This window comes from Peromyscus leucopus, chromosome 1 (genome assembly GCF_004664715.2).
Source record: "Peromyscus leucopus breed LL Stock chromosome 1, UCI_PerLeu_2.1, whole genome shotgun sequence".
In the NCBI taxonomy this organism is placed as follows: domain Eukaryota; kingdom Metazoa; phylum Chordata; class Mammalia; order Rodentia; family Cricetidae; genus Peromyscus; species Peromyscus leucopus.
This window is the reverse complement of record NC_051063.1, coordinates 93,771,962-93,844,050: the sequence shown is the minus strand read 5'-3', so window position 1 is coordinate 93,844,050 and position 72,089 is coordinate 93,771,962. Positions and strand designations below refer to the sequence as shown.

The 72,089-nt window shown below is 44.8% G+C and overlaps 1 long non-coding RNA gene across 1 annotated transcript; it reads left to right on the top strand.

The window, feature by feature from the left end:
• The first annotated feature begins 22,173 nt into the window (after nucleotides 1-22,173).
• LOC119087566 lies at nucleotides 22,174-65,497 on the top strand. The gene is made up of 3 exons (XR_005091027.1): nucleotides 22,174-22,258; nucleotides 22,982-23,077; nucleotides 65,154-65,497. It is a non-coding gene; the product is annotated as an uncharacterized LOC119087566 (long non-coding RNA).
• Nucleotides 65,498-72,089: the final 6,592 nt, after the last annotated feature.

Below are 72,089 nucleotides of genomic sequence, written 5' to 3'. Positions count from 1 at the left end.
AGACCAGGGCTATATAGGTCACTGCTTATAAGCTAGGGATATTCTGTGAACTTGTGATACACTATGGGCGTAGAGTATTCTTCAATATTCTTGGGGTATTCCATGGGCTTGCAGTATACTGTGGGCTTGGGGTGTATGTACTGTGAGTGAGATACACTTATGAGCTTGGGATATACCACAGGTTTGATGTATACTGTGAACTTGGGATACACTATGAACTTGATATAGACTGTCACTTGTTGCTCTGAGCACTGGCTTTGCAACTTCCCCTTCAACTCCATCCCAGTCGCCAAGAGATTCAGGAAATCACTTCTTTTCTTTGGTGCCCAGGGAAGAGAAAACCTTCCTAGGCACCAGTGCCAAAAGGATCACTTACTAAGTCTCTGGCTAGGCAGCTACCAATGTGTGTGCCTCATGCTGGGCACGACAGTGAAGTTACCCAAGTCCTAAGGACCTCAGAAGCGGGTAGGGACTATGGCAAGTGCACACATTCTCTGATGCCGGTTGGGAAAACCAAGAACTTGGTCCAAGTGATGATGTGTTCTCGCTGGGGGACTGGTGATGGCTTTAGGAAGGACAGTCACTGAGGCTAGCCTTCAAGGAGAGACAGGAAGCATAGCCAGGGCACAAAGGACTGAAAGCTGTGGCCTGCTGGGGCTTAGCGTTGCCTCAGCTTTGCATATTGGCATCATTGGGCATGAAGAAAGGAGCAGGAGACAGGAGTGAAGCTGGGAAGGAAAGACTATTTGGAACTGCCTTGGGTACTGTAAAGGGTTATAGACCAAGTACTCGAGACTGCAGAGCCTTAGAAAATTCGCATATTTGGGGAAGTCTATTTTACGGTACTTTTGGTCTCTGGTATCTTTTCCTGGTTCATCAATCATATTTTAGTGTCTTGATGGGAACTAAGGTTAAAAAGAATCTCATTCTGGTAGCCTATCAAGAGATAAGGAAGAATGGGGGAGGGTGGGGAAAAGGGAGGGAGGGAGGGAGAGAAGAGGAGAGGGAGGGAGAGAGATGGAGAGAGGCAGAGACAGATGGAGAGAGAGAGGGAGAGAGGGGGAGAGAGAAAAAGAGAGGAGTGAGGGAGAGAGAAAGGGAGAGACAGAGAGACAGACAGAAAGACAAAGAGGGAGAGAGAAACAGAGACAGAGACAGAGAGAGAAGGAGGAAGAGAGAGAGAGAGGGAGAGGGAGGAAAGGAGAGAAAAAAGAGAGAAAGAGAGAGAGATTGATTGATGGACTTGGTAAAGACTGACTTCAGCTAGTCCTGAGGACCACAAGGGGTCAGCCTTGGGTCCTGCAATAGGAAGCAGGAGATACTTGCTAAGTGTGGGTTCTCACCTGAGGACCATTCAGAGGGATTTATTCCACTTTAATATACTATGGAGTTAGTGGCTTTGAAATTCTTTGCCGCCAAGGGGCCTTTAAAGCCAATGAAGCAGGTATCTCAGGAATGACCCATATGTCAGGCCTGCTTGTTTATGACCCTCAGAGCCTCAATAAATGCAAGTTTCATGTTTGGTGATTTGGGTTGGAGGGCCCTGAGTGTGCCTGCCCACCTTTCAGGCCTGGGAGTCTGCTGAGCCTGGGAGAGAGTGGTTTGCCGTGGGGCTGGGTGGAGCTTTAGGCCCGGGTCAAAGCTCAGCTGGGTCAGGCCTGGGCTGGGTGGTTTTTACCGAACTGACTTATCTGCAGTTCCCAGGCTACTGGCTTTTTCCTCTTCTGGTAATACTAGACTGTGAGAGAAGAGCGATGCCTGAACAGCTGTTTCTCCGGAAGCTTCCCCCACTACGTTTCTGATGCCTAGAGGAAATGTGGTGTAAGCTCTCCCATCCTGGGACCCAGGGCCACAGGGAGGAGGGTTTATAGCTTGTGGGAGAAGCAGATGCCAAGGCACCCTGGGAGCCAGGCTGAAGCTTAGAGGCCGGGAAGGCTGGCATGGGGCCCAGCAGGTAGAGGCGCTCACTGCCAATGATGCTAGTTTGAGCTCGATCCCCACCTGGAAGAAGGGTAAGAACTGACTCCCACCAGTTGACCTCTGACCTCCATCCACGTACCATGGCAACCCAATAAATAGAGGTAAAAATATATTTTATCTTATTAGGGCACCTTCAAGTTCATAGCAGATCTAAGCAGAAGGTAAACGATTTCAGACTTATCCTAACCCCATAAAGCAGGTCATTTTGTTCCCTTCCGTAAACAGGCCTTGCTGGGTGTGGGCAGCACCAATCGCCCTCAGCTGCACAGCTCCGGCTTGTTCTCAAGCTTGTATGCAATCTGCACAGCACCCTGTGTGGAGGTACTGTGACCCACAGCACCCTGTGTGGAGGTACTGTGACCCACAGCACCCTGTGGGGAGGTACTGTGACCCACAGCACCCTGTGGGAGGTACTGTGACCCACAGCACCCTGTGGGGAGGTACTGTGACCCACAGCACCCTGTGGGGAGGTACTGTGACCCACAGCACCCTGTGGGGAGGTACTGTGACCCACAGCACCCTGTGGGGAGGTACTGTGACCCACAGCACCCTGTGGGGAGGTACTGTGACCCACAGCACCCTGTGGGACGCCCAGCCCGTACTGTGACCCACAGCACCCTGTGGGGAGTACTGTGACCCACAGCACCCTGTGGGGAGGTACTGTGACCCACAGCACCCTGTGTGGAGGTACTGTGACCCACAGCACCCTGTGTGGAGGTACTGTGTGTGAGATCCCTGCAGGAAGCCTGATTACAGATGTGCAGTAAGATGCTCTTCTTTGGCAGCTTGGGGTTCCCAGGGTTGCTGGTGACTGGGTAGGAATTCTACTAACCTCTACTTTAGTTCCAGGAAGCCATATTTTCCTGTTAAAGCACTGACTTTATTAGCTCTTTCTTTAATAAAGATCACAACCCTGTGTTACCTCTCAAAAGATTAAGATATTAATCAGGGAAACTAACATCCTTGCTCATTGACCTTTTTTAAAAAATATTTTTATTATTTATGTGTGTGTGTGTGTGTGTGTGTGTGTGTGTGTGTGTGTGTGTGTACATGTGCATGCAGATGCCTGTGGAGTCCAGTAGAGGGCATCAGATATCCTGGAGCTGGTGTTACAGGCAGTTGTCCTGAGCCTGATACAGGTGTTGGGAACCAAAGTTAGATCCTCTGTAAGTACAGCAAGTGCTCTTAACTGCTGAACCTTCCCTCCAGCCCTTTAAGGACCTCTTGTAAGTCTATTTGAGGCACAAAGTAAATTTGAAAGAGCAAAGAAATTGTGTCCTTTGACTCCCTAGTCGTCAACCTGGAAGCCTCCGTGGGCAGGGCCGGGCGTCAGGGAGAGGTCCGTGACTTCAGTTCTCAGTGTCCTGAGTCCAGTCTGTCAGGGCCCTAGAAGCACTGCGGCTGCTCAGCCTTCCCACCTGACCTTCACAGGCCTTTTACCTTCCTTCCGAGAACCCACTGGAGGGGAGCAAGGACAGACCCCAGCCCAGAGCTATCTCTCTGCCACCGATTTAGTGCCCGGAAGGGCTTCCTGTGAAATGTCTGAGAGACTCAGGGTCTTGTCTAAGCTCCACCTGACCCTTGAGAGGAACCTGGGATGTGGGCGGTAGGAGAAGAAATAAAGCTCTCCTGGTCCCACCTGGGCAACAGCTTCAGGCATTGTATGAACTCTGCAGGTGCAAAGATTCACTCCAGAGGGAACCTTCCCTCCACCCCACAGCTCTCAGGGGCCATGAGGACTTTCTCTGTTCCTGCCGAGGGCTCTCAAATGGCAGAGGACCTCCATCAGAGGAGTAGTTGGCAGTACAAAGCTATTCCTTCTAATAGTGATAATTAAGGCTGGGCTCTAGCTGGCAATTAATACGTGAGCAAGAACCGCAACTCGTGTTACTGTGTGCCAGGCACCATTCCAGACTCTTCATTTGATAATTTCATACATGCATATAATAAATTTTGGTCATTTTCACTACCTGTTCTCCACTCTCTCTCCAGACAAAACCCTTTGTCTTTGCAACAAGGCCCCCCTCTTACTTTGATGTGTTTTTGTTTGTTTTGTAACCCACTGTAATTAATTGGGATTGCTTGCACAAACATTGTGTGTGTGTGTGTGTGTGTGTGTGTGTGTGTGTGTGTGTGTGATTGACTAGAAGAAGAAATCCAAGGGGAGCAATTTAATTTAAGAAGGAAGGTTTATTGTGGTAAGACATGGCCACAGGAGTGTGACAGAGCTGGTCATATTACATCACCACCAGGAAGCAGAGATTGGTTAGGAAGCAGGGCGAGGCTAAAAAACCTCAAGTGACCCTCTCCCTCCACCAAGATTCCACCTCATACAGGTTTCACAACCTTCCATGAGTGTTCCACTAGCTGGGGTGGGGGGGGGGTCAGGGTTTCTAACACATAAGCCTATGGATGATATCTCACATTCAAACCACAACATGGCAGAGCTGGATGTAAACCCAGCCCTGAGGCATCATGTATCCCAGGCTGGCCTAGAACTCACTATGTGTAGCTGGACGTTTTCCTGTGTCCCACCCGGCCTGCAGCAGCTTATAAAATAATCACTAACAGGCTTAATATTACAAACTGTTTGGTCTATGGGTTAGGCTCATTGCTAGGTAACTAGCTATTACATCTTCAATTAGCCCATTTCTATTAACCCATGTCTTGTGGCTATACCTGTATTTTATTACATCTTGCTCCTCCAGGTGGGTCTCAGTGTCTCCCCTCAACTGTGTTTCCTAGGTTGGTCTTAATGCTGTGATTACAGATGTGTGCCACCATGCTCTGTTCCCATAATACATGTGATGTCATAATCTGAAGGGTCTTGAGAAAGTCCACACATTATCTCTGTAACTATAGCATGTGAGGGGTGGAGGCCGGGACAGTATAATTACTTGCCCAAGGTCACACAGATGGTGAGTGGTAGAACCCTGACTCTAATTATTTGGCTCTAGGCTTAGAGCTCTTGTCATAATACTGCATGGCTACCATATCCATTAAACTAAGCCACACGACATTTGAACTAAAATTTAAGCTTTGGTTTGACTAATTGGAAAGTTACAGTGTGCTCTCCTGAGAGTACCTGTGAAATATTTCAGAGATCAGCTTAACATAGGCCCTCTTGGCTTGCCAGGATATATGGGCAACATAGGCTTGCACCTTAAATGAGAGATAACCTCTGCTGGGCAGTGCCCAGTCCTGGGGCAGCTCACAGCACCCCATGTTTTGGTTCCATAGCCAGCCTGGGGAACATGTCCTAGACAAGTGAGAAAACATGACAGTTTTTCCCATGTGAGGACCGAAATGAGTTTCTTCCCTCAGGCAAGCCAGCTCCTCTCAGATCACAGATTGTGACAGGGCTTTCAGGGGAGGCTCTGAGGGAAGCAGAAAGCTCTGGAGTAAACAACCCTTAGAGAAAATCAGCCCTTGAAATGTTCTTATGGTTGATCGTTCCCTAACAAAAACACCCTGCTCAGCACGGCCATGGTCACTGAAGAGGGACTCCGGAGCCCCGGACTCAAGGTGCCACTTGGCTCTTGCAGCAGGCCTTAGTGTCTGTTGGGGGGAGAGTGCAGTGAATGCCAGCTCCCCAGGAGCAATGGGAGTGTTCAGCGTGGCCCGAGCAAGCAAGGGCTGCAGGGCAGCAATGCCAGGCTCAGTGGTGCCCTGTGCAGTCCAGTTCCCAGCACCTGGCACTTGTTATCACCAGATGATGTCGGTAATGGGGAAATGCTGAATTAGGCTTCAGAAGTATAGGAAGAGCGGAGCTGGCTTAGCAGGGCATGGAGCTGTCGGAGCTCTGCTGAGGAAACACTCATCCTGAGCCAACTCTGCCTGGACTGTCATCGGAGGTAACAAAGCCACCCTTAGCTGTGTTCTCAGCAACACTGACACCAGGTCATAGGGGCAGATAATCTCCCCAAGGCTTGGCTTTGGTTAGCCCATCAGTCCGGATCTGAAAACCAATATCCACCTCTGTGTCTTCCATGTTTAAGGTGATTTGTGCAAATTGGAAGGTATTCAGAGAAGAACGACACAAAGGTTTGAAGCCGTGCCGTGCTGGCGGAGAAGGGCTAGGAGCACATGGGCACAGGGAGGAGTGGGGAGCTGGAGGCTGTCTCTGTGGATAGGAAGAAGGGTCCGATCTCTCCGGAGGAGAAGCTCTGAAGGCAGAGGAACCTTAAGTTTGCAGGATGGTTCCTTCGCATCTTGTTGGGTGACAACAGTGACGTCACCTGACTGCCCAAGCCAGCACTTACAGTAACATGGAGGTAGTAACAGTTACTGTCAGCTTAAAAGGGGACAGATGGCATCTGGCACAGCACCATCGCATGGTAGCCATCCAAGGACAGCTTCTCTTCTGGTCCAGAAGACAAACACTTTGGGAAGGGGTATTTTCACAGAGGGAGAGTCTGGACTCGGGGTGCAGGCAGTCACATCTGGCTTTGAAGCTCCTCTGCTGTTTGTATTGCTTAGCATGTAGATTTTTCTTCTAAAAGATTCTTTTCTCTTTTAGTGCCTTTCATTCCCACTTACATTATCATATTTCCTAATATAAATTATTCAGCTACTTTTTAATCTTTTATTCTTAAAAAAGAGAAACAGAACATACAGTGTGAATAACCTAGTCCTAACAATGGCATATCTTTAATGTCATAAATTACATTTATTTTGTGTGTGGGAGGGCGCACCTGACTGTGCATGTGGCAGTGGAGGGTAGCTTGGGGGAGTTGGCGCTCCTCTTCTACTGTGTGGGTCCTGGGAATCAAATTCAGCTTTTCAGGCTTGGCAACAAGTGCCCTCTGCTGATCTATCTCGCTGGCCCTTACAGTGGCCTAATTTTAAAAATTATAAGCCGGGTGTTGGTGATGCACACCTTTAATCCCAGCACTCGAGAGGCAGAGCCAGGTGAATCTCTGTGAGTTCGAGGCCAGCCTGGTCTACAGAGTGAGATCCAGGACAGGCACCAAAACTACACAGAGAAACTCTGTCTCAAAAAACCAAAACCAAAACCAACCAACCAAACAAACAAAAACAAAACAAAACAAAACAAAAAAAACACCAACTTTTTTTGAGATTATAATATAATTACATCATTTCCCCTTCCCTTTCCTCCCACCAAACCTTCCCATATACCCTTCCTTGCTCCATTTTAAATTCATGGCTTTTTTTTTAATTAACTGTTGTTACATGCATACATGTATGTACATCTATATTCTTAAATATATCTTGATCACAATTGCCTTTTTTAGGTCAGAAGCGGAGTGTCACTTTAGCAATTTGAGTAATTTGAATCATGCCTAATCACGAAGTGGAACAAGAAAATATATATGTACCTGTAAAAATTAAATACGTTAGTGTATTAGTTACTTTTTTCATTGCTGTGATAAAATACCTTACGAAGGCGATGTAAGGGAGGAGAGGCAGGTTTTGGTTCACAGTCTAGAGTGCATTCGGTCATAGCATAGGAGGAACGGCAGGGGTGCTTGAGGCCATTGGCCACACTGCTTCTCTATCAGGAAGCAGCAAGATGAATGCTGGGACTTAGTTTTCTGTTTTTTAATCAGTCTTGGACCCCAGCCCACTGAACTTGTCACTCAGGTTTGGGGGAGGGTGTCTTTCCTCCTTAGTTTAACCTTTCTGGATGCACCCCGGAGATACTTCTCCAGGTGTGATTCTAAGTCCTATCATGTTGACAATCAGGATTAAATATTGCAATTATAGGTTTTGCTGTTCTTTCTTCCTTTTCTTTTCTAGTTTTGTAAATCATCAATTTTATACCCTCGTATATAATACAATGTCTTGGTCAACAAGTATCCACATTAACAAGATTATAGCCTAGTGACATTGTAGCTACCTTATTTTAAAAAAATTAAAATAATTAACACACAAGGCACTAGATATTGTTGTGGCTCTAACAAAACGTCACAGTGGATTATCTGTTCCTCTCTCCTCCCCCACCCAGTGCTACCAGTGCCAAACCTCTCTTCCTATGTCATGGCCCACATGTCCTTTGTACCCCATTTTTCCTCATTACCTAATTTTTTTTTCTCTTGGTCTCATTTCTAGTTTTTTAGGGTTTACCTACATTTACACCACTGTACTACTCCTAGGCAAACACCCCCAAAGACTCCAACTCTTCCCACAAAGACACTTGGACATCCATATTGTTGCTGCTTTGTTCACCACAACAGGAAGTGAAAGCAGCCCAGATACCCACCAACAGGTGAAAGGATAACGAGAATGTGGTAGATACACATGATGGCATCTTATTCAGCGCTAAAGAAAAGTGAAATCATGAAATTTGAAGGAAAATGGATGGAACTTGGAAGTCTAATATTAAGTGAGGTGACCAAATCTCAGAAAGACAAAACTACATGTTCTCCTTCATAGGTAGAATCTGAGCCACCTTGTTTTTGTAACCGCAGTGTATGTTCTTTGCATAGTGATGAAGATGCCCAATGACGCATCTCTCAGCAAGGATTCCCGTTGTTAAGCAACACATGACTGGATCTGTATCTCTTTTCGCCACATTGAAAACACAGGCTCCAAATGACATCAGGATAATTACAGCTCCATCCCATGTTACCACACAACAGTCTCAGAATGGCAGTGGTAGTTCCCTCTAACAATATGACAGCCCGGCTCAGCTTCCTATTCCTTTTTATTTTAATTAAAAAATATGTCTACAGTCATTCAGAATAGTTCGTTCATCCAAAATTAAACATGGGTAGGGGTGTGTATGTCATTTGATTTTCAATTTTAGGAATTACCCTTTGAAGTTTGATTTTTGTTTTGTGATGATGTAAAATACTTAAACATATCAAAAGCCAGACTAAAATGTGAAGGCTATTTGTAAAATGTCATTTCTATTCCTGCTCTCTCTGCCCAACTCTCTTTCCCCTAAGGGTGATAATTTAGACTCTGTGTCTGTACTCTATCCTTTGCCATAATTGGGATTTTGTTGCAGTGAGCATACACTAGTAATTCATGCCATGAATAGCCACTAGGGGCAGTAATGAGAACCATGGGAATGAGAAATGGAAGAACAATCTAAACATATGTTATAGTTGATGATTGTGATGGGCAGTGGGGGCTCAAGCCTACAAGGGATCTCTGAGGACCTAGGAAAAAATGTGCCTTGATAAAGCCTGCTCCATGTAGCTGAGGACGTTGATCCTTGGCTCTGGGCTCTTGTCTTGTATTGGCCAAAGCTTACTTCAGGGGGTGTTAATCCTTGGGACTTCCAGATGTGCTGAGAGTAAAGGACTTCTCAGAGGCTGCTGTGAGAAACAGTGCAGCTAGGTGAGGGCTGGGTCAGGGTGCGGAGGGGATCAGCTGTTTGAGCAGCAACCACTGGATTGTACTTCAGGAAGCACCATGAAACAGAAGGATGGGACACAGACATCCAGCATGCCCTCCTCCATTATTGCACTAGTACGCGTACTTGCCTAGAGGTTGGTATTATTGCATCCCAGCAGCCTCAGTTGAGGGAGACTGTGGACAGTTTTTCCCCCAGCAGCCTGCATGGCACCTTTGGGTACCATGAGGGTTAAACATCAGGGGGGAAGCTGCCATCTCAGTTCCAGTATCCCACGATAAAGGCACAAGGCAACTGTACATCTGACAGGATTTCTCTCCAAGATCTACAAAAATTCAAAAGCCTAAAGAACAAGGAAGCAACCAAATTAAAAAAAAATGGGCTGATGAATGAACATAGAATTCTCAAGAAAAGAAATATCAAATGACCAATAAGTATTTTAAAAAGTACTCAACATCCCACCACCAAGGAAATACAAATTAAGACAACTTTGAGAGTCCATCTTAGTTTAGTTAGGGTGGCTCTCATCAAGAAAAATAACAAGTCAGGCATGGTGATGCACGCCTTTACTTCCAGCTCTTGGGAGGCAGAGGCAGGTGGATCTCTGTGAGTTCGAGGCCAGCCTGGTCTACAGAGTGAGTTTCAGGATTTCCAGGGCTGTTCCACAGAGAAACCCTGTCTCAAAAAACCAAGAAGAAGAAGGAGGAGGAGGAGGAGGAGGAAGAGGAGGAGGAGGAGGAGGAGGAGAGGAGGAGGAGGAGGAGGAGACAAGCCAGAGAGGGTGTAAGGAAAGAGGAACACAATTCACTGAGTGTAAACTGGTACAGCCACCATGGAAACTAGAATGGAGATTTCTCAAAAGTAAACATAGAACTTCCATAGGATGCAGCTGTACCACTCCTGGGCATGCACACAAAGGACTCCACATCCTACCAAGCAGATACTTGCCTATTCATGTTTATTGCTATTCGTAATAGCTTACAGTCAGTATGAATGCCCATTAGCTGATGAATGAATAAAGAAAATTATCCACACACAATGGAATTCTATTCAGCTATAATGGAGAATGAAGTTATGGAATTTGTAGGTAAGTGGATGGAACTGGAAATTACTATATTAAATGAGGTGACTCAGGCTCAGAGAGATAAATGCAACTCGTTCTCTTGTGTACAGATTCTTGTAGCTCTCTCTAATGTTTGCTTTTACAAATCTTTCTGCAGTGTAAACCGGATGGTATGGTGCATACCTATTACCCCCACCCTAGCACCCAGGAGGTAAAGGAGGGAAGATCAGAAGTTCAAGGCCAGCTTGGGCTACATGATATTCTTGTCCCAAGAAACAGAAACAAATACAAAATCAAACAAACAAAAGCCCAAACATTTCTGCAAGGACTGGCCTCATTCATTACTTTTTTTTCTTTCAGATTTAGGTATGGGAGATATGGGATCCTGACTTAGAAAAAGAATGAACATGTAATGTTCCTTGACATTTTCCCCAAGGGAGTGCAACTTTCTCCATTCCCACCAGTGAGGCAGAAGAATGCCATCTCTCCACAGTCTTACCAAGAAAATTTATTGTAAAACTTGTGGATTTTTGCCAATTGGATTATGAGAAATGAAATTCCCATAGAATTTTAATCTCCATTTTTCTTCTAATGAGCAGGGAACCACTCTTTATTTCTCCAACGGAGATGAGCCCCTTCCTCCATTTTTTTTTTTTTTTGGCCTTTACTTTGTTCCTTAATTATATCTGGGCTTTTGCTTTGCAGGGTCAGCTATGGCATCTTTGGCCAGAAGGGGTCATGAGGGGCATCTGGGGACACTTCTTATGGCTTTGACCTTGACTTTGCTCACTGGGTCTTAGAAGGTGAAGATCAGCACCAAGGACAATGAGAGTGTTGGTCCTCACTTTACATCCTCTTTCAGACAGTCTCTCCCTGCTCATCTCTGTGATACCAGACTAGCCCACCCGTGAGTTCCCACAGCTTCTCCTGTCTGTGCCTCCCATCTCCCCACAGCAGTGCTGGGATTACAGATGTGTGCATGTGTCTGAGTTTTGCATGGGTTCTAGGGCTCCAGACTTGGGGTGTCAGGCTTGTGTGGCAAATGCTTTAACCACTCAGCTATTTTATCCTCCCTACCCCTCCTTTTCTAGGATTTTGAGAGATGATAGATGATTGGTTTGAGACTTCTTGTTCTTCAGTGTAGGCTTCCATATACATTCATCTCTCAGAACTTCTTTAGTTGTATCTCACAAAATTTGATACGTTTTGTTTCCTTTTTCATTAAGTTGAATGGGCTTTAATTCTTTGAGCCTTTCTTTTTGGTTCATGGATGATTTAGAAATATATGATTTAATGTCCAATTGATTAAAGATTTTCATTATTGATCTAAAGTTTTATTACAATGTGGTCCGAGGATACATTCCATGTGATTAAAAACTTTAAATGTGTTGGTGTTTGTTTTATGGCTCAGAGGGTTCTGTCTTGGTACGTGTCTCACAGGCCCTTAGAAAAGAATGTGCGTCGCTGTTGGTGGATACATATCCTACAGATGATCTATTCAGCTGAAGGTCTTCATAATATTTATTTTCCTGAGTGCTTGCTCTATAAATTGCTGAGAATTAGATGTTGGAGTCTCCAACTATATAATCCTGTATGCGGCTGGTGTCACATGCCTGAGAGGATGGTGCCAGAGGCAGGATGGCAGCAACTTTGCAGCTAGCCTGGGCTACACAGCATTTTTGCAGCTAGCCTGGGCTACACAGCAAGATCTTGTCTCCAAAATAATCTGGGAATTGTCCATTTCTCCTTTAATTTCTGTCATCCTCACCCATTTTGCTCTGATGTTTGGGGTGTGTTCATTTAGTATTATTTTATCTCCTCAGTGGATTAGTAGATTTTTGCTCTTACTATTTTGTAAAATCTCATTTTTGCAGTGAGGTCAACTCTAATATCAATACAGTTCCTTCTGCTTCCCTTTGCTTAGGATTTAAGTAGTACTTTTAAAAAGTCCATTTATTTCATCTTATACTGACATTATATATTGAGTCTTTTGCAGGCATCAAACGTTTGGATCATTTCTAAAAATCTTTTTTTTTTTTTTTTTTTTTTTTTTTTTGGTTTTTCGAGACAGGGTTTCTCTGTGTAGCTTTGCGCCTTTCCTGGAACTCACTTGGTAGCCCAGGCTGGCCTCGAACTCACAGAGATCCGCCTGGCTCTGCCTCCCGAGTGCTGGGATTAAAGGCGTGTGCCACCAATGCCCAGCTTCTAAAAATATTTTTTGATAATCTCTTCTTTTTTTCTTTTTCTTTTTAAAAAACATTTTATTGATTCTTCGTGAATTTCACATCATGTACCCCAATTGCACTCACCTCCCTGTCCCTCCATATCCACCCTCCATCCTTGCAACCTTCCCCCCAAAAGAAAACAAAAAATAAAAATAATAAAAAAAAAACTTAAAAAAAAAAAAACACCCCTCATTGTGGAAGCTGCATCGTGTCATGGTGTGACACCCAGTACACCCTTTTGGCCAAATAGCTTTATTTGCAAACATTCATTGCAATGAGTCATTGTCTGGTTCAAGGCCTCTGGCTTCTGCTGCACCATCAACACTGAATCCTCTCTGGGACTCCTCCTGGCTATCCTATTGTTGCCCTGTGTCATGGAGAGCCTACTGCTTTGGTTATGCAGGACCAGTTCCTTCACATGCTCCAGCGGGTCTCAGAGGGGGTAGATGTTGGGTTGGGCCACCTCAAAGCCCTGGATCTGGGCCTGGATGGTAGCTGAGTTGGCTAGCCTGCCTGCTTTCCTGTGCCCATGCCACCAGGGCCAGCTCTACTGCTTTGCCCAGGTGAGGGGTGGGGCCAGCTCTCTTGCCTGTGGCAGCTGGCAAGGGACAGGACCAGCTTTCTCACGCTCACACCTTTGGGCCAGCTCTCCTGCACCCACACTATCAGGGCCAGCTCCCCAGCATTGCCCTGGCAAGGAGCTGGGCTGGCTGACCCAAGTGCCAAAGCCAGCAAGGGGCAGGGCCAGCTCTCCTGAGTGCAGTGAGGGGTGGGACCAGCATCCCAGACCAGGATGGTCTTTGGCGGTGACACGGGCCATGGACATCGACTCAGACCCTCTTGCTGCAGGGCCATGGACCCAGACATGGCCCTTGGCAGCAGGAGGGCCGACATATCTCCTTGGCCTCAGGTGACAGCGCAGGCTACTCACATCAGGCTGTTCTGCACCATCCTCACATCTCCAGTTCTGCCTCTCTTCCTAGTGTCAAACTGTTCTGTGTCTCTCTCTCTCCCACCTCTCTGTCACGTACTTGCTCACTGTAGTGATGCTGACCCTGCCCAGACCTGTGGCTGCAGGTGGAGGCCACTCCGGTATCTCTCACGCCAGACTTGCCATTACAAAGTGCTGGAAACTCAATCTGAACTTAAGTTAGTCTCTACAGTGGCATCTCTATAAGGTACTGGGCCTCTTTTTAGGGAGTCGATCCTATTTATCATTATTAGCTCTCTGAAATTTGTCTTCAGCAGCTGACTCCAAGCTCCACAGAGCAGGAAACTGCATCTGCCATGTTTCCCAATGCCAAGAAGAGGGCTTGGCCAGAGTCAACACCGGCCACCACCATCAAATCTCCGTTCCACCTCTCTCAATAGAGCACACCATGGCTTCGTTTTTCTGTCTTTCTCACTTCTTCTTCACATATTTTTTCTCTGTAGTGGTGTCTGGCATTGATGTCCCAGGACCTGTGAGGGTGCATGGCATGGTGCTCAGTTGTCCTTCCAGCTGGGTTTATTTAGACAAGACAACATTTAATGTAATTATTGATATCTTAAGAAGATTTAAATACGTTCTGTTTTTTTCCTTCATTTTTCTTTTCTCTGGTTTTTCTTTCCTTTCTGTGGGCTAATTGAACATAGTTTTGAATTTCATTTTGGTTTATTTATAGATTTATTTATTTTGTATGTGTGTTGCATTTAGCTATGTGTATATGTGTGTGGGCATACATGCATGCCTCTGCTTCTGAGTGCTGGGATTAAAGGTATGAGCCACTGCACTGGGCTATTTGTTTATAATCTACTTATCTTTTAAAAATCAGATTGGGTAATATTTTCCACTTCATTGATTTTTTTCCTCTCTGTTTTCTCCATCCTGCTATTGGATCTATTTATTGAGATTTTTATTTTAGTTACTATATTTTTAAGTTCTCAAATTTCTATGTCTTTCCTGAGGTATTCTATTTCTTTCCTGTTGGTTTCTTCTTTTCATTAAGGATGTTTGTAATTACTCATTGAAACAGCCAACCAACCAACCAACCAACCAACCAAACAAACAAACAAGCAAATAAAAGAAAGCTTAGCTACTTTAAGATTTTGGGCCAATACCTTTCTCTTGAGGTTGGCATCTTTTGATCATTTTTTTTTTAATGAAATTAAGATTTCTTGGTTCAGCCAGGCATGGTTGTGCACACCTTTAATCCCAGTATTTAGGAGGCAGATGCAGGTGGAACTACATGAGTTCAAGGTCAGCCTGGTCTACAAAATGAGTTCCAAGACAGCCAGGGCTACACAGAGAAACCCTGTCTTGAAAAAACAAAAAACAAACAAATAAAAAGACTTCTTTGTTCTTATATGAGAGATTTTCAGTTAAAATCTGTACTTTTTTTTTTTTTTACATTATGTGATAAGACTCTATTTGGATTATCCAAAATTTTTATTTTAAATTGTTTTCTCTGACACAATTTTGGCAAGTGGAAGAGGCAGAGGCTCCATTACTATTAAGAAGAAAAGTACATATTCTCTCTTTGCTCTTGTTGACCCTAGAGGTAGCCTTGTTTCTGCAGGGCAGCAGTGGCAACTTGGACTCTCACTAGGCTTCCCTTGACATCCTGCTAGTGACCAGTGGAAGGAAGCCTTTCTCTTGCCAGACAGGGATAAACATTCAGAATTCCCACATGGTCTCCTCTCAGAGAGGAGCACGGCTGAGGTCATTGCTAACTCTTCTAGGTGCAAATCTCAGCTTTCTACCTATCCTTGGACACTATCATGGATGTGGTCCTAGGGTACTTGATGATTAATTATGTCAACTAAGTTAAGAGATGCTCAGATAATTAATTGGTAAAACATTATTTCTGTGAATAGCATTTGAATTAGCAGACAGAGGAAAAAGACCTACACTCATCAGTGTGGGTGGCATCACTGATGACCCAAATAGAACAAAAAGACAAAGGGACGTCAGTTCTCTCTCTTCCTTAGTTAGGACACCCTTTTCCTGCTGCCTTTTGGATTTGGATTGAACTACAGCACCAACTTTTATGGTTTTCCAGTTTAAAGATGGCAGATCCTTGAATTTCTCAGTTAATTTTCATAACCACGAGGGCCAGTTCTTTTAAAAACACCCAGGTACTATGTATGTGCTACCCATTGGTGTTGTTTCTCTATACAATCCTGACAGACACAGTTGCCTTGGTACAGCCTCGTAAGACAGAAGTCGAGGCTCCTGACTTGGTATTTGTTGCCATGAGTGAGATGTGACCAGAATAAAAAAGAGAGCGCTTATTACTAAAGGTTTTTGTTGCTGTTTTTCAAAACGGGATTTCTCTGTGTAGCCCTGGCTGTCCTGGAACTCTCTCTGTAGACCATGCTGGCCTTGAACTTAGAGATGAGCCTACCTCTGCCTCCCAAGTGCCGGGATTAAAGGCATTGTACCACCACAGCCTGGCTAAAGTTTTCTGTCTTACATTGTTGCCCTCCCCCCCCTAGAAAGTGTAAATTTTTGTCACAACTTTTATTATCTACATTGTTTGGCATTTTCAAGCTGCCTTCATTTGCTCCATATGATATATGAGGCAAAAACTATAAACAGAATACTCACCTCCCTGCTGTCCCTTGGTTCCAAGCTCTACTGATCTGCCCACTTCTCTCTAGCTGTCAAATTCTTCTTTGGTTTGTCTCTACACAACATTAAGAATTGTTAGTTACACATAGGAGTGTACACATATAAATGGCAGACCTTCTCTCTGGGGATAGACTTTTGGATTCAGAAAACATTAGTGCAAGGTTCCAACCCAAGTGAATAATGGGTGCCTTTGTCATGAAGTACTCACTGAGCACTATTCTGTGACAGCTGTGTTTGGACGCCCTCATCACCTCATATATCAGCAGCTCAGGTTTTCCTGCTTGCTTTAGGAATTGGCAGAGTACAACATTTTCTTTCTTGCACAGAGGACAGCTTCAGCTGCAGGAACAGAACTTTCTGATACTGAGCTGTTTGCTGTGGGAAACTCCTCCTCAGAGAGTGTGAAGTCTCCATCCTCAGAAACATCCAAGCAGAGGCCCAAAGCCCCTAGGATAGAGGGAAGACACACTAGATAATCTCTGAGGCCTCCCTACAGCTAAGATTGTGTGAGTTTACTTGTTTGTTTGTTTGTTTGTTTTGCTATAAGAGAACAGAGGTGGGTGAAATCTCCACTTTTCTGGCCCAGGTCCTCATGTTGAGCTTTGCATACAGAATGTTCAGTTTGTGTGCCTGATGGAGTAGCTGAATGACTGACAGTATAAGCTTTAACTGGTGTCCATTCAGACTCGCCAGATTCAAACATTTGGTGGGAAGGTAAGCAGAGTTGACTCATATTGTTATCTAGATTATGCTGTAGATGAGAGAAGAGTACTGGTAACAACTCCCCCATGTTATATATTACATAGTGAATAGTCAGTGCCACATAAGGCTGACTTAAAACTCACAGCACAGTAGGTATCCTTAGAGAGGCTGTAAGCATTCATCTTACCTTGCCACATCATCCTGGCTCAGGACATTTGATCTCTCCCAGATCTTATAGCGCAAGGGTCAAAGAGACACCCAGGGCTCTGATGTAAAGATTTAGAAGTCCATTAGGGAGAGAAGGGAACCAGGTGATGGAGAGAACTGACTCAGCATTTTGTCCTCTGAGCAATGTGCAGACATCAGCTAATTAAATAAATCCATTAGAAAAAGAACTCGAGAATCTTCAAGAGCATGCAGGCCTTCTGCAAGAGGGCTTTGTGTCTAGGAGAAGGAGAGCCAAGTGTCTGGGGGGTGTAAGATATCTCTTTAAAAGCATTTTCTTGGAAGGAGGCAGAGGATCAGCTATGCTCCAGGGAGTTTCTATATAGGTTGTCTCAGCTAAGTCTCAATAGCAAGTGGGTGAGGGCATTATTATATCAGTTTTCAAGTAAGGAAATAGGCTTAGAGAGATTAAGAAATTTCTCCAAGGATGCGGTTGGCAACTGGCAGAAGCTGCAATTTACGCATGAGTTCATCTGACTCCAAAGCTTATACTTCCAGCATGTCACTGTGTGGGTGTGCTAAGAAGGGACCAGAGGGACAACGTCCTGGAGATTTACCTTCTAGGTGCCAGGCTGAGAAAGATTAAAGAAGGGCATGACTGCTTTTCAGATTCTCTGGCTCCCTTTCCTTACTTTGCCCCCAAACCACACATTACTTTCAACAGGAAAAGTTTAGTAGAAAGAATTGTTGCCTGTAGTAGGAATTGAGATAACTAGGGACTGGCTAGTAAGCAATAAAGGGAAATTAATGAGTCTAAATATAGTAGCTATATAGGCTGGCAAGATGGCTCAGTAGGTAAGGTATGGTGGTTTTAAAGAAAATGGCCCCCAGGGGGAGTGGCACCATTAGTAGGTGTGGCCTTGTTGGAATAGGTGTGATCTTGTTGGAGGAAATGTGTCACAGTGGAGGCGGGCTTTGAGGTCTCATATATGCTCAAGCCATGTCCAGTGAGACAGTTCACTTCCTGTTGCCTTTGAGTCAAGATGTAAGAACTCTCAGCTCCTTCTCCAGGACCATGTCTGCCAGCATACTGCCTTGCTTCCTGCCATGATGATAATGGAACTGTAAGTGAGCCACTATGATCAAATGTTTTCCTTTAGAAGAGTTGCCATGGTCATGGTGTCTCTTCACAGTAACAGACACCCTAACTAAGACAGTGGGTAAAGGCACTTGTGGCCAAACCTGATGTTTGCTCCCTGGGACCTACGCGATTAAAGGAGAGAACAGACTCCCAAAAGTTGTCCTACGACCTTTGAACTTACATTGTGTGTGTGTGTGTGTGTGTGTGTGTGTGTGTGTGTGTGTGTGTGTGTTGGCACATGCACATTTATGTATATATACACATACATGGACATACACAGTAAATGTAAACAAAACAGAGAGGAATGGCAGATACAGGAAGAAACCACTTCTCCTAGGGCTGAGATGTAGCATTTGAGGACCAAGTCCCTCAGGACTGACGTCCAGAACATGGAGTGAGTATGGCAGCCTGCTGAGTGGCAGAGTTACCACTGAAGTATTGTATTCATGGAACTTACTGAAAACATTCTCAGATTTATGTGTCCTTATTTTTTTTTAAAGATTTTTTTGTCTTAGATGTTTTGTAGATTAACCATTCTTTTTTTGTGATTATCTAAGAGCAGACCTTGTTTTAATTATTCTGAATTTGCTGCATGGGAAGATGATTGGCCTTTCATGCTTTGAAAAGCTGCAGCCGCCAGTCAGCTCATCTACTTTCTCTTCTCTTCTTTCCTCTTTGAAAACTTGGTGAGATCTAAGTTAGATGTCCCTCCACCCTGCAAACCTCAAACTCTCATCAATGAATTTTTTAACCTTTTTTGCATTTTCAGCATTTTTTGTAGATTTGTGGTTTTCTCTTGAAGTTCAGAATAATCTCTTTATGCATATCTAATAATGTTTTACCCATTTATTAACTTTTGATTTCAAATCTTACATTTTTGTTTATAGATGGTATATCTCTTTCTTTTTGATATGTTTTGCTTTTAATTGTCTTGTCTTTTTAAAATTTATCTTAAAGTTACTTTTATGTATATATTTATTTACGTGTGTGTGTGTGTGTGTGTGTGTGTGTGTGTGTGTACTGTGGCATACTATAGAGATCAGAAGACAACTTGTGGACTGGGAGTCAGTTCTCTATCCAGGTTGTCAGGCTTGCTGGCAAGCCTCTTTACCTGCTGGGCCAGCTCACGTACCCTTTTAAAAATTTCCAAGCAAACCATACTTATTTTATATTTTGTGTTAGATGACAATCTGAAGTCTTTATGTATGTAATAAGGCTGGTGTAGGTTCTGCTGGCTTTTGTTCATGGGTTATATTTCCCTGTGCATTGTGTCTTCTTCTTGTTTGTTTTTTTTTTTGTTGTTGTTGTTTTTTTTTTGTTTTTTGTGGGACAGGATTTCTCTGTATAGTTTTGGTGCCTGTCCTAGATCTCACTCTGTAGACCAGGCTGGCCTCAAACTCACAGAGATCTGCCTGCCTCTGCCTCCCGAGTGCTGGGATTAAAGGCGTGCTCTACCACTGCCTGGCTGCATTGTGTCTTCTTTAACATAACAAGACAAACTGGAATTTTGTAGGAATTGTCTGAGTTCTGGATTGAAGATGTTTATCTAGGTATTTGTATTTCTTTTTACCAGATGCCAAGGCACCATTAATGAAGTACCCTCATTAAACTTGAGGTTTTGTGGAAAATCCAGCTAATTTCATTTTGAGCTTCAAATACCTATTATGGTCTGAGTTTGTAATTAAAATTCTCAGGAATGTTTGACATTTCCAAATGCTGAAGGACACTGTCTTCAGTGCTCATACCCCACCCTTGCACTGGGAACGTGGCCCTTTGAGTCACAGGCTTTACACAGGTGTAGATTTCCCTCCAGACTCACCATGACAGATGGTCCAAAGTCTGTCTCTCTTATTTTCTGTAACCTGCTGGGACTGAAGTCACCTGGGATTGACAAATGTTCTTGAGGATAATTTGTTCCATTGATCTCTGTAGGGTTCTTCTTCTAAAAAGATTTTTATTTTTTTAATAAAATTGTGTGTGTGTGTGTGTGTGTGTGTGTGTGTATGAAAGCAGATGACTTTGTAGGTCAGAAGATGTCATCAGATCGCATGGAGCTAGAGTTATAAGCAGTTGTAAGCTGCCCCACATAAATGCTGGCAAAGGAACTCTGGTTTTTAAGGGCTGTGTGTGCTCTTAACCAAGGAGTCCTCTCTCCAGCCCCTAAGTTTCCATTTTTGCTTAGCTTTGTTACTGGGAAATTCTGATTCTTATTTGTTTCTACACTTACTGAGCACAGTGAGAGAGCCTGTCAGAATACCTAGTCTGGTGCAGAACTAGCAGCAGGAGTTTGAGCTAGGCCCCAGACTGCTTCTCAGTTCTTAAACAATCTGGGGGTTGTTTGCTCAGCATTGACCGGGGAAACTGAGGCTCATGGAGGTCATACAGAGAATAAGCACTGGAGCAGAGGCCAGTTCCCTTCTTGCTTCCATACTACTCTAGTTCCCAGGCTTTCTCTGTTCAATGTAATTACAGCGGCTGGGACATTCCTGCAGTGCAGAAGGCCACTGAAACTCGAAGGACTGTCTTACTTTGAATCTCCTCTCACCATGCAGTCCAGCTTCTCACCAGGGCTCCCCCTTTTATTGAGGTGGAAGACCCTGTCAGAACTGACCACACTGATAAGTAGGCTTCCTAGTTGCCGCTTTTCTGTCTCTGGAGAACTATGATGAAGTACAATTTCATCATCAGAATGTCATCATTCTCCTACTCCACATGGTATTCAGAATTTCTTATGATTCCACAGACCCCTAGAGAGGAGTGTGCACTGTAGTATGCCTCCTGCCTGACAAGACCCTTCCTTCTTTTTGTCTTTCTTCCCTACCTGTCTCCCCACCCCATCTTATACAGAACAAACTCTAGGGACCAAGCGTCTAACAGACGTCACCACTGGGACATCAGAAGCGTACATTCTGTTCTCCTCTCAGACTTGGAAAGGACTGAGGCCAATTAAAAGTGAACTTTTAAGAGAAATGAACATCTTGTATGCCAGGTTTCAGCTGAATGTCACCACAATTGCCTAAATTATAACTATCAGAATAAAAATGCATTCTAATTATGGAAATGCCATTAGAAGGAGCTCCTTCTGCCTGCAACCAGCTTAAAAAATGACTACCACCCACCCCTTCCTCCATCCCATCTCCCAACAGCAGTTCTACATTTCAGAGAGATTGAAAGGTGATATCCCACGGTGAAGAGAACTGTACCCCAGTCTGGGTTTGGATCCTACTTCCATCATCTTCCTACCATGTGGTCTTCAGCAAAAGCCATTATCTCTCTCTGATCTTCCTCTGCGTAGTTATACAATATAGACAACCATACCCAGTCCATGAGGTTGTTGGAAAGATTCAACAAAGGGTGGTACATACAGAGGTACCTACTACTTGGCCTGGAGCATTTTGAACTCCTGAGTGGAGCAGGTGTAGGGGTGGAGGAGTGGATGGGCAAGGCCCATTGTGTTAGAGACTTAGTACTATTGGGAGGGAGGTGGTTGAAATTTTAAGAGGAGGTGCCCAGGGGAAAGTCTTTGGGAGTTTGGCCTTCAGGGGCATAGTCTAGTAGTCTCTCTCTTTTTCTCTCTTTTTCATCACAATTGTCTTAGTTAGGCTTTCTATTTCTGTGAAGAGACACCATGACCATGCCAACTCTTATAAGGAAAACGTTTAATTGGGGCTTGTTTACAGTTCAGAGGTTTAGTCCACTATCGTCATAGTGGGAAGCATAGTGGCATGCAGGCAGACATGGTGCTGGAGAAGGATCTGAGAGTTCTACATCTGGATCTTCAGGCAATAGGAAGAGAATGTCACAATAGACCTGGCTTGAACATTTGAGACCTCAAAGCCTGCCCCCTAGTGATGCACTTCCTCCAACAAGGCCACACCTCCTAATAGTGTCACTCCCTATAGGCCTATGGGGACCATTTTCTTTCAAACTACCACAACAACTATGAGGTAGGCAGTTTTATTCCAGTGTGTGCTGTGTTATGCTGTGCTGCCCCAGCTCCAAAGCTATAGGGCCATTTGGATATAGACCAGAGCCTGAAGAGCTGGTAAGCTGATTATCTTTGGTATGTGTTACACTGATATCAGGCTCTCACTGTATTTCTATTATATTGACATTTCTTACATGTTGGGCGAATGTTGTCTGTCTGTGTTAGTGAGCCTTCTAACATGGTGACAAAATACCTGGAGAAGCCAACTGAAGGGAGAAAGGTTCATTTTGACTCATGGTTTCTAAAGTTTCATTTTATGGTTATTTGGCTCCTTTCCTTCTGGTCTTGTGGAAAGGTAAAGCATCATGGAGGATGGACCGTGCATTGGGACGAATCTCTCACTTCAGCTGGGAAGAGAGGGAGAGAGGGGGAGAAAAAGGAGGTGGAGAGGCAAGGAGAGAACAGGAATTATGAACTGAAACTTCAACTTAGGAACTAAAAATTTAATCATAACTTATTTTCCAAAATGCACATTCTGTTCTGTATTGGGAGCCTTTGTATGTCTTTTGGAATGGCTTTGTTATGTGGACCTGCCTTTCATCTGTAGATCATATGATATCTGGGTATTTCCCTTGACAGTGTAGCAACTGGGTTGAGATGAACTGCAAATGTAACTGTGCAATGTATTTTGAAAAGAAGTAATGTAAAAGATCTCATCAGCAATTTCTATATTGATTACATTTTGAAATGATACTATTTTGATTAGGTTGGGATAAATGAGTTATGTTATTGTAGCTAATCTTATTCCTGATATGGACCATAAATAAATTGATTTCACAGATGTAAAGAGCAGAATCATGGTTACCAGAGACAGGGGAGGATGGAGAGAAGTGGGGGATGCAGAGAGGTTGGCCAATGGGCACCAAGTAAAGCGAGGTAAGTGGGTAAGTTCTGCAATTCTATTGTGTATTAGAGAGACTAGAGTTAAGAATAATGAATTGTATAGTTCATTAACCTAGAGCTGATGTTTGAGGTAAGGAATATGCTAATTATACTAATTATTCTGATCTTCATAAAGCAATATAAATTGTATTGTATCCATCAATATGTTACTAATTCTATGTCAAGTAAAATGAATTGTAAAGCTATAGTTAATTTTAACCTTAGATCCTACTTTTGAATGCGGATACCAGTACACTTAAGATTCTGTATGTGGCTAGCACTGGTTTCCCATGGGCATGTGGTCCCAGAGGCTAGAGACACTGGCTTAGTGAGGGGAGCAGGTCTGGGTTTCAGCTCCAGGTCTGGGTCTGAGCATCATAAGTTGGCTGGCGTTTTCACCTCCCTCTGTGCTCTCTGGGCCTGTGGCATGTCTGGTGGGGGACTGTGTGGGTCTCTTGGTTTTCCTTATCTGTAACCACATGGTTATGGTCTTCTGGAATCCCAAGAGTTTATTGCCATGTGATTTGAATGAGCGATGTCCCCGTGGGCTTGGGCATTTATTTGAACATCCGGTCCCCGGTTGGTACCAGTTGGGTGGGTTTAGTAGGTGCAGTCTTGCTGGTGGAAGTCCATCACAGGGGACAGGCTTTGAGATGACGTAGTTCCACTCCACTTCCAGTTCACTCTTTGCATACCTGTCGAGGAGAGAAAATCTCTCAGCTTCCTTCTCCAGCCAGGTGTCTGCCTGGCCTCCATGCCTCCCCAACCACAGTGGACTCTTCTCCATTTGGAACCGTAAGCTCAAAGGTACGATTTCTTCCACAAGCTCCTTTTGATCATGGTATTTTATCACAGCAACAGAAAAGTAACTAATATAGTTGCTATCTGCTTTTCATTTTTTCTTTGCTATCCAATATATATAATTGTAGACTATATATGGGATTTAAATAATATGCAGCTGCTTTAGTGGGGGTTTTAGGAAGCAATAGAAATAAAAATGCACATGTTTGATCTATCATCCTGAACTGGAAATCCTAAATACTTTTTGATTCTCTCTTGATCAAGTCTGCTTTGTATCATCATTTCCTAAGAGGAAGATTGCATTAGCCTCTTCCTGGCTGGAGCTACAGGCTCTCCCTGGCTCTCCCCAGTTCTCTCTGCTCTTCCCAGCTCTGCCCTCCCTAGCTCTGCTCTCCCCAGCTCTGCCCTCCCTAGCTCTGCTCTCCGCAGCTCTGCCCTCCCTGACTCTCCCTGTGCAACACTTTCTTTTAGGCCAAAAATCTGATTATATGGCTTCTCTAATATCTAGCAGTTTCCAAAGCACAAACAAAATACCCAGGCTTCTCAGCATGACCAAGAAGATTCTCTATGGAATAACTTTTGTCTGTCTTTGTCTTATCTGCTACTTCCACTTATTATCCATCATCCCATTGACACATGCTAGACCATTTAATGTATGTACACACACACACACACACACACACACACACACACACACACAACATGTCTTTTAGTGCATGTTCATGTAGACATGCTGTTAAGTATAAGACCATGTATAAGCACACCAGCTAATGTGTATATGCATAATATAACATGCCATCTAATATATGCACATAGGGATATGTCAGTATATATATATATATATATATATTTACATGTATACATCATGGTCTTTTAAAAATTATTAATTTATTATTTATTTATCTTATGTATGTGGGCATTTTGCCTGTATATATGTCTGTGTACCATGTGCCTGTGGAGACCAGAAGAGAGCTTAGAATCCCCTGGAATTTAACTTGGATTCTCTGGAAGAGCAGCCAGTACTCTTAACCACTGAGCCATCTCTTCAGCCCCCACATCATGTTATTTACTGTGTATATGCATACAACGTGTCCTTTAATCTATGCACATGTGGACAGCATGCCATTAAATGTGTGCACATATATAAAGCATATGTGTATATGCAAACAACATGACACTTAATGTATACTTATGCCCACAATGTGACATTCAGTATAAACATATGTATACAGGATGCACATTAGTGTACATTCACATATATGACAAGCCATTTCATGCAAGTAGACAGAGACAAAGTGCGATGTCACGTCTCTGCTTTGTCATTGCTAGGCCTTTATCTTCCTGTCTGCTCCACTTGGCTAACTTCCCTATTGATGACACAGCTTTCTGCACCTTTGCCAGACTCTGCCATTGGGTGAGCAGCTGGTGACTGAAGCACATGTCTTACCTGTGTAATGACAAGGATGGCTAGCCTGCTTAGGACATAGCAGATACCCTTCTGAGCCCTGTTACATGCTTGAGCTCCTTGCTACCATCCTCATTTTCTGAGCAAGAAAAGGGAGGCATGGAGAGGTGCAAAGACTTTCCTGTGTAAACCAAGGAGTGGGCAGCTGGGCACTAGGGCGGCTCACTGCACACGTGAAAGGTACCTGTGCTTTCTCACACTGTGATTGCTGGCTCATGAGTCTGTGGCCCTTGCTAGACTGGTAATAGCCAGAGGCCAAGGACCTGTCTTCTGTTTAATCTTTGTTGCCTTGCACAGGACTTCAATGTATATTTATTGAGCAGATCTTTTATACCCAGATCATCTTATCATGTCCCATCCCATCTCCCTAATGAACACTGCAGTCCCCCTTTATACTAGTTCTTCAGAAAACTGTGGCTGTTAGCTTCTGTTGGTGCTGGAAGAGAGAGACCCATCCAAAGATATCATGAGTGATTTCTCAGACACTACTTAAACTTCTGTGTGTCTCAGCAGGATGGTATTATTATTATTATTATTATTATTATTATTATTATTATTATTTTGGTTTTTCGAGACAGGGTTTCTCTGTGTAGCTTTGCACCTTTCCTGGAACTCACTTGGTAGCCCAGGCTGGCCTCGAACTCACAGAGTTCTGGGGCTCTGCCTCCCAAGTGCTGGGATTAAAGGCATGCGCCACCACTGCCGGGCCTATTACTACTACTACTACTATTTACTACTACTACTACTACTACTACTAACTACTACTACTACTACTACTATCTTATGAACTCCACTGGTTTAAACCATCAGAGAGGGTAAAATGTTGTGAAAAATTCTAAATATGCTCTTATTTACATAAAAATGTATTTCCCTCATTTTAGCATAATTTTCCTGTGAATCATGCCAGAAAATCTTAAGATCAAAGCTCCCCCTATTGCAATTCTCCTCCTTTTGGATGCCATGCCAATGAACCATGGGAGGAAGAAGCTTCTAGCATGTATAAAGGAATGCTTCTGTACAAGGCAGTCTGGGTGCAAAATACCCAAATTTGTGAGCTAGGAAGCTAGGGAACCTTGAGGAGAGAACAGACTGGCCTGGGCACAAGGTGTACAGGTTGGTCAAAAGTTGTTCTGGACACATGGTAGTTCTATGAGGATAGGTGTTGGTTAGTGTTAACTGTTGACTTCATAGAGACCAGAGTGACCTGGGAGATGGAGCTCTGCGTATGACTGGGGAATTACCTTGACTGTATTAATGGAAGATGGAAGACCTGACCACTGTGGGTGGTGCCATTCCCTAGGCTGGGATCCTGGACTCTATAAATGGAGGAAAGGAGCCAAGCAGCAGCAGGCACTTGTTACTCTGTGCCTCCAGACAGCAGATGCGATGTTATTGGCTCCCCTGACTCCCATCGTAGTGGCTTCTCTGCCCTGACAATGTGATAGATGGTAACCTGGAACTGTGAGCCAAACAAACCCTTTCTCCCTCAAGTTGCTTTTGTCTTTTTATCACAGCAACAGGAAGAGAAAGTAAGACAGTTCTGTTAGCAGATATGCCACTTCTTGCACATTCTCTAATTTGAATACAACACACCTTCTTGAAAAAAAAAATCCATCAACTGTTTATACTTTAGTATAAATAGAAGTCACAGAATCACAGAATTTTCCCCTAGAAAGAATACCTTAAATTATAATCAATTTTACTTTCTAAAAATGCAGACATTTTCTGAACAATAATTCCACCATGGCCATCCTGGCTGTTCTTTACCACTTCCTTTGGCAGGGAACTGATTGTCTATCATGTCTCCTAGGCCAGAGTCCTCTAATTGCTAAATCACATTGAACAGAAATCAGCCTCTCTTCAGCTTTCCACCAGCAGCCTTCACTTTCTTCTCTGGAGCAATTATGAAATAAATTGCTTCCCTTCTCCCATGACGACCTTGCAGGATGTGTGAGCTCCCCTGTCCCTTCTCTTCTTCTCCAGGGGGAATACCTCTGCTCCTTTATAGATCCCCTGTGGGACTAGCTTTGCATTCTCTCCACATTCTGGCCACCCGATCCCCAGTACATACTCCAATTTGAACAGCACAGCACTGAACATGTTCCCACAGATGTGGGCTCACTGTCAACACTTACTTCTACTGGAAACATTTGAAATTCAAGCCTGACCTCTCATGAAGCTTCCATAATGGAGGTCTATGTCCCTTAATACAGAAATTCCAGTTAGAAATTTATACCGGTAACTAAGTGCCTTTTACACATGACCACCCCTTGATTCATTTCTATAATGTGTTTTGTGATATATGCATTGATGTGTGTGTGTGCGTGTGTGTGTGTGCATGCACGTGTGTACATGTGAGCACCCTCATACTCATTGTGCGTGGATGTGTGTTGTCTACTTCTATTGCTTTCCACCTTAGTATTTGAGTTGGAGTCTCTCAATGAATCTGGAGCTCACTGGTTGGTCTACCCTGGCTGGCGAGGGAGCCCTGGGCATCCACATGTCTTTGTCCAACCCCTAACACTGAGGTTACAGGCATGTATCATCATGTCTGGCTTTCACACAGATGTTAGAGACCTGAGCTCAGGTCGTCATATATGTGCAGCAATCACTTTATCTCGGAAATAGCTCCTCAATACCCAATCATCATCCTTCTGCCCTTCCTTCCTCCCTTCCTCTCCCCCTTCTTTCTTTTCTTTTTAAAGCTTCAGGATAATTTTATTAGTCTTTAAAAGAAAAACTTCAAGTCAGGAAAGCTATAAATCTAAACAGCTGCCAGAAGGAAGGAGATGGAGATGAGGAAGAGGAAAAGCCATGCTATTTGAGTTAGAACAGAAGTCGGCCATGCCGTGGACAAGCAACCACGTGGTAGGGAAGGGGGCTGTAGGGGAACAGAGTGGAAGGCCAGAGTCTAAGGGGGGAAGTGCCAGCATCCAACAGAAAAAGACCCAAGAGAAGAAAAAGGAAAAGTCATTGCAGAACGATGGGCAGACCCAACAGGACCGCCCAGCAGCACTGGAGGGGCTGTACTTGCGTGGAACATTCTAGAAAGGAAAATTATTTTATCTCATAAAGGGATAATTACTCCTCCTGTCTCTTTAGTAGAACTTAGAGTGGATGTGCCTTCCAGTGGGGTGGTCTCTTAGCCAGGTGATTGACCTGCCTAGCTGAAATGTTAGGCTTCACTCAGGCCGGAGATCCCATTTTCTTTACCAGAAGGGAAGTTTGTTCTTAATAGACTCTTACTACTACCGCCACACTGCCCTCCTCTGAATAGCTAACCCCACAATCATTTAGGAGACATCCCAGTCCAAGTTCTTATAACTTTTTAATCTGATGGAGATGATGAGCATGGCCCTTGACCTTCCCCGTTAATCTACTCTTCCATCTAGGCGGGCATTGCATCTACTCATTCTGAGTCTTTCCATAGTCTCTGCCACATTGGACAGCTGTCAAAAAATGCAGTTGATTGATAGACTCACTGGGGCCTGGAAGTCATTTTCTGCTCTGCTGCACTTCAGAATCCAGCTGTGTCCAGTTGGAGCCAGATCCCGATCACTTATTTTCTCGGTGAACACAGACTCAGGTCTGGTGGCTTGCTCATACATGAGAGAAGATGAATTTCTCTTTGGGGTGTTACTGTCATCAACTCTTAGCTAGAAGGAAACCATGGCATATCCCAGTCTCTGAAGATCTCAGGATGTCCCCTCTGAGCCCCAGGAGTGAAAACCTCTCAGGTGAGGGTGTGTCTTAGAGGGGTGTGTATGTGTGTAAGGCACCTCAATGTATCAAACAGCTGCTTCCAATTGTGTGTTCTTAGGGGGCCTTTAGCCTCTCCCTCTCCTCCTCCTCCTGGCTGTCACCTATAAATCAAGCACCTCTTCTTAAAATTGTAATCACCAAAATAAGGGGGTGATTTATAGGGAATTCTGAAATACCAAAATAATCAGCGAACACTTCAACTTAATGACGGCAATAAGTCAAAAGGCTCTGTGCTCATCTGGGGAGGAAGAACACGTGGATCTTGGTGGCTTCCGAATGACAAATGCTCTCCTGTGAGTTGTAACAAATCAATTATCCACATGTTGAAAACCCAGCAACTCCCCCTTTAAAGACACACTCCTATGGATAGATTTTACAAAATCAAAACAAAAAACCTGTCCAAAATAACATCAGTCAGGGATGCGGGTACCCTGTGCCTGCAGAAGGTGTCCACAGAATCCTAGTGTGGGCAGGTAATGAAAAATCTACCTTCACCTGCTGTGGTGTTTTCAATCAAACCTGCTGGCTCCCACTAAGAGTCCTGTGGGGACATTCAATCTTCAAGTTGTCCCAGGTCCATTTGTCTGCTGTGTACATCTCATTTGAAGGAGAATGTCTTTTCTTTCGATGAAGGAAGAAGTCCTTCCTCAGCAGCTGGCTCTGAGATGGGAACCTGCATTTGCTCATTCTGTACGATCCTGTCTGTCAGGCTGCCCAGAAAGACTCTGTGCCCTTTCTCAGGTTCTCTTTTCCTCTCCTCCCACACTGCATCCATTTGTCACACAATACAACACCAACACATCTGCTGGAATGTCTCTTGTCAAAGCAGGCGGGGCTGGAAGCCATTCCTGACCTTCCCCCAGCTGGCAACTTTGTCAGATTCAAGGACTTGTAGAAGGTCATGCTTAACCACTTCAGGGTTAAGGGGCTTTGGCCATATCTGACAATCTGGGTACCACAGCAGGTAACACCATCCCCAGGAGAACTTAGCAAATGGGCACTCCATGTAGTGGTGTGCTCTGGAGGGTGGAGAGAGGGAGGGCATGCTCACCCTTCCACTGAGAACCCTGAAGGCATGGAGGGTACTTTGAGCAGTTACTGTGCATGTGGCTAAGTGTCCTGGCAGAGGACAGTTCTGGGAAGGCAGCAGAGGCCTGGTCGGCCTTGGGCCTGCACCTCAGGCTGTGCCAGTTTCTGTCCATCTGAAGCTCTGTGGAGCCTTCGCTGGCACACAGCATGTGGTGCAGCCTTTTCTTTTCTTTAGTGTGTGTTTGGGTAAATGTATGCTACAAGTGTGTGGGTGCCAGGAGAGGGCATCCGATCCCCCAGAACCAGAGTTCCTGACAGTTGTAAACTGCCCAACTCCAGGGCAGGAAACCACATTAGGGTCCTCTGAAAGAACAGGAGTGTTCTTCAGGCCGAGCCTTCCCTCCAGCACCCGCACCAACAACAGAACCAATTGTTGTTGGATATCAGAATCTGTCTTCTGCCCACTGTGCTACCTGGCCTGTCTTCCGCCCCCCTCCTACTCCCTCTGCTTGGCTTTCTCTGGCAGATTTCCCTCCCCTTTCATCCTTCCTCAGCTCCTGAATTTCTTCAATAACTTCCTTTATATTACACCCCCCCCTTCCAGTCTCAGCCCCTGGTTTGGATGCTCCATGAACAACTCTCATTCATCTATTGTTTCATCTGTTCCACACTTAGTTCTGTGTGTACTTTTGAGTACTTTTCATTTAATTAAAAATGTTGACAACATTGTATTCGCATACAACACACTGTGATTACATTCACTTCTCAACACCCTAGCCATCCTGCCTCACCTCTCCCACTCCTGCCGATGCCCCCTTCTTCTCAACTAGTCCACTTCCTCCTCTGTGATTCTCCTTTCCTTCCTTCCCTCCTTCCCTTTTCCTTCCCATTTCTTCTCTGGTCCCATGCAGGAAGTCACAGCTGCTGCACGTTCATGATTGCAATGGCGACGCCATTTCCAGAAGACACCCCACCCCCACCTTCCCATCCATCGGCTCCCACAGTCTGCCCACTTCCTCTTCTGCACTGTTCACTGAGCTTAGGGGCTGACACAGATGTTCCACTTGGAACCAAGCGGTCATTAGTCACTTAGTCTCAGCACTTTGCCGTTCTCTGACCGAGGCTGAGAGCTGGGTATAAATAATATTTACTTAGAAGGTACTTTAACGACCTGCCCATTTGATTAAACATCAGTAGTAGATTCCCTCATAGAATCTGTGACCTACCTAGCAATAGTCTTTTGACCTATTCCGTAGTGACAGGCATGTATTCCCTCCCGTGGAGTAGGTCTCAGATCTAATTAGCAAATAGTTGGTTACTCCCAGAACATGCCACTACTGCACCCGTGGGCACATCTTGCCAGGGAGGGACTACATCTGAGTGTGATCCTTTTCTCCCCCAGCAGCCTGCGCAGCGGCTTCTGGCATGAGTCAGCGGGGAATGGCTTCCAGCTCAGTTCCCATTTGGTCTGTGTCCTGAATCCAGGATGTGTGGTGTCTTCAGCAAGAGTCTTCCATCTTGTTCCCATGGGCATCCAAGAGCCTGCTATTTTCCGTGTGCGTTTTTTCATATGTCAAGTTGAAACAGTTATATTCAAACAGTTATGCTTTGTGAGGGTTAATCAGAAGCTGCCACAGTGAAAAGGGAGGACTCACCAGAGGCTGGATAGTCACTGGAGAAAAGAGATCTGGGATTTAGATCTGAGGGGTCACTCAGGTGAGAACAGGAAAGAGTAGCCCAAAACAAAGAAACAGAACGTGCAAAAGCTATGATGCAGAAAAGAGCCTGGAGAGTTCTAAAACTGAAGAGGAAATAATCAGAACCTAAAAAACAAACCAACAAACCCCTCACAGTAAGGACTCTGTGATGGGAGATTTCCTAGTGGAGAACTTACATTTTATGCCTGCATTCCTTCTGCCTCAGCGCCTTGCTGTTGTTCTGGTGGTCAGATGGCTGCTTCCCTCCCATAGTCCCTGCTTCTGCCCAGATGTTACCTCCTTCAAGGGGTATAACCTTTGACATGACCTGTATTAGTTACTTTTCATTGAAGTGCCTTGAGGAAACAACCCTCAGGAGAGACTTTGTTTACTTCCTTTCTGAACCTTTGATTTGTGGTTACTTCATGTTTCTGGGCTTGTGAGACCGTCATGGCAGGTGGGAGAGTACACTGGAGAAGTCCTTTACCTCATTGCAGACAGGAAGCAGAGTAAGGCAGGAAGGAGACGCTAAGGATATCCTCAAGAACCCGATGACCTACTTCCTCCAGCTAGGCCCCACCTCCAAAAGTGCTCACAAAATCCCAAAACAGCAGCACCACCTGACAACCGAATGCTCAACAATGCACCTGTGGAGGGTTATTTCATAGGGAAATCACATCTCTCTACCTGCCCAAATGTATGTGTATATATCATATCACTAAATGAGATTGATGTTGATTGGATGGCTCTTCATAGATCTTCCTCCATTACAATGGAAAACACACAAATACAATGTTCCCAGCACTCTGCAAACAAAATAAAATGGAAAAAAAAATGCAGGCATTTAATAAATGTTTTGTGAGTTAATGGATATGAGGGATAGGCTGGGAAGCAGAACATTGCTGAGGAAACATTTCATTATGATCTAGCTCTCACAGGAACAAACGCTAGAAGGGAGAGGGTGAACGTGTTAGAGCCATGCTGGGATATTATTAAGGGGAAGGAAAAAAGTGTGTGTAATGAGTATGTTTATTACGTGAATGCAAAGGCCAGAACTTCAGCTCTCAGCTCTTACGCATGCTAATATCATTCCTGTTTGCATTACTGGTTGGCCTAGAAACTCCTGTTACTTCTATGATAAATAAATAGACATATTTCTGCGAAAGGTACTCTGAATGAGCACTGCAGACCCCCAGGTATGGGCAGTGCTTGTCACTGGTGGTGGTGGCCCCACTACACAGACTCTGACCAGCATACATGGACTTTCCCATGACCACACCCTTCTGGAGGCTCCCCTCTGCCTGTTTTGTGCTTACACAATCACGTGGACCTCACCAAAGTTCTCTGTGGAGATCTGAAGTAGCAATGGCTAGCTGGGCCCATCTGCTTCTGTCTCTCTACAGTTGCTGTTCACAAAGAAGATGTAGTGTGATTGTTAGAGTCCTCTAGAAGTCAGATGAGACAGACAGCCAAGGTGAAATGTTGGGAGTGATGGAGAGATGGTTGAGATGTGCTACATCTATTTAGGGGATTGGGTTCATGTTAGAGGCCATAGAAGCAGAATCATTAAGATTTCAACCAGTTTCTAATTCTGTGCATCTATCTAGCTATCATCTTTCTATATCTATCTTATCTTTTTCATCTTATCTTGCATTTTCATCTATCTCTATCATCTGTCTATATCTACTTTATCTATTTTTTGTCTATCCTCATTTCTATCTTCTATCTCATCTGTCTATCTCTATTTTCATCTATCTATCTATCTATCTATCTATCTATCTATCTATCTATCTATCATCTACTTATCCATTCATCCATCTGGACCATGTACCCATCTGCCATCTATCTATTTGTGTTAGTTATCTTTCTGTTACTGTGACAAACAGAGATAATCAGTTTTTAAAAAGAAAGGGCTGTTTTGGTTCACAGTTATAACAGTTACAGCTCACCATCAGTAGATATGTTGCTTCCAGCCTATGGCAGCACATCATGGCAGGGTGTGAAGAAGCAAAACCACCCACTTCATGGCTAAAAAGCAGAATTTGGAGAGAAGAGACTAGGGGTCCCAAAATCTCCTTTAAGGGCACACCCCAGTGACCTAAGGTCTTTTGTGGCAGTGGGGACTCAACTGAGAGCCTCATGAGTGCTGTCAAGTGGGTCTACTTCATCCATAGATCCCACCTCTTACAGTCTCCACCATATAAGCCCCAGTCTTTATCACAGTTCTGGGGACTTTTAGCACTGTCTATCATCTACCCACTTTTCAAGACTACCTCCAAGCCTGTGGCTATAGATACAAAGAACTTATTGACTCTGGGACTTTGATTTCACACAATGTGGGAACTGCTGTTCCAGGGCAGGATGTCAGGAAATGAGTCTGGATATGAGACAAGGAAGCAAACAGAGCCTGCAAGGATCAGCCAGATGCTTGAGGCTGGAGTAGCACCTGCATTTATCTGTTCCCACCTCCAGGATTTCATTGGAGGAGAAGCTACTTTCCTGCACTCCAGATCCAATGCATGCCTGAATCAGGAGCTGGACACCAAAGAGTAAAGTCTAGCAGGGAGGAGCAGCTGCCTGCCTAGCTCTTGTCTTGCCTGAGTGAGGAGGGACAATGGACACACAGCAAGGGCACCTGAGGCCCTGCAGAGGCTTTCTGAGAGTGGGACAGAAGTCACCTGTCTTCTCTTCTTCCAAGTTTCATGCAGAATGTCTCTTGTGGCTCACACCAGCCCAGAAATCTGGAGGGGAAGGGAATTATGGGAAACAGAGTTTAGTTCCAACCTTGCTAGGCTGACAATTCTCATGCACTGTAGGAAAAGCTATGGTTATGGACGAGATACCAAGGGATTGTTGGTACCAGAAAAGATCATCATTCAAAGGATGAACAGAAGATAGAGATCCATCACGAAGAATGGGAAACAGAAATCGTAGAGGCAGCAGGTGTGTGTGTCTGTGTGTGTGTGTGTGTGTGTGTGTGTGTGTGTGTGTGTTTTGTTTCTGGTGTTACTGTGTGTGAGACTGCGTCCCTAAATGATAACAATGACAATGATGATAGAGGTGATTCTGATTTCCATGACTGGTATGTAAATCAGTAACTGGAACAGAGGCTGGCCTGTGAGGTTCTAGGGTACCAAGGAGGAGGTACCTCTCATTGAGATAGCGTTAGTAGTAATGGTGGTAGACATTTGATGGATTATTCCCTAGCTATGTGCCATTTGGTATGGGAGACACTTCGCATTTTGACAATGGCACTGTCTGCTTTGGAGCAAATTAGCTGAGTACCAATGCTGGTGAGAGGCGATGTTAACTCAGTATCTGCCAAGGGCCAGGTGTTTAGCTGAGTGCTCACAGTCTGTAAGATAGTGCTGTTGTCTCTTGGCTGCTTCATTCTGCCCTGCCAGCCTCTGGGAAGAGTCAGAGTCTGAGGTCCTGGCAGAGCAAAACTGTTAGAAATGTCATTAGCAAACATCTGCCACCATAGCGTGTACCTCTTTTGAAGCAAGATATATTTTAGGAGGTTGCATGGGCCTGTTCTGTGTGTGTGTTGGTGGGCGGGTGGCATTTGAACACACAGCAGCTGTTAATGAATGTCACACTAATTAGGACATTGGAGAGGAGCAGCTGCCCTGCACAGTGGTGACTTGGAATGACAAAGACATCAGTATCTAACTGATGCAGTTCAGGGCACCGAGTTCTGTCTGTGGGACAAAGCCAATGCTAAGGAACCCATGTAGACTCTGGAAGCATTGAACTTGGACATTCTTGGCTGGAAAGATTGCATGTGGTTGTCCAGGCAGATCAAACACAGTAGAGGATTTTCCCAAAGTATCCTTTGATTCATCAGGGATGGACTCCACATTCCATATTAGGTTTGATGCTTGGATGGCTGGATACTAGGAGCAATCTGGAGGCTGATCCCTAGTGACTTCATCCCTCCAGTGCAGCATGAGCAGTTTTTGGGTCTCCCCTTGACCTCTTCTTTTCAGGACCCAGGATTTGTCCTGCTGTCTTCCAGTTTTCAGAGCTCCTCCATGATTTCTACTCCAGGCTCTTGCCTTGAGTTCACTCTAGGATGTGATCTGGAAATAGAAGCGTTGTTCCTCTGGGTTGCTTTTGTCAGAGTGTTCTGCCTCAGCAACAGAAAAGTAACCAATCTGACGGACATTAAGTCTAACTCCTGGTACCAGCTTCTGAATTAGTTAACTTATTTATTTATTTATTTATTTTTGGTTTTTCAAGACAGGGTTTCTCTGTGTAGCTTTACACCTTTCCTGGAACTCACTCAGTAGCCCAGGCTGGCCTTGAACTCACAGAGATCCACTTGCCTCTGCCTCCAGAGTGCTGGGATTAAAGGTGTGCCCCACCACTGCCTGGCACCTTTTTTTTTTTTTTTTTTTTTTTAAATGTTGAGATAAAATACCAAGAAGAGTTAATCTGGGCTGATGATTCTAGAGGGATAAGAATCCATGATGGCAGAGAAACATTGCCTAGACTAATATTGAAGAAGTATCAACATGTTGTTTTACTAGTTTCTTAAAGATCTGAGAAGACCTATCATCAATAATTTAATTGACTGAAATTGTTCAGGAGATGCAACCAGAATCGACCCTTCCCCAAGTTGTCTGTTGCCATTTTACTTGGCACTGGTGGAGGCCAAGATGGGGTCTTGTGGGTGCTGTGAGTGCTTACTGGGTTTCTCACCTCAGCCACTAGGGGCAGCACAGAGCAATGTTTTTTGTTTTTTTTTAAACTGGGCCGATGTGTGTCAGACCTATTAAAGAGAGGCACCATTTCACTAGCTATTCCCAATCTCATGCTCATCCCTTGGGTTCCAGATAGAGTAAGGAACCAACAAAAGGCAGAAAGCTTAGGTTTAGAGTCTCACAGCTTTTGCGATTTTTATTCTTTACTCTGCAGTCCTGAATTGGCAGTGTGGCTCCCTACCAGCAAACCACAGTCTTCAGAGCTGTGATATGTGAAACACCAGGGTCTGAAGCTGGAACTGGGCCTGGAATTCCACAGGGCAAGGACACAGTTGATGTGCCGGGGGCTGAGGAAGGCTAGTTTGTGGCAGAGTAGCCGTGTGAGCCAAAGATAGGATCAGCCAGATATCGGGCTATGACCTGTGATCTCCAGGCAAACTTTATTAACATACAAATAAAGTATCACATTTCAGCACAAATAAAATATCACCACACAGTGGAACACTAGTAAAGCACCTAGGTTAATTTTAATATCTTTAAAATTTTTAAAATAGTTTTTTTATTTGCATATATTAATTACAAATAATATTGAGTTGATTGTAATATTTTTCATACAAGTATATAATTTATTTTTTATCACATCCACTCTGTTGTTTTGTTTTGTTATGTTTTTTGAGACAGGGTTTCTCCATGTAGTTTTGGCGCCTGTCCTGGATCTCACTCTGTAGACCAGGCTGGCCTCGAACTCATAGAGATCTGCCTGGCTCTGCCTCCCAAGTGCTGGGATTAAAGGTGTGTGTCACTGCTGCCTGGCCACTCTGCTATTTTTCCTTTTAACATCTTCAAAGGAAAGACTGTCAGTTACTGTCTAAAACTTCTCAAATAAATAACTGAGCTCTTAGATGGTTGATCAGCAATAAATTTTAGACAAAGAAAAGAAAAGAAAAGAAAAAAAAGTTAATTATTGTGTATGGTGGTTTGAATGAAAAATGTCCCCCATAGTACTGGGATCTGAATGCATGCTTGTTTCCCAGTTGATGGTACTGTTTGGGAAGGATTAGAAGGTGTGGCTTTGCTGGAGGAAGTGTGTCAGTGGAGGTGAGCTCTGAGAGTTAAAAAAACTCACACCATTTATAATTCACACTCTCTGCTTCATGTTTGGAAAAAAGATGGAAGCTCTCAGCTTCCTGCTCCAGTGGCAATGTTTCTCTGCCATTGTAGATTCTTATCCCTCTGGAATCATCAGCTCAAATTAACTCTTCTTGGTATTTTATCTCAACATTAAAAAAAAAAAAAAGGTAACTAATTTAGAAGCTGGTACCAGGAGTCAGACTTAATGTCCGTCAGATTGGTTACTTTTTCTGTTGCTGAGGCAGAACACTCTGACAAAAGCAACTCAGAGGAACAAAGCTTCTATTTCCAGATCACATCCTAGAGTGAACTCAAGGCAAGAGCCTGGAGTAGAAATCATGGAGGAGCTCTGTTGCTTTTAACTAAGTTTCTATCAGTCTAGTTATCAATAGACTTGGGAGCCAGATGCTGGGGTGAAAGCCTGCTAGTGCAGAGAGGCAGAGAAAGTATCCAGCTGCTTCCTCCTTGGCTGTTGTCCCAGAAAGAGGCTTTCTCTTACACTATCTCAAACAAAACTCCTCCAGCCAGATGTCCCTTCTTTCTACTTCCTGTGATGCTCTCTCTCCATTCCCCTGACTTCCTCTTACTCTCTATGGTTATTTCCTGTCAACTGGCTTCTTGCTCTGCTGCTTGACCTAAGGCTGATTTTATTTAATCCTGTTTACAAGGATTAAATCTGTTTTCAAGCAGAAAGCTCTTGAATTAAAGGTGTGTGCTAGGGCTGATCCATACCACAGCTAGAAGCAGGTTTGTCCAGTAAATAATGCAATCTCAGGGTTCTCAGTGTGATCAAATATCCTGCCACAGAGCACTGTTTACTGGGTTGCTCATAGCTTCACGGCTAGCTAGCTTTCTTATATAACCCAGGACCTCCTACACAAGGATGATGCTGCCCATGATCGACTGGGACTTCGTACATCAATTAATAATCAGGACACCCCTGCCATACACACAGAAATGCTCAAAGGCCAATTTGATCAAGGCAATTCCTTAGTAGAGGCTTTCTTCTCAGATGGTGCTGGGTTGTGTCAACTTGACAATTAAAGCTATCCAGGGCAATAATCTGTTTAGTTATGTTTGAAATGAATAATAATTAGAACACCGTGATGATGTTGCCCACACTGCTTATGTTTTTATGGCTTGCTGTAATGATCTGAAACATGTTTTACCACTCCTGATATTCATATACAAACATGAAAGGTTCCATTTCAGGTGGGTAGAAACAAGCCCCGTCAAAACAGTTTGACAGGAAGATGGCCCTTATCTCTCTATAGAACAGCAGCTGAGAAATTTGTCTCTAAAGCAGAGGATAATCTACTTTCCTTTTCCTGAGGACCTGCCTCAGTCTGATTTGTAAGCAAACAGATTCTTTAACTACCTGAGCAGTAAATAATCTTTATCCCCGACTTCTCTTATCAGCCAAGAAAAGCAATTTACAGTATAATGCCTGAATAAACAATGGCACTTTTCTATGCCACAGTTTGCTGCAGCTTCCCATTGATTACAGCTCGCTTTCTTCTTACAAGGTGATCCATGTCTCATCTCTCAGCTTTAATTTCTTTAAGAGTGTGGACTTACAGGATTATTTTTTTCTGACATTAGCTTCTTTGCCATGTAATTATTATTATTTTGTGGTTCTTAGTATAAAGTAGAATTTTTTTAATGTGCTTGCAAACCTCTTTTCCAGGCCTGACTGTTGCTGCCCTCCTGTTCCTGTCCCTAATCTTTGACCTGGCCCTCTTTCGAGCCATCCCTTGGGACTCGCTCCTCTTCAAAGCAAAGCCCTACTGTTGAGGGCACAAGGTCCCTGTGCTCACAGATAAGTACTAGGGAAACTAGGAATGTTAAACATGCAGGGGCGTCTCTTCACAAGAAGGATGTTTAACCTATTTTCCACCCAGAAGGCTGGGAATGGATGTGGTTAATAGCCTGGTGACCTTTGTGCTATCTACGTGGCCAGGCCACATCTGGCTTCCCCAGACTCTTCGTAGATCTTTACCTTGAGTCCTGTTTCTCAGTCGATAGAACCAATTTTTATGGGAGATGTCAAATGTACTTTACAAATGGAGCAGAGGTGGTTAATAGCCTGGTCACCTCTGGACTATCTGTATGGCCAGGCCATACCTGGCTTCCCCAGACTCCTATGTTTAATCTCAGTCATCTTCCTAGAGCCTTACCTTTACCATTGTTTCTCAGTCAATAGAACCATTTTTTTTAAAAAAAATAATGTTTTTTATTGATTCTTTGGGATTTCACATCATGCACCCGAATCCCACTGATTTCCCAGTCTTTCCATATCTACCCTCTACCCTTGTAGTCCCCCCACAAAAGAAAAGAAAAAAACTAATAATAGAAAAAATGCCATTTTGTTCCTCTGTCTTGCCTGCCTCTCATCACATATTTGTTTGTCGCAGTGGTATTGGGAGCTGTGGTGTGTCATGCAGCACACCCCCTTACCCAAGCAGCTTTACTTGCAAATGTTCATTGCAATGAGCTATTGATCAGGTTCAAGGCCTCTGGCTTTGGTACGTAATCAATACTGCACCCTCTCTGAGACTCCTCTCAGATATCCTGAGTCATGGAGATCCTGTGGCTATGGTTCTGCAGGATCAATCCCTTCATGCACTCCAGCAGGTCATAGATGGGGTAGATGTTAGGGTGGACCAACTCAACCCTGGATGTGGGCCTGGGTGATAGCTGACTTGGTCAGCCTGGGCCTCTGCCAAGAACATGCCCCCTCAGGTGAGGGGCAGGGCCAGCACTCCCATGCCCACATCATCACTGGTTCTGCCTCCCTGTAACCTGCAGGAGGCAGGGTCAGTTTCCCCTCGTGGAGGCCAGTGAAAGGCAGGGCCAGCTCTCCCAAGCTCATGCCACTGGGCCAGCTCTCCTGAGAGGGGTGGGACCAGCTGTCCTGTTGCAGCTACTGGTGGGGGTGGGCAGCTCAGCATGACCCTTGGACATCACCATGGCTTCAGGTGGCAGTCCAGACCACGGGCATCCTTATGACCTTTGGTGATAACACAGATCACGGGCATCCTCATGACCTTTGGTGGTAGCACAGGCCACAGACATCAACACAGCCCCTGGCTGTGGTAGGGCCATGGGCCCGGACTTGGCCCTCAGTAGCAGCACAGGCCTGGACATCACTGTAGCAGGAATCTTAAAAGTACTTATTAATAAAATCAAACCTGAGGCCAGTTATTGGGGTGAATACTGGAAGGTCAGAGAGACAGAACAAGCCACAGCTATCTCACCTCGCCGGATCCTCAGCTGGTCTTGTTTCCTCCGACTGGAGGCCTCTGAGTCCTCATCCGGAATCGGTCTCAGCTGAATTACTGCTCAAAAGCCTGAATGCTTAACCAGCCAAAATCTTAACCAGCCAAATGCTTTTAGTTTCTGGTCCTCACGCCTTATATATCTTTCTGCTTTCTACCACCACTCCCTGGGATTAAAGGCTAGCTTTCTGGGATTAAAGGTGTGTGTCACCATGCTTGGCTATTTCCAATGTGGCCTTGAACTCACAGAGATCCAGAGGGATTTCTATCTCTGGAATGCTAGGATTAAAGGTGTGAGTGCCACCATTTTCTAGCCTTTGTATTTAGTGGCTGTCTGTTCTCTGACCCCAGATAAATTTATTAGAGTACACAATATTTTGGGGAACACAATACCACCACACATCACATGGCCTCAGGTGGCAGGACAGGCCTCTCATGTCAGGCTTTTCTCCACCACTGTTGTGTCTCTAGTTCTGCCTCTCTCCACAGCACGTGAACTTCCACGCTTCTCTTTCTCTCCCATTTCTCCACCACACATTTGCTCACCGTAGTGAGCAGGTGGGACTTTGGCCACTGTCTCAATCGTTCTGGAAGACGTCACATGTACTTTGTAAAGAGTTTCAATGTAATCACATCTTAAACTTTGTGGTACACACAGGATTGAGTTAATTATCATTAGGAAATTTTTCTCCAGAATTGTTCTGTGCTTAATTATGCCTTAAACAAACTGCCTGATGTCAGACTGTCAAAGTTTGAATCAGCACCAGTTACTGAGTCATGTTGAACCAGACTTCCTTTTTGCCTCACTTGGATCAACACTTTCTGGCCTCCATGGTCACAGAGACCCCCCACCATTCTCTTTCTCATTGACAAGCTTATTTACATACAGTATTTTTTTGCCTAGAACTGTGTGTGTGTAGCTTTACGTTACTATAACAAAACACCCAGGATCATTAATTTATAAGGAAAAAAGATTTATTTTGGCTCATGGTTTTGCAGGTCTGAGATTGGGTTGATTCCATTGTTTGGGGCTGCCATGGAGATAGCACAGCTTGACTTGACCAGCCTGCCCACACCATTGTCAGTAGCAAAGATAGAGAGAGGGAGAAGCCAGGGTCCCAAAGTTCCCTCAGGGAAATCTCCAGTGACCTTCCATTCAGGCCCTCCTCCTAAAAGTCCGCCAGTTCCTAACAGCATCACCTGTAGACCAAGCCTTTAATACAGAAGAGCCATTCAATTTCCAAGCTATAGCACCTTCCAGCACTAACTAACTAGCTAGTGTTTATCTCACACAAATAACCTTTTCCATAGGGAATTTGCTTTGGATTCCCTCGCCCATCACTCTATGTACTTAAGTGCTCTTCCATTGCAGGATTTTTCTCACTTGTGATCATCCAGGGCTTTATCCTAATTTACTTAGTGTCTTAGAGTTTCTATTTCTGTGATGAAACACTGAGCAAAAGCAACTTTGGGAGGAAAAGGCTTTTTTTTTTTCTTTTTTCTTTTTTCTTTTTCTTTTTAATGGCTTACACATCTGGATGGATCAATCATAGTCCATTACGCAGGTAAGTCGATGTAGAAGCTCAATGCAGGAGCCTGAAGGCAGGAACTGAAGCAGAGGCCATGGAACAACACTGCTTACTAGCTTGCACCCATGGCTTGCTCAGCCTACTTTCTTATACAACTCGGTACCACTAGCCCAGGGGTAGCATCACCCCCAGTGGATTGGACCTTTCCATATCAATTATTAATCAAGAAAATGCTCTACAGAGTTGCCTACAGGCCAATTGATGGAAACATTTTCTCAGTTGAGGCCCCCTCTTCCCAGATGACTTGAGCTTTCGTCAAGATGACAAAATACTAACCAGAGCTTATAGCAATTGTTTTCTCTGTTAGATTTTGAATTCCTTGGGGAAAGGGACAATATCTGTTCAGTCACCTCTGTGTCCTGTTGTGTTCACAGTGCTGAATTATAGTGATTGCTTAGTATGTGTTGGCTGATGACTGACAAAAATACAACTGTTCACTAGAACAGCATTAGAGTAGAAAGAAGCCACACTGTGAACTATAAAATAGTGACACCAAATATTTGAAACTAAGACTTGATGTCATGAGGTCCAGATACATGGACCTTACTCTTTACTCACCATAGAACATCACTTGCTGATTTATTCCAGAGTCATCTTGAAGTCCAGAGCATCATTGAGACAGGATGTTCTTGGACTCAATGATTTCAAGAGGTTTTGATGATGAATGCCCTTCTATCTTGGAGCTGTTGGTGGCATTTCCCTGTTTTGGGTTTCATCACCTGCTCTTGGGTTCAAATCTGACAGCTGTGGTCTCAGTTCTCTTCCTAGCCTCCAGTGGGAAATCACTCCAACGTGGGCTGTCAGGTACCAGCAGGGCAGCCTTCCTCAAGCCATGAGGAAAATTGTTTTTTGTACCTCACACATTTTAGGGACACATTGAATTGACTTTTCCCCTCCTCTACCTTCCCCAGTAGTTCTTACAGTAAAGCCTGAGGAATTTGGGGATTTTATGATGTCTTACCAAGCTCCTGTCCTCAAAAAATTTACCAATATTTAGGTTCAAATAAAAAAAAAAAACCAAATCAGAATAATACGTTTATGTATCAGAGATGTGTAAATCTGACACACAAGTCTGGGAATACGTGTGTGTGTGTGTGTGTGTGTGTGTGTGTGTGAGAGAGAGTGATGTGTGTGTGTGTGTGTGAGAGAGAGAGAGAGAGAGAGAGAGAGAGAGAGAGAGAGAGAGAGAGAGAGAGAGAGAGAGAGAGAGAGAGAGAGAGAGAGAGAGAGAGAGAGAGAGAGAGAGGCGGCATATAGGGGTTAACCCAGAATTTATGTTGATGTCTGATGGAGCAGAGGAATTTGAAGCTCTTCCCCAAAATTTCATATAAAACTCTGCTCATTCACCTTTCTGACCCAAGTGCTGTCTTTTGAGAAGTCTTTCCTAACCACTCTGTCTGAACCACACAGACATTGCTCCATCTTTCCCCTCTCCTGCTTTAGATCTTCCTCTTCCAGGACAATGTAAGTTTCCCCATGATCTGTGGGGAACTTTAAGGAGTTCTCAGTACACAGTAGGCACTCATTCATGCTTTTTGAGTGCATGCATGGGGAGGAGGCATGTGAACACAAAGAGAGAACATGACGTGAGCCAAACCGTGGCAGCTAGCTTAGACAGGAGCCAACACCAAGGTATCAGGAAGTTGCCATAGGAGGTAGAATGGAGCTAAGTCACAAAAGGCTTTGAATAGTGAGCTGTGGGTTTGCTATAATTGAGGGATACGAATCCCAGGGCTCTGGTGAGGAGACATCTTACGGAGGTCATCAGCAGGATCTTCTCAATGGCTGGGTTTGGGGGAAAAAGAAAATCCCAAGAGGTTGCCCAGCAGCTGCTGATCCTTCAGAACTGTTGATGCTTTGGACAATGTTAGTGAAGTTGGAAGTAGAAAATGATTTTGGAGTCAGGCATGTGGGCTCTGTTAGAGTAAGATGGACAGTGAAGAATAACAGGCCATTCATCAGAGGTCACCTGAAGCCAAAAGTGCTGCTGTGTCCACACCAGGAGAGGCCAGGTCTCATCTCTACCTGTGCTGGGGCCATCTCAGGGAGTCATGATTCCCACCATGGTTGTCAACTGCTTCCATGATTAGCCTCACCTGGCTCTCTCCAGCCCCAGCTGCATCATGCTGGAGGTCCTTCTCTTAGCCTTCCAGTACATTCTGATGAGGCTCCCTTCAGGCTTTGTGCAGAGCTGACAGGCAGGCATGCCTAGTCCTTGCTATTAACCCCAGGCACGACTTACTGTTCACTTCCAGATCTTTCTCTCTTGACCAAAGCCAGAGAAAGAGATATTTCCAGTTTTACTTCCTTTTTGATGAAACTCAACGTTCACTCTGACTTCTGGACACCTCACTTGGAGAACCAGACCAAAAATCTAAAGCCATCCCTAGCTGTTCTACATCTAAGCTACGATGCTCTGTTTCTAGTACACCAGCATTTGTCCTCTGGAAGTGATCTACCCTGTCCTGCTATCCTCAGCAGCACCCTCCTTCTTCCGGAAAGTCTGCTTTGGAGAGGGTAGGTTTTAGAGACGGAACATCAATTATATCCAGAGGCCACAGTAACACTGAATGGACTTCCTTAATTCCTCTGAACCTCATTCCATTGCACCTCAGACAACCACAGATATTGCCTCCCAGGTTTGGTCTCCTTAGCAGTGTCCACTTCAGCACTCTACAAAAGTCTGCGTCCCTTTTAATGGGAAAGCATCTGGTGAGCTAAGTGTAAGTCAAACTCATCTGTGGGAGAGACAGCGGCCACAGAGAATGAGGCATAGCCTGGAGTATCTCTAAGCTCTTCAAAAGCTGAACACCTCTGATGCCCCTGCCTCCCATCTTGTGGCATACATCTCCAGTGGCCACTAAGGGCATCTTCTTCCCTTTCCTCTTTTCTTTTTTTCTCTGATAAAGACACCAATGACTGTGCTGTTTCTGAGCATACACTCCTCAGGTTCCCAATAAGGCAAATTTCATCCTTAACCCACTACCTCTGGCTCAGTCTGAGGATGGGATTTGGGAAACTGCTTTATGAACAATCTCTCTGAAGGTTTGTTTGCCTCCCAGTGGCAGATCAGATTGTTAAATATTAAGTGGGTGAAATGACAGAACCAGGGATCTGAGTGTATCACGACCCTCAGCAGAGACATCTAAATACACAGAGGAGAACATCTGGCTTTGGGAGACTCTCAGGATGGACAGGAATTCTCATTCTCTCAGATCTTTCCACTTTCCTCCACCCCAAACCTCAGTTTCAGGCATCTTGTGTCTCTGATCTGCATTGACCCCAAGTCATGTCCAGATTGGATACACCTGCTGGAGGCAGGGATGCCTCTGGCTCCCAAGGAGGTTGCTTAATTTACCATTGCTTAAAGCATCTCCTGATGCTTGGCCTTCATGCACCTTTGATCTATCTTCTCTTTCTACTTTCTAAGCACCTTATGCTTCTTCCTTCTCCCTCCAGTTTCCATGGAGATCTCCATATGCTGGCATGTGCACTACATGTACCTGTACCAATCTCTTCTTGGGCAGCATCGGTAGCCCCCATGACTCATTGAGTCAGATGCCCACTACACAGCAGGTGCCTAATAAATGCCAGTCCTCATGACCCATTTCTATTCCCCACCTGCTCCATTTGATTGCAAAACTCCCCAGAAAAATATGGGACATTTTTACATTATTACTAAGTTTCTAAATCTGATCAGTGTGTGAGGCCAGCAGCTGGGTTTCCATGCCTGCATACCAATGAGGCCGTGTCTGGAACAGAATAGCGTGTGTCCATAAACCGTGACCTCTATTATCCAGGGAGGCAGGCAGCAGTGGCAGCTGCCCCTGTAGACACCTTTCCATCTCCATTGTGGGGATGGCAGGGCCAACACGACATGGCTATTGTCTCAATGTGCTAGCAAACACTTCCTGGAGTGTTGTGCATGGAACACACTTGCTCTATTCTTTCCAGCTGGGATGGGCTTTTTTTTTTTTTTTCCAATTAAGAATTAAAATAGCTGCTGAATTTATATTCATTTCCTGGACCCACGATTCACGCTCCATTTCTCACAGCAGCCGGCACTATCTCCGAGCTCATCTTCTTACATCAACCCTTGGAAACAGCAGCTTAAAAATCAGCTTGGTTAAAAATGGCTCCCCCATACTAGAGATTGGGAGACTCGGGTTGAGGAGAGCAGGATGAAGCCACGCAGCCCCAGCCCCTTCCGGGAAAGACTGCCTCCTGCTATGGCCCTGTGCTTTCCCTGGCTTAGCTTCAGGGTGGGTGTACAGTTGTTTCAGCTTGCATTCTTAGAATCATCTATATAAGTGCCTACAGTTTGTACCCACTAGTTCCTCCCATTCTGTGGTGTGTGTGTGTGTGTGTGTGTGTGTGTGTGTGTGTGTGTGTAGGCCAAAGGTTGATCTTGGTCGTTTTCCTTAGTTGCTTTCCACTTTGTCTTTTGAGACCTTAGCATGTGGCCTTGTTGGGAAACTGGCTCCTTAGAGATATACTTGGTTTATGTGAGGGCGCACTGAAGTAGCCTGGCTCTTAGTCAAACATGCCTGTGTCCCTCTAAGGAGACATAACCATACAGAAGAAGCAAGCAGAAATTAGAGTGATGTTGCCGCAACCCAAGGGATGCTTGTGGGCACCAAAAACAGCAGACACAGGGAGGACCTTCCCCTGGAATCTGGGGAGGGAGCATGGTCCCGTAAACAACTTGGTTTTATATTCCTGACCTCCGGATCTATGAGAGGACACAGTTTTCTTGCTTTAAACAACTCAGTTTGGGGCACTTAATAACTGCTACCCAAGCAGACTAACACATCCTCGGAATTCTTTAGGGTTCTAGAGGGGCTGAGATGAGGCCACTGGGCTGCAGAGAGTCCAGCTCTCCAGTGGACGTGGCTGTTGTCGCCTCTGGCACAGAGCTTTCTTCACGGCTTCTGCACTTCTCTTTACCTGCCATTCTCAGCTGCTATCCTGATCCCAACTGCTACAGGTTGACTATGAAATGTCCCCCGTAGACTCATGCGTTTGAGCAGCTGTTTGAGAGACTGTGGTTCCTCTGGGGCTGAGGCCAAGCTAGCAGTCAGTGCAGCATAGCCTGTGGGTGGGTGTGAGTGTGAGGGGGGTGCAGTGTGGGCTACTGAGGACAGGCCTTGAAGGGGCGGACCACTTCTGGTTCTAGCCTGAACTCAGCTTCATGTTCCTTGAGGATGCAGATGCTGTGACACACCCGTGCTGCCAAAGACCTTCTCTACCACGTTGTCCTTGCTGCTATGGAACAGAAGAACTGTGGACCAGAACAAAGCCTTCCTTCCTTAAGTTGCTTCAGTCATTTTTCTACAGTGACAAGAAATGAAAATACCAACTGATAATCTTTGCATGTTCTTACTGAAAATTAAGGTGGGAAAACTGTCTGTCTCAGTGTCCATCATCCTCTGAGAGCTTTGCCCCTGAAGCTACATCTGTGGGTCCTGTGGATGTGTCTGTCATGGTTCAGTCTATCTGACACATAGACACAACCAGAAACTGAATCTTTTGGCTGTGTTTCATTCTGAGAGTTGCAATCTGAGCAGACAGTGGATTAGCCTGCCAAAGATCCATCTCCCAGGCCTGGTTACATAGAAGGGGGAAACAGAGTCATTCCAAAGATTGTCTTGCCCCTCTGGTCAGGGGGTCAGTCTGTGTCTGAGATGCATGGTCTTGGTGCTTTTCTCTGTATTGTCTTCTCACTGCAGCAGGGGCAGGGGCTGCAAACACCAAGGCCACCGAGTCTTGCGTTTTTCCTGGGTTAGTCATTTGGATGTCATCCAGATTGATAGTTGATTCAAAACGAAACATCAGCAGCTTTCGGATCTGGAGTCCGTCCTATAGAAAGAAGTACAGAGTGCTCTTAAAATACAGAGTAGGCTGTGCCCTCATCATCAGATGAGCTGATCCTGCCTTAGCACACCCGCAGCTCCAGGCCAGCATCAAGGCCTGTTCTATCAACCAGACTCCTGGGTGTGAGGGAGGAAGTTAGGGTCATGGGCATGTGGTTATCTTGCCAAGGGTTTGTTTCCTAAGCATTTTCCTCTCCTCTCTCTCTATTCTGAACTTCTCTCTCGTCCTTTCATTATTTAGACTGGACTGTCAACAGCAGCCTACAGCCTTGGTCTTGCTTCATTTCTCATGGATCATGTCACCATGACCTTTCCAAAATGACATATGACATCACCCCATGTCTAAAATCTTTCAGAAGCTCTCAGTCATTTTTTTTTCCTTTTTAAAGAAACAACCACACTTCCTTTGCTCACTAGTGCCATGATTCACCATGAACCTTCTGGATCCATCTCTCTACCTCTTATTTGTCTTTGCTGTTCCATCAAGCCCTAGCCTGAGATTCTGCTTCTCAAGTCTGTAATTTCTTTCCCTCCGTGAGTGCCAGGAAAGCCCTTATTCCTGTTCCAAACACACTGTGGGCATCGCCTTCCCAGGGAAGCCTGGATTGGCAGCAACCTCTGCTTCTGCCTCAGAGCGAATCACTTCCTCCTCTGCATGTACAGGATTCTATTGTTGTACTTATCATGCTGTATTAGAATTTCTTTTTAAACGTTTCTTTCTCTCTTGCTCATTTCGCATTCACGGGCAGAGCAGGAGCTGTTTGTTATGCTGTTCCTACTCTGGCGTTCAGCAGCGGAGCTTCGCCTTTATGGAGTAAGTGAATGAGTGAGAAAACGATGGAGTCGAGATAAACTCATCCACTGGGTACTGGGTACTGAGCACTGTGCTAAGTGCTTCCCATGTCCCCTTCCCATTGGATTCTCACCCGGGAGGATCTGGAAGCACGGGGCAGAGAGGAGATCAAACACCTCTCCCAACCAGGGTCATGTAACGGCAACACAGTGGGACTGGGCTCTGGGCCCGGCTTTGTCTGATTCCAGAGCCCTTGCTGTTTGTACTGAATTAACAGAAGGAGGAAACTGTAGAGACAGATTCTAGCTGCATAAAAAGACCATTCTTAAAAGGACCAGTGCTGTCCAAAGAGGAAATGGGCTACCGCAGAGTTCCATGTCAAACAGACCAGGAACAGCCAAAGTATGGGAGCAACTCCTAGGGGAATGATACAGAGTTACTTTCCAAAAGTGGAGAGCGATCATTTGCATGCTACTAGAAAATGAATATACGAGCCAGGCAGTGGCGGTGGGCACCTTCAATCCCAGCCTCAGGAGGCAGAGGCAGAAGCCAGCCTGGTCTAAGAGCTTTGGCTTCCAGGACAGCCAAAGACTCAGGAGGCCCCTCCCCAAGGTCATAGAAACAGTAAACAACCTCTGGGGCGGGGTTGAGGGGGGCAGGGAAGGCTCTTCAGTGGAGCTGTCTACAAATTGGGCCGGGAGATCTGGGAATGCAGCTCTCACAACTCATGCAGGGGTGGGACTGTTTGGTGCAGCAGATGCCTGAAAGTTACACCCAATGTACCAAGCCAGATTCCACCCAGGCTGGCTTGATTCACCAAGCCAGACTTCGGTGGAACTGGATTATCACCAGTGCCCTCATATCTACCCCAGGAAAAATCAGCAGAGCATATCTGTCAGTTAGTGAGAAGGCCAGCAAGTTGTTAAAATCAGTGCAAAGCGCATTTCATAAATTAGGGTTTTGGGGGGTGGTGGTGGCTAGGGGTGCTAGGAGATATGCTAAATGCAAAATGGATTAATGGCCCACAGCCTCACAGATCTAAACTCAGGGGTTATCGTATTCACTGGATAAAAATCATTTGTGTCTCTAGTGGGTAATATCAGCAGGCTTGGATACTTCTTGACTGAGCTGCCCCTTACCTCAGAGCCAGAACCAGCAGCTTCAGGACATGCCTGAGGGTGGGATGGAGGAAGGTCATTGTCAAAGAGAATCTTCCCATGCTCTTGGTCATTACACGGGGGCACTCTCTTCCCATCCTCATGGTAGAGGAAAAGGAGGGAGAGAAGGCTGGATCAGAGGTTGGGTTACAACAACTGAGTTGGTACATATCAGGGGTGGGAGGGCAACTTTATAGCCTCATAGTAAAAAAGTACTATGAAGGTCAAGAGAGATGGCTCATCAGTTAAGCGCACCTGCTGCTCTTACAGAGGACCTCAGTTTGATTCCCAGCACTTACATGGCCGCTCACAACCACCTGTAACTACAGTTCCAGGGGACCTGATGCCCTCTTCTGGCCTCTACAGGTATTAGGCATGCACATGGTATACATACAAACATGTAAGCAAAACTCATACCCATAAAAATTTTTTAAACTGTCATTAAAATATCCAAACATGAAACAAAGCAGAGAGGCAGGTGTGGTGGTGCACATCTGGAATTCCATCACATAGGAGGCTGAGGCAGAAAGAATCTGAGTTCAAGCCAGCCTGGGCTATGTATTAAGACTGTCTCCAAACAAAACTACTACCATCACCTCCAACAAGAACAAAGTGGAGTTCAATCTCAAGGCCTCCCCTCAAAATTTGATAAAATACAAAGAAAATCCCCAACATCATGGTATCTCATCCCTAAACTACTTTAGTTTAAACCTCCCCTAAAACAACAACAACAACAACAAAAACAAAAACAAACAAACAAACAAAAAAACAGAAGGAGCTAAGCCTGTTGAAGGCCTAATCCCAGTTACTCAGGAGATATCAGGGTGGCAAGTTCAATGCCTTCCAGGGAGAAGAGCAGAAAGCTGGCTTGAGTAACTTAGAGAGAGACCCTGTTTCAAAATAAAAAGAGTGAAAAGACAGCTGGGAATTGGGCTCAGTTAACAGAGCACTTGCTTACCATGCATGAAGACCTAGGCTTAATTTCCAGTGCTACAAAAACAAACAACAAAGAAACAAAAAAAAAAAAAAAAAAAAAAAAAAAAAAGAAACAAAAAAAAAACAACAACCAGAGAAATTCAACAGTCATTTCTTCACCCATCAAATTCATAGTCACCTTTAAATTTCTTTGGCTCTCTGAAACAGATGTTTTGATATCTCTGATCTCTACTGTTTGTTGCTTGACTAATCTGGTCTAATCTTCCTGCTAGGGTTCCTGGGTTCTTGGTGAGGAATTCTTTGGACAATATGACCTGAAGTTGTGAGGGTGTGCTCTGCCTATAGTTTGGGCTGTGTAGGAGCTAGGCCTGACTCAGTGAAGTTATATCGGTCTGGGGTGACCCCAGACAGTATCTGACTACTCCAAAGTCTACTGAAATCACGAGATTTAGTTTGCTGCCTCAGTTTGGCCGGGAGATGTCTTACATGGGCTCTGGCTGCAGCTTGCCTGGATAGAGAGGGTTGCAGAGGGCACCATCCGAGAATACCTGTGGTCCTTCAAGAAGTGGAAGAGTCTCGGGTCTCTGAACTGTGCTCTCTTGCTTTAAGAATGCCAGAAAAGGAGAAGAGCCAACTGAGGAAGAGAAGAACTTGAGGGCTCACCATTGGGTAGGCACAGCATGTAAGGGAGCAGAGGGCTGGGCAGTGGACCGTAAATGGACTTGTTGAAGTTTGAATGTGCAATGTCCCCCTTGTGTCTTTGAACTCTTGGTCTCTAATTAGTGGCATCATTTAGGAAGGCTGTGGGATGTTTAGGGGGTGGAGGTTTACTGGTGGAAGTGGGTCATGGGGAACAGACTCTGAGCTTTTATAGCCCAGCTCCACTCTCTGTTAGCGCTCTGTTTCCTGACTGCAGATGCACAGTGATGAGTCGCCGCCTCCTCCTTTCTGTTACCTATGTCCCCTTGAAGCATAAGCTGAAACAAACCCTTCTTTGCACTGATTGCTTCTTACCATTGCAGTGAGAAAAGTCGCCAGCACAGGGCTCTCACACTTTTTGGGACCTCACATGTTTTTTATATATTTTCTCTTCTACAGTTCAACATGACACCCTGGGCTCAGGCTGAGAAATTTATTCTGAGTTTGATCCTACTGGCCTCTCTACTGTGTTCTGGAATCTTCCTGTGGAATGGTTAGGATTTCTTTATCTTTCAAACCTGGTTGAGGGCATTGAACAAGACAAGATAGAACAGAGCCTGTGTCAATGCCTAGAGAAGTTTCTTGAGGTTGACAGCCAACCTTGAAGCCTCACAAATGTCTGGTCTATAGACACTATTTTTGTCACACATAGTCAATGCTCTTACAGTCCTTTTTAATGTAAATCCACATTTCCACCTTTTTTTTTTTTTTTTTGAACCTTTGGTTATAACTTGCCTAATCCCCTTCATGGCCACAGTAAACTGAAGTTGGGTGATAGTCTCTGCTCCCCGTGGGGTGATTATACCCCTTTTCTGCTGACAGAGTCCTTACTTCTCCCTTTCCTTCCATATAGACATCTGCATTCCTCTCTGGCTCTTTCTCTGTTAGATCTACCAGCCGTGGACCTGCCTCACTCGGTCGTCTGTCAGCCTTCACCTCCCCAGATGCTCTGTAGGGCTGGAAGAGACATCTCAGAGCTCAAACATATGCTCTTTGTTGGATTCCCCTAGCCTGCACACTTAATCACTCATGACAAAGGAAGGGATGTGAGCTGCCGTGGCCAGCTTTTGGCAAATCTGCACAGGTTCCTGGAAGCCACCGCTTCATTATTAAGTTTTAGGAAGTGACCCCAAGCAGAAATTGAGGGTGAGTTGCAACTTAGGGTTTGGAGCTGCAAAACAAATACTTCCCCAATGAGGATTATGTTACGAAGGAGAGGATGGGGGCTTTAGTTTAAAATTAATATAATAAACATAACCCAGTGTCCACATTTGGATCAGGCACTAAGTGTCTTGGGAAAGTTCTTTCTCTCCTGGCTGTCAATGTTATCCACAAACGGGAGCGGGTTTATTCAAGAAGATTCAAACTACTGTAAAATAAAGCAAATCGTTCTTAGCTGAAAAAGGAGGGGGCCAAGGAGGGGCTGAAACATGATGAAGCCAGAATGCCTGGAAGTCTCTGCCCTGGCCCATCTCTCCAACCTGCCCCAGCACGGCTGGGATCTTCCTCATCACCTGATTTAAATGATGACATCCAAGTCTCCACACTGCACACCTCTTCTTCATCCGTCGTCAGGGAAACATGTATAGAAAGAAGCAATGGCTTCTGAAATCCCTAAGGGGAACTGGTGGCAGAATGGAGATTTTTAAACCATGCCCCCGAGTAGGATTCCCTCTGCTACACTGGCGTATCTCAGCCTTGCCTGCTCTTGACTCAGATGATGGAATACTTTTCTCGTCACCATCTAAAACACAGCTACACAGTTATTTTAATTGTAAACAATATTTTTACTTATTCTTTGAAGATTTCATGCAACGTATTTTGATCACATCTGTCTAGCACTACCTTTCCCAGCTCCCTCTAGTGCCCCCCCCCACCCCATCTCTCCCTTAACTTCATGTTTCCTTTATAATTTGTTATGAAAGACTCCCTGAGTTGAATTAGTGCTGCCTGGATTCATACAACTATGGGGTCATTTCCTGGAGCATGGGTGACCTGCTGGTGGCCATGTCTGCAGAGGAGATTGACCCTTCCTCCCTCAGCAGCCACCAAACACCAGGATTCTTCTACTAGAGGTGGGGCCTTAGAGGCTCCTTCCCCATCCACGCTGGCATAGTTTTTGACTGATAGCTATCCATTATTGGCCTTCTTGGATAAATATATCTGTTATAGAATATCAATAAAACAATGGTTATTTCTCTATGGGGGTCAACTCTGAATATTCTGTCCTAGTCTATCCTCCAAGGCCCCACTCCCTCTCCTCCATGTCCCCATTGTATCCTGTGCCCCTCTGTCTTATGCTACCCTACCCCACCCACTCCATCCCAAGCTATCTCATTTAATAACTAAAGTTCTAGTTGCCACTTGAATTTGTATTCATTCCTCTCAGGGTAAAGCTGGTAAATAAAGTTTTATTGACAACTGTCATACCTCTTATTACATATTAACTAAGGCTGTTTTCCTACTAAAGCAGAATGCTTTCTGTGATCCTATTATGATTCTATAGTAGAATGCTACTATGATCCTCCTATGATCAGTTACAGTGAAGAGAGTATGCCCCAGAAAGCCAAACCCCCTAAGCATATAGGCATTTACACTTTCAGACGCCTGCCATTATCAATAGGGGGACCTGATTTCCCCCAAGATACTGGTATAGGAACTCAACACGATTAAGCATTGGCAAATACTGTTAGCCACCGCTAACTGCTGTTGAGAATGTTGGTTTTGTGTGTTTGATTTCTTTTCTCTGAATGAGTGACATCACTGCAGTGGAACAGTGGTGGCGGCCGCAGCAAGCAGCCCTTAGTGGTAGCAGCCGCGGCAGCAGGGGCAGCAGAAGGAAGATGGTGGGCAAGGAGCTCCAGGGAGGAACCAGCAGAAGCAGCTCCAGGGGGGCACCTGAGGTGAAAGAACACTGAGGGGTGTGGACGGCCAAGACTGTGGAAGGCAGAGGCCTGTGACGGGCTGAAGCTGCAAGACTCCGAGTCCCAGTCACTAGAACCAGGACACCAGGTGAGAACTAGTCACTGCTGGGGGCTCGGGGGCCATTGCCTGCTGCCACTGCTAGCTCTGTCCTGAGTGGGAACCTGGATGATCACAGTGGCCTGACTTGAGAACCTAGAGGTGTAAGTATTTGGCCTTTCAAGCTTAGGACTACTTGTTCTTAGGATTAAGCTGCTGTGGGAGAATGCTCTTGTACATTGTAAAGATTTGTCACTGGAATTGGCGTAATAAAACGCTGGTTGGCCAGTAGCCAGGCAGGAAGTATGGGCGGGGCGACCAGACTAGGAGGATTCTGGGAAGAGGAAGGGCAGAGTCAGGAGATGCTATCCAGCAGCCCAAAGAACAAGATGCCAGCAGACCAGTCACACCACGGCCATGTGGCAAAATATAGATTAATAGAAATGGGTTAATTTAAGATGTCAGAGCTAGCTAGCAATAAACCTGAGCCATAGACCAAACAGTTTGAATGATTATTCTGTAAAACTGGCTGCTGCCCAGCAGGACTGAGAAACTTCAGTCTACAACTGGCACCCAATGTAGGGTACGGACCATAACCCTGAGATTAAGAGTCTCATGTGCTACCCACTGAGCTAGCTGGGCTACACTAAACCATAAGCATCTAGGTCTGTTAGTGTCCCTGTAGCTCTTAGCACTGGAGGAACTGGAATTTGACAGCATTTAAGATAAATAGTCTTTTGCCTATTCACATTTCCATCAAGACTTAGCAAGACAGACAAATAACAAAACCAAAACCATACAAAAATCCAGACAGGGCTGGAGAGATAGTCTAGTGGTTAAGAGCACTGGCTGCTCTTCCAGAGGATCTAGGTTCCATCTCCAGAACCCATACTGCAGCTCACAACTGTGGGTAACTCCAGTTCCAGGGGATCTGATGCTCTTTTCTGTCCTCCAGGGGCACTGCACACATATGGTGTACAGACATCCATGCAGGCAAAACACCCACACCTGTAAAAGAAATAGTAATAATTAAAAAAAAAAAAAAAAGAACCCAGAAAGCCTATTGGTTACAACCTTACTGTGCCAGGCTGAATCTTGCCATGAGTGAAGTGTGACTATGGGTGAGAAAGAAAGGAGGAAACAGAAAGGCCTGTGAGCCCCGAGTTCCACGTGCTTCCGAGTTTAACCGCATAAAGAGGGGACAGAGAATGGGCGCCATCTGCAGGCCTGTTGTACGCTGGAGGCTTTGTGAGGGCTTTGGCTCTCATAACTCTAAGAGCCAAAGACTACTGCTTCTGAATTGGCTTTAGGGAGCAGGTGGAAGGGGGAAGAGACAGGACCCCATCTGGTTTCCAATCCCAGATCCTGCAGCTAGGGCCTATGGAGAAGTCTGTTCAGGAGTCACTGATTGGCAGTTCCAGATTCAGACTCTCCCAAGCACAGCTCCTAGTGGAGATGCTCTGGCTTTCCTCTCCACTGGTCCATGGTCTGACAGGTACGAGGTTGTTACCATGTCTTTACACAGCCTGTTGTTTGACTTGCTGCCTCATTAATGCGTGATGGAGGGGAGCTGCCATCTTGTATGCAATACAGAGACCCAGAGTGCGTCCTGGGTACCATGGAGATGTAGTGATGGCCTTCTCAAATGAAACATGACAGGCAGCACCTTAGGAACTGGGGTTTGGATTTATTGGTAAGAATAAATGAGACAGATTTTTTTGTTGTCGTTAATTAGGAACAAGTGTTCACATGTCCCAAGTTTCACTCACGGAGACAGTGGCATAGAAACCGTTCTTATGATGTGACACAGTTGCTTTTGTACTTGAGGATCACAGGTTTCTGGACTGGATCTACATTATGGAAATGCAGTCAGTTCACTCCAGCTCCTCGCTTGCATGTATTACAAGAGCAGATTGTAGAGTTCAATGGCACACATAGTTCGTGTGTTCATCTGTATGTGTGTGTGTGTGTGTGTGTGTGTGTGTGTGTGTGCATGATGCAAAGTGTACTTCAAAAATACCATCTGCTAGTGACTGAACAAATGCAGTATGTTTCTGTTTATGTGGCCATTGCTAAAGCTTACTACTACCTTCCATTTGGAGACAATGAAGGAGGAGAAACTTCTTTGCTGAGCACCTACTATGTGCCAGGTACTATGCTAGGTTCTGTGTATTCCCTCACTTAGTTGCTCCAGCAACTCTTTCACATGTTTGACACATGTTAGACATTTTGTCATATGTGACATATATTTATTATGCTGCTATTATATGTCATGGGCTATGTGAGCAACAGCAGGGTGCAGGAGGAAGCAAAACTAACATGCCCTGTGTCCTCTGGAATCTATGCTTAGTGGGGATGCTGAATTATAAAGCATAAAAAGGGAGAAAGAATGCAAGGCTCCATCATAGTGACGACTGGGGTGACCTGTTCTAGACCAGTATATGCCACAGAAGTGTATTGTAAGCCAGAATATAAGCTATATGCATCATTTGAAAACTTCTGGGACTGCAGAGATGGCTCAGTGGTTAAGAGTGTTTGCTGATCCTGCAGAGGACCTGAGTTCATGTGTCAGCATCCACACTCAGCAGTTCAGAAACACCCATGACTTCAGCTCTGGGGAAGCTGGTGCCTCTTTTGGCCTCTGTAGCCACTCACACACATGTGTGCATAGTCACACACAGATACAGATACATACAGTTTTTTTTTTTAATTAAATTTTTGGTAGAACAGGAAGAAAAGTAAAAAGAAAGGAGAAATTATATATTTGAGTCAACATACCTAAAATATTATCATTTTAAACACATAACTGACATTAAAATTTTCAGTGATGTATTTTGTACTTGTATAGTCTAATCAAGCTTTCAGAAATCTAGCTTGTATTTCCTGCTCCCAGTACTTCCCAGTTCAGATTCACCTGTTTCCGGCACTCAATGGCTGTGTGTTTGATGATTGCCCCACTGGACAGCCTAGCTGCAGACTAAGGCATCATGGGAGAGCTCCCTAAGGAAGGGATCTCCTTGGCGAGCTCTGAAGGATGAGTACAGGCTGAAGAGATACAGGAGGTATAGGCAATGGGTACAGAGAGGCCTGACTGAACACAAGTTCCTGTGGAGGGATGGAAAGGCAGCATGGCTGGATGTCAGTAGATCTGAGTAGCCTTCAAGAGGTCAGGCTCAAATGATCTCAACTGTATTGGAAAGTAAGAATTCTTTTTAAATATTAAAAAAAAAGTGGAAAGTCACTGAGAACCTTTAAGGTCAAATGAATTAACCTTCAACACACAGAGATAAATGAAGTCACTAATGCTTGGAGCCTATGGTGGTTTGGATGAGACCCCCATAGGCTCATAGTAAGTACTTATCCCAAGTTAGTGAAACTGTTTGGGAAGGATTGGGAGGTGTGGTCTTTTTGGAGAAGGTGTGTCACTGGGGGTTGGCTTGGAGCTTTAAGCCCATGCCAGACTCAGTGTCTCTCTCTTGACCTGCAACTTGCAGATCAGATGTGATCTATCACTATGCCTGCCTAGCTGCTATGATGTCCACAGCCAACATTCTGAAACCATAAGCAAGGCCCAAGTTAAATGTATATATATATATATATATATAGTCATGGTGTCTTCACAGCAACAGAACAGTAACTAAGATAGAGACTCATACAGGTGGCCAACTCTACCCAGTCCCTGCCCCTTGCTATGCAGGTGCTGAGCTGCCCTGATTCTAGACAGCATCTGGGGATAGGACCAAGTTTTCTTCTAAAAAATTACTAGGTTAGCATATAAAAAATGGGTTTCATCAAAATAGATAAGAATCTTATAAATTAAAAGAAAAAAGTACAAAAAAATTAAAAAAAAAAAAAAAAAAAAAAAAAAAAAAAAAAAAAAATGGGTTTCATCATGATGTCTTCATATGTACAAAAAACAGAGTACAACACATTTTCTCTTCCTCTGCCATATCTTCCCCATGCTCCCCACCTCCAGATTGCTTCCTTTCTTCCCCCAGAATGTCCTCCATTTCTATCTTCCTAGTACATGTATTCCTGTACTCTGTTTCCACCTCCCATAACATCTCTTCCTTCTCTTATGAGTCCCCTTTCATGACAAATACACACACACACACACACACACACACACACACACACACACACACAGCCTGTGTGCACACATTATTTTAAATTTGGGTTCTATACATGACAGAAAACATGCAGCATTTGTCTTTTAGAATCTAGCTTATTCCATTAGCAGTAATGATCTCTAGTTACATTCATTTCACCTACAAATGTCATGATTCCATTTTTCTTTATGGCTGTATAAAATTCTGTTGTTTATAGGGACTACATTTTCTTCAGCACTCATTTGTTGATGGACATCTAGGTGGTTTGATTTCTTGACTATTATAAACAGTTCAACACAGATGTGCAAGCATTTCTGTGGCATGTTGACCTAGAGTCCTTCAGCTCTGTCCCCAGGAGAAGTATAGCTGGGACATGTAGTAGCTTTATTTTTAGCTTTTTGGGAAATCTGAACACTGACTTCCATAATGGCTGCTCCAGTTTGCATTCTCACCAGCCGAGAACAAAGGTGTCTCTTTCCCTGGATCCTCATCTGCCTTTGTTCGTGTGATTTTTCCATGAGAGCCATTCTGGCTGGGGAGAGATGGAATCTCAAAGCAGTTTTAATTTGTATTCTTCTGATGACTAAGGATGTGGAGCAGTTTTCAAGTATTTATGCCATTCTTATTTCTACTTTTGAGAACTGTCTGTTCAGTTCATTACCCATTTTCTGGATTGGATGATGTTTTTCTGTTGTTTACAGTTTGCAACTCTATTATGGGTATTAACCCTCTGTCTGAGATGTAGTGGGCAAAGATTTCTTTTCCCATTATGTAGATTACCTCTTCACACCACTGATTGTTTTCTTTGCTGTGCAGAAGCTTCTTAGTTTTGTGTAACCCCACTTTCCCATATTTGAGATTGTTTTCTGTGCTGTTGAATCCTGTTCAGAAAACTCTTGCCTTTGCCCCTGTCTTCACATGTTTTTCCCTAGTAGTTTGTACTGTGGAATATTTCTTTATGCTGTGTGAATATATGTCTGTGAATGGGTTAATAAAAAAGCTGACTGACCAATAGCCGAACAGGATAAAGTTAGGTAGGAGAGCCAAACTAAGAATGATGGGAAGAAGAAGAGAGGAGTCTGAAGTTGCCAGCTGTCTAGATCATGGGGACCCCTCAAAAGACCACCATGGAGACTGACTGTATGCAAATTCAAAGAGCCTTTATTTAAACTTGAGCTTGGACCTTCTGCATGATTGGAGAGCAGAGAGCCCTGAGCCCGGGTGGGGTAGGATTTTTATCATAGCAGAGGTTGGGGTGAGGGGATTTTCAGGGTTGGGTTCAGTACCCTGATTGGCTGACATTTGTCTAGAGGTATAGGTGTTTGCTGGGAATGTTTGGAATGTCAGGCATTTCCTCTTAGATGTTGGCCCCTCCTGGGTGTCAGCTTATGGCTCTTCTTGGGGACCAGGTACTACCTACAGGTAAGCCTTCCATGGCAGCTGTGACTGGGCCCTAAGCATGTGGTCAAGCTGTTTTGGGCCTCCCACACGCAGAGGGAGATGCAGAGGGAGCAGGAGATGAATGTGACATGCTAATAAAGGTACCACCATGTGGCAGAGCATAAATAAAAAATATGGGTTAACTTAAAATGTAAGAGCTAGTTATTAATAAGCTTGGGCTATTGGCCAAGAATTTATAATTTATATTGTCTCTGAGTCAGTTATTTAGGAAGTGGCTGCTAGTTATTTTGGAACAGGTGGTCAGGACAGGAAAACTCTGCCTACAAGTTTCAAAGTTTCAGATCTTATATTAAGGTCTCTGCTCAATTTTGAATTAATGGATGAGAGATACAGATCTAGTTTTGCTATGACTGGAGCTACTCCACTCTGTCTGACATGTCCATCAAGAGCCATGAACTCGGAATTCACAGACAGCTGTGTCCTGGGATAGATGGTCCCAGAGGACAGTTGGTTTGCTTCCAATCCTTGGAGAAGACACAGGACAGCTGGGGCTTCTCAGGCATGTCCACTCTCCACCCTAAATAGCCACTGGAAGCTGGCTATGGCAGTGGTGGGCAGTATACTTTGACAGTCCTGGTTATGTATATGGGTTTGCTCATGTCCCACAAGGTTCTGGGGCTCCCTCTGTTCAGGGGTCCCACCTCCTATGGGTGTCTGACACCTTGCTTTTGCAGGTATCTTCTGGTTCCTCTGCATTGGAACAAGTCTGGGAATTAGGAAGCTAGGGAAGACCTCTGCCATGCGCACATCGTCCCTTTCTCTTTGGGGTTCTTTCCCTCAACAACCCGGGTGGAGGGAGGGAGGCTCTGACACAAGCCTCACACATTCCAAGGGAGGCTAAGGGAAGAACCAAGACTGAGGTGTGCAAAGCTTAGGGAGATGGGTTTGTTTCCCTGAAGGAGGCAACATCCAAGCATCTGGGCTGTCAGATGTTTGGCTGCCAGATGGAGAGAAGTTGAGTAGAGGCACAGAACATCAGGGAGACCTTAGTCACCCTCCAAGAGTAGTGGTTCCTATAATCCAGGCCCTGGATTAGCAATAGCCCATGAGCAGTTTCCACCGGATCCTGATGAAATAGGGAAAGTGCACACTTTTTCTCATAGTGCTCACTTTTTTTTTTCCAAATGCTAAGATCGCTCCCTACCCCCTTTTTTGTATCAAGTTGCAATATCTTGGGCTTGAGGTACAGCTCAGTTGGTAGTGCTTGCCTAGAACACATGAAGCCCTGGGTTGGATTCCCAACACTACATGAATTTAGATATGGTGTTGTGTGCCTGTGGTCTTATCACCTGGGAAGCAAAGGCAGCAAGTTCAGAAACTCAAGGCCATCCTCAACTATACAGTGAGTTCAAGGCCAGCCTGGGCTACAATGAGGCCCATCTCAGGAAAAGAAAAAAGATGTATCATTTTGCATGAAGTGATGGCAATAACATATCATTGTTAATTTTTTATTGCCTCTTACTCAGTCACCAACATTATCAATTCTCCCAAAGAGTATTTTTGAAGTCGTAATGGTCCATGAAATTCAAAACTATTGACTGCATGTGCTGTCTTGTTTGTTGTCCCAAAGCCAAGCCATCAGAGTGGCTTCCATACCACTCCACCAGTATAACATCAAGGGAAGCCCCAGCACGTCTCACCACTTATGGGAGAAGATAGCAGCAATCCCAGTGAGCATTGCAGCTGCAGGAGGTTCCAGGAAGGGACCAAGGATCTGGGGCTAGAACACTATCCCTGGAGAGAAGGTGCCAAGAAAGGGACACAGGCCAGGAGTCTGCCTGATAGAGTTGGGCTCGGGTCTAGCACAGAAATCAAGTGCTTGATAGGGAACTTGGACAAAAGGGGTCCAACTATGTGGATGGAGCCAAACTATGGATAGAGAGGATTGTGAGCCAGAGTGGCCCCTGGGAGTCCAGTGCTACTTAGCTATTCATGAAGCTTTCTCAAGGCTCCTGGAGAACATTGATGTTCTCCTTTACCGATCAGGTTGCTGCCGACTTGAGCTGAATGGAGTATGCTGGGAGAGGCCTCAGCAGCTAGAATATTGAGGAGAGAGAAAGATTGGAGCTCATGCTGCAGACAATAGCACCTGTGTGTCCCATGTGGCACCACAGGGAAGGGAATTTGGTGATTTTGTTCTGTTATCCTCTGGAGACTCATTGCTATATGAATACATTCCAGGCCCTAAAGAGTTTGGTGAGATACAGCTGACTTTACTTAATCCCGAATTCCCGAGATGGTTATCAAATGGGACCTTGTGTTAACTGCAAGCCTAATGACCTAGCTCATCACCAACAACCTAGGAGACATGCTGTGCAAATCCAGAGGCCAACTGGATTCTTTCTGCTTTGAGTGTGTGTGTGTGTGTGTGTGTGTGTGTGTGTGTGTGTGTGTGTGTATGAGAGAGAGACAGGGGTGGTGGTGGTGTGGTGTATGTGCATGAACAAGCAAGCAACAGATAAGTCTTCCAATTAACAGTGGACATTCCATGGAGCTACCATCTGCTACCTAAGATGGTCACCTTAATGAGCTCTGACAAGGATACTGAACCTTTCTTTGCTTTGGCTGTGATTTCAGCTTTCGGGGAGGGGCTTCTTGGCTTACTTTCACAACTGTGGGAAACCCACCAGAATGGGTTTCCCACCAGTGCCTTGAATTCTTTCATTTCTGCTCTGTGTCCAGGCAGTTTGGTTGCTATTCATTTTCTACAGTATTTATGACCAGCTGGTGCTCTGTGATATGTCCAATGCAGCTGAAAAGCACTCAGCTCAGCGTGGCAACACTCCCTACCTGTGTACAGAGCATGAGCTATGAACGGGATAATTTTACTGGTCAAAAAGAAGAGAGAGAGAGAGAGAGAGAGAGAGAGAGAGAGAGAGAGAGAGAGAGAGAGAGAGAGAGAGAGAGAGAGAAGAAAAACAAAACAAAAAAACCCCACCAAAATTGGTCCAGGAAGAGTATGGAACTTAGAGATGCTTTGCCACCTAGATGTGACCTAATTGTTACCTTGCCTTCTTGGAGAGGGAGGTCAGTGTCTCCTGGTGGACCCAAGTCTGACTGTCTGCATCTGTTACTTTGGCCTTGGGCTAGTTATTTAACCCTTCTCGGCACCAGTTCTCTGGTCTTCAGCAACATCTGTCTCACAGGATTGTACAGAAGCTTGAACACGCACAGGTAAGGAAACATGGAAAGTGCCAGTCACCACTGTCAGAGGAGGACTTCTCACCCTTCGTAATTACTGATATGTTTCTAGTGTGGCATTTAGAAGTGGAGGAAGAAACTGATATGGAGTCACAACTTGCCCCCACGGTTGGGCATGGTCGCGTATGTCCTGTGGGACCTAGTCACTTCCACCTAGTCATTTCCGGGTCAAAACATTTTGCATGACCAGGACCCTGTGGCTTTGCATGGTTGCATAAAGTGCGCAGCACAACCATGTGATCTACATACATGCGTGGAATAGCCAATGGGCCTGTGTGCACAGGCGCGGCCCAGCCTTTATAAGCCGGCGCCATGATTCCCAGCCTCATCTTCACTCACATGTCTTTCCACAGGCCTGTGCACCTCTGTCTCTTTATCTTATCTTTTATTTATTTATTTTTTTAATTATATTTTATTTTATTTTACAATACATTCAGTTCTACATATTAGCCACGGGTTCCCCTATTCTCCCCCTCCCTCCCCTATCCTCCCCCTCCCCCCCCCCCTTACTCCCAGCCCACCCCCCATCCCACCTCCTCCAGGCAAATCCCCCCCTCCGCCCCCAGGACTGCGATCAACCTGGTAGACTCAGTCCAGGCAGGTCCAGTCCTTCTCCCAGACTGAGCCAAGTGTCCCTGCATAAGCTCCAGGTTCAAACAGCCAACTCATGCAATGAGCACAGACTTGTCCACTGCCTAGTTGCCTCCAAACTGATCAAGCCAATCAACTGTCTCACTATTCAAGGCCTGATCCAGCTGGGGCCCTCAGCCTTTGGTTCATAGTTCATGTGTTTCCATTCATTTGCTATTTTTTCCCATAATTGAGTGAAACCGAAATTTATTATAAGCCACAGTCGTCCTAGGACTCCATGCATATATATAGCTCCATGTTCTATGGTTGTGGTTTGATTGTTCTTTATTTTATATCTAGAATCCACTTATGAGTGATACATACCATGACTGTCTTTCTGGTTTGGTTACCTCACTCAGGATATTTTTTCTAGTTCCATCCATTTGCCTGCAAATTTCATGCTTTCATTGTTTTTCTCTGCTGAGTATCTCCATTGTGTATATGTACCACATTTTTTTTTCATCCATTCTTCCGTTGATGGGCATCTAGGTTGTTTCCAGGTTCTGGCTATTACAAATAGTGCTGCTATGAACATAGCTGAGCATGTATCTTTATGGTATGGATCAGCATTCCTTGGTATATGCCCAAGAGTGGATGCTAGGTCTTGAGTAGTTCGATCCTAATTTTCTGAGAAACCGCCATACTGATTTCCACAGTGGTTCTTTATCTTATCTTAATAAAACTCTTGTTAGTGGATTCTGTTGTGTTTCGTGATGTTTCCTCACAGGGTAAGAGCGCCGCAAGTAACCAACAGAAACTGATTCCCTTTTAACGTTTATCTCATGTCCATAGAGACTCCATCTTGCTTTCTGAAGAAGGACAACAGAGAAGACAAGGACGAGAAGAAGGACAACATACAAGAAACATCATCACAACCCAGTGCACATGTACTGTACACAACACAGCCTTGGACTCGGTGTAGGGGTCAATAGGACGGCGTGTGCAGAGTACTCAGCACTGAGGAGCTGTGTAGTGAAGGGTTACTGTGACAGTGTGCGCAGAGTACTCAGTACTGGGAAATATGCACAGTGAAGGGTTATTAAATTTAATTAAATCCCCAGGGTCACCAGTGGGTAGATCTGGGGAGGAATTTATGTGGTGTCACGTGTATTTCCTAGTTTAATTCCCTGTAATAAAGTGCTCTGATGGAAGATCGGGGTTCACAGTATGGTCAACACCCATTGTCTTGCCAGGACCTGCTTTTCTCCATTAATATGTAAGGAGACTTGGTTTTCTAGCAGCTGCCATCAGAGGCTACAGGAGGAAACAGACCAGGACAAAAACTAGGACTGTTGTTACTGCCTGGCCTTGAGAGTGTCTGAGTGCTGAGCTCAGAAGGTGAAGTCAGAAGTGGGGACACTTTGACAAGCTGGGGTGGAGTCTTGGGGGAGAGATGAATACAGAGTTGGATGCTTTGCTCTGTCCAGCTCTAGGTGGATCCCACTCTGTTCTGGCTGTGGAATATTCTGGGCACATTGGGAGATAGCAGTGCCCTGGTTGGGAGATGGCAGCTTTTTATAATGTGTACCTGCTGCTTGGACAGCAGGAAGGAAAAATTAGAGCAGGAGGAGAAGGTATGGGGACACTCTCGGTGACCGTGGGGGTATTTTTGTAGATCTGTGTGCATCTGAGTCCTCCTACATGTACCTACACCAGGAGAGCAGGCGCTCTGGCAGAGATGCAGATCCACAGCATTCTTATTGCCGCTTGTCACCCTCCACTCGGTGTCACAGCAGACATCACTAATCCATCACTAGCCTCTTCCCCATGAGCTCAGTGCTTTTCAACCTTGAGTCTCCCTCAGACTCCACCAGTGAAGTCAAGAGAGATGAGAAGCTGTGCGGTCTCTGATACATCACCTGACCTGAGCAGAGCCTTCAGGGCTCAGCAGGGCCAGGTCCTGCCTGATGGCCAAGCCTCTTTCCCCAGTCCCTTATCACCCAAGCTTTCTGAATCTGACCACAGCATACAACCCTACTTCCATGATTTTGTCCTCCAGACAGAAATATTCTTTGCCATCCTTCCAATCAATGTATGGTGTGTGTGTCCTTTAAGATCCCTCCTCTGTGACACTTTCCTGGACCATGATAGGTCTTTCCAGCATCTTTGGAAATCTAAGCTGCTCTGTCTCCACTGCTGCCAGAGTTTACTCCACATAGTCACCGAGACAGTGGGGTAGCCTGCGTCATTACTATGAACCTAATCTTGTTGTCTCTGCATACACATTAACCTCAAGTCCTTAGAGCTGGGCATGTGGCTTAGTAGTAGAGCTCTTACCTAGCACTCCCAAGGTCCTGGGTTCAATTTCCCATTCTACACATCTAACCCTTAAACCTCAGTATACTGAGGTGGGTAAGATTAATTAAGAGTGTAAGAATGCTGTTTGAAGCAGTAGAACTAATGCCCTCTAAAAGGAAGAGGAGAATCAGGTGTTCCTGCTCTTTGAAGACATGGCAAAGAGCACCTGCTGGCTGGGAAGAGAAAACACAGATACCAAACCCCACTGGAACCCGTATCTTGGAGTTACCTGCCTCCTCAAAGCCAATGTCTTCTGTTGAAGCCCAACACTCTGTGTTAGTTTGTTATGGCAGCTGAACTGAGCTAAGACACTCATGTCATCCACTTCTCAGTTAACACACAGAGCCCTGGGCCATGCACAAGGGCTACACTAATAAGAGGCAAAAAGCCCTGGATTCAGGGACTACATTAGTCACTTTTACTAGGAGGGACAGGTAGAGACAAACACATGATCCAAGGCTAAGGGCACTGGAGATAGAGCCTTGTAAGCACAGTGTGCCATGGGCATGGAGACTGTACCATCATAGTTGGAATGCTGGAGTTTCAAGTCACAGATCTCAACTTGATTCCTGTAATCAACATGACCTTGACCACGTTACTTGACCACCCTGAACTTCAGTTGTTTTTCCTATAAATAAGGATAAATAGTAATAGTTCTTGAAAGGTTAATTAAGGATGAAAGGAGGTGAAGCCAGGAAAATACTTGATGCACACATGGGGAGCACAGATAATTATTTAAAATATCGCCAGCAGCACATAGAAAAGATGCTTCAGTCACAGTGGAAGTACAGTTAAGAAAAAGAAGAGATTCAATTGGAAATCACTTTCACAGGATGGCTAGCAGCTAACCAGAGAAGGAGTGTGAGAGACACCTCCTCAGGCAGAAGAAATGGGATTTACCAGTCCAGGGGGACAGGAAAGAGCATGCTGTGTTCTGGGGACTTCTGACTGGCTGGTAAGATCTGACAAACTTAATGGGTGCCAGGAATGTGGTCAGATGAAACAGGTGTGGCTGGGGAGTTGTCAGAAGCCTGGCTTGGGGTCCTCAGATTTAGGGGAAGAGGGAGGTTAAAGACATAAGTACGTTCTAAGAGGACAAAGAAGCAGTGATGTCCAGTTGGTTTGGATTCTCTGTGGGGTAAGAGGAGAGGAGAGGCCACCAGAAGAGGTAATTCTGACAAGAGACCATTTGTAAGATGACTGCAAGGGATAGGTAGAGGGTTTCTCAGTAGCCCCGAAACCTCGGCATTTGTAAAGTGGTCTACGTGGGCAGCAGAGTAGATACTGATGAAGAAAGACACTGATAGATGTGGGCTTCTGGCATGGCCAATGCTGCAGAGGTCTCCCTTAGAAATGAGCAAGGGTCACATGCTGGAATTTTTACAACAGAGAGCAAAGAAGGAAGATTACAGAGGTGGAGGAGAGCGTAAGAGTCTAGGAGTCAATGATCAGGAGGCTGCTAGATAGGGATAAGGATAGGGATGAGGTACAGGGTCCTGGGTGTGCCTAGCAGCACACCAATGATTCTTAATTTTAATATGCTTTGGAGGCACAGGGACTTTGTGAACATGCAAATTTTCTCTCTGAGGTAGGGACTAAAGCTGGGGATTCTGCATTTTAATGAGCAACTCTCCTCTCCCCAGTTGGAGGGGCTGTGCCTACAGGGACAATGAATGGCCAGGATGCAACGCGCTCAGGGAGGAAAGGAAGCCCAGGCTTTGGGCTTCACTCAGGGAGGAAAGGAAGCCCAGGCCTTTGGCTTCGCTCATCAAATTGTGCCTGGCTACTATCATGGAGGGGAGATGGAGTCCAAGACAGGAGACATGTGGGGAGCCAGCCCTGCTTGGCTGATCCCATAGCAACCTTCCACAATAAGCAAGAAGGCTGCTAATTGGCCAGCGGCACTCAATATTAATTAACGCAATATAATAGGTCCCCAGAAGCCTGTTTTGCATAATTAATGAATACTCAGCTATAAGCTGCTGAAAACACTGAAACCAGAGTGTTACAATTTTCTGATCAGCTAAGCAGAAATACCACAATCCATACCATTTGTGGACACAGCGAAAACCTTAACTCCTGCTAATTAGTGAGGCTGGCTGGAGAGCCCTTGGCTTCGCTGGATCCTGGAGCTGGATGAGGACATGTGGGCACTCCAGGCAGGCCAATAATTTGATGCCACTTCTGCAAACTAGTCTTTAAATATTTGTCCAACGCTGAGCCCGAGACATTGGGCACTGCTGTGAGGAGGGGCCAGGTAGGAGAGACACCGGTCTGGTAGAATTTTTCCTTTGGTGAGTTGGGTAGTTCAGCTGTGGCCCAAACTTTTGTGATACACTTAATAAGTCAAACTGCCTCATAGTCCAGCCTCCTTTAAAGGAGGTGTGCTGCTGTCTCCAAAGAGGAGACTGTTCCTGAGAGGGTCTACTTCCTGTCCCCAACACTCACTGCAGGCTTCTTTTCTGAGAGTCCTTAAGTTTTAGGAAAACAGTTCATTACGGTAAATATGCATTAGACAATGTATTGTCTGTATTAGTTACTTGTATCAAGGTGGTCATAAACTACTTAGCAGAAGCGATTTAAAGGAGGAAGGCCTTGTTTTTTGCTCGCAGTTTGAGAGTACCGTCCATCATGGTGGGGAAGACATGGAGTGTGGGGCAGCTGGTCACACCACACCTGCAGTCAGAACGCTGTGGGGGTGGGGGATGGGGAGGCTGACTGCTGGCGCTCAGCTCAGCTCCTTTTTATTCAAAGCTCCAGCCATTGGCTGCAGCTGCTCACATTTAAGGACGGTCTTTCCATCTCACTTAGCTCTTCATGAACAAGCCCAGAGACTTGCCTCCTAGGTAATTCTAGAACCTGCCAAGTTCACAATATTAACCACCACATTATCATAACCATTTTTTTTTTTAAGCAGACAGTTTAGAATTGCTAAGTGCTGTGTTCGTGTTGTGTAATATGTTTTCAAACCCTTCATCTTGCAGAACTGAAACTCCACCCTCATTAATAACACCCTTCCTGCTTCTCCAGCCTCTGGCAGCCCCCACTCTGCTATTTTATAAGTTTTGACTGTAGTTACTTCATACGGGATTAGCATATTGTTATTGTCCTTTTTGTGACTGGCTTATTTCACTATATAAGAGCCACAAGGTTGATCTTTTGTTGTAGTGCCTACATCAGAATGTCTTCTCGTTATTATTGTATGTATGTGTGTATGGTGTACATATGTGAGAGCAGGTACATGGATGCCAGAGTAGACGTTTGGAGATCAGAGGACAACTTTGGGAGAGTCAGTTTTTCTTCTACCATGGGTTCGAGGGGTCTGGTCTTCAGGCTTAAGAAGCAAGTGCCTTTACCTGCTGAGCCATCTCGCCAGCCTGGAATTGGCTGAATAATGGTCCTCACTTTGTGTCTGCATCCATCTGTTGATGGACACTTAGATTACTTCCTTTATTGACTTATTGAGAATAACGATCCTGTGAACTTGGCTGTACAGACATCTCTTTGACACCCAACTGTACAATTTCTTGACATCAGGTCTTATACTCAGAACATAACAAATTTTTGTTCAAATTATGCTTGAGCTTTTGTTTTTTTTTTTTTTTTTTTTTTTTTTTTTTTTTTTTTTTTTTTTTTTTTTTTTTTTTTTTTTTTTTTTATATTTTTTTTTGATAATCAGAACACTTACTACAGACCCCCCCCCCCCCCCCCCCCCCCCCCCCCCCCCCCCCCCCCCCCCCCCCCCCCCCCCCCCCCCTCCATTTGTGTCATAATAATTCTGACTTTGATATCTTGAAGAACCAAGACACCATTTTACAGAGAGTGTCCTATTTTAATTTCTGTGACTAGCTGATGAAATCTTCAGTTTCCACATCCCTTCTACCATTTATTTCTATTTTCATTTTTAAATAGTAACCATCCCAGAAAATTGGCTACCATTTCACTGTTTTTGTGTTTTGTTTCTCCTCCTCCTCTTCCTTTTCGTTGTTGTTTTTTAAGACAGGGTTGCACTCAGTAGCACTGGCTGGACTGGAATTTACTCTGTAGACCAGCCTGACCTCAAACTCACAGAGATCTACTTGCCTCTACCTGAGTATCCTGAGTGCCAGGATTTAACTGTGGTGATTGTGTTTCTCTAATATTAAAACGGAGCGTCTTTTGGGATACTTCAGAGAACTGTCTAAGTCCTTTGCCCATCTTCAAAGCAGGCTGGTTGTCTTTCCATGTTGAGTTACAGGTACACTCTATATATTCTGGATGCGAGCCTGACTGGCTGCTCAGAGAGCACTTCCTCTCTTCCCACACACTGCTTTTCCTTGTCTTCTCTGCTGTCCTTTGATACAAAGGAGGTTGCAATTTCAAATTAGTCCAATTCATCCATTTCTTCTTTCGTTACCGGTGCCTTCCATACCAGTTGCTCTGTACAGGTCAGAAAGCAGGGGCCCACTGACCTGCGTGTGGGCAAACAGGCTTTCCTACACTACTTTTGAAAATAGACACCTAAATATGTTTTTGTTTTTATCTTGCTACGTAAGAGGCTTAGCTTCCCTTTTGTATTGAAACCATGGATGGTTGAAGAGAAAGTCTTGTCATTAGAAGCATGGATTCTAAGCTCCACTGTCTAGATTCAAAGTCTACCTCTGTTTGGTACAAATAGTTACCTGGGAAGTTATGCAGTTTCTTTGAGGCTCACGTTATCCACCTATAAAATGGGGATAATAATAGTAACCTTTTCTGACTGCTCTCCTATGGACTGAGTTAATAGTCGGGACTGTATTATGATATGCTTTTGTGTTAGTTTGTAGTGCATGCATGTTTGTGGGGCAGGCTGCATGTGCATGTTTGGGAAGGTCAGAGGCCCTTCTCAGCTATTGTTCCTTAGGGGTTGTCTGTCTTGTTCTTTGGGAGGAGGTCTCTCCATAGCTTGAATCTCACCAAGTAGGCTAGGTTAGCACCAGTGAGCACCAGAGATCCATCTGCCTTCAACGCTCCAGTGTCAGAGTTACAGGTGTGTACTACCACACCAGGCTCTAAAAAATAATTTATTTCTTGAGATTTATAATGTGATTACATAATTTCCCCCTTTTCTCCCTCCAAGTACCCTTCTTGCTGTCTTTCAAATTCATCACTTCTTTTTAATCAACTGTTGTTACATACATACATATATACATACATACATATGCACATGCATATTTCTAAATACACATACATACTATTGTATAATATACTAATTATTACATACATACATATATACAACACCTACTCAGTCTGTAAAATATGACTGGAATGTATGTTTTCAGGGCTGACCACTTGGTATTGGATAACCAGTTGGTGTGCTCATTCCAGGGAAAGACTGTTTCTCCTGTTCTCAGCATTCCATAGTTGCCTGTAGTTCTTTGTGTGGCGTTGAGACTTCAGGAGTTTTCACCT